The 60948-nt window shown below is 43.7% G+C and overlaps 7 protein-coding genes across 13 annotated transcripts; 2 read left to right on the top strand and 5 right to left on the bottom strand.

The window, feature by feature from the left end:
• The first annotated feature begins 4016 nt into the window (after positions 1–4016).
• On the top strand, positions 4017–10118 carry LOC133150822 (calcium uniporter protein, mitochondrial-like). Of its 2 annotated transcripts, none has more exons than XM_061273373.1 (8): positions 4017–4290; positions 7842–7899; positions 8066–8230; positions 8777–8884; positions 8950–9110; positions 9360–9563; positions 9640–9756; positions 9897–10118. In XM_061273373.1, exons 1-8 carry the CDS (start codon positions 4207–4209, stop codon positions 9972–9974), a joined length of 975 nt encoding a protein of 324 aa, XP_061129357.1. In that variant the 5' UTR covers positions 4017–4206; the 3' UTR covers positions 9975–10118. The 2 variants fall into 2 exon arrangements, with proteins under 2 accessions (XP_061129357.1, XP_061129356.1); XM_061273372.1 differs by having other exon boundaries at positions 4018–4290; positions 8063–8230.
• Positions 10119–10383: 265 nt separating this feature from the next.
• Positions 10384–14927, bottom strand: LOC133150823 (caspase-6-like). Of its 4 annotated transcripts, none has more exons than XM_061273377.1 (8): positions 14788–14927; positions 13861–13905; positions 12947–12989; positions 12723–12872; positions 12588–12664; positions 11526–11701; positions 11301–11451; positions 10384–11166 (listed from the first exon to the last, which is right to left on the bottom strand). In XM_061273377.1, exons 1-8 carry the CDS (start codon positions 14804–14806, stop codon positions 10931–10933), a joined length of 897 nt encoding a protein of 298 aa, XP_061129361.1. In that variant the 5' UTR covers positions 14807–14927; the 3' UTR covers positions 10384–10930. The 4 variants fall into 4 exon arrangements, with proteins under 4 accessions (XP_061129361.1, XP_061129362.1, XP_061129358.1 ...); XM_061273378.1 differs by having other exon boundaries at positions 13861–13902; positions 14788–14906; XM_061273374.1 differs by lacking the exon at positions 14788–14927 and adding an exon at positions 14157–14315.
• A 192-nt stretch (positions 14928–15119) lies between these two features.
• Positions 15120–17662, bottom strand: pla2g12a (phospholipase A2, group XIIA). The gene is made up of 4 exons (XM_061274129.1): positions 17327–17662; positions 17123–17199; positions 16036–16201; positions 15120–15832 (listed from the first exon to the last, which is right to left on the bottom strand). The coding sequence occupies exons 1-4, from the start codon at positions 17529–17531 to the stop codon at positions 15714–15716; spliced, it is 567 nt and encodes a 188-aa protein (XP_061130113.1). The 5' UTR covers positions 17532–17662; the 3' UTR covers positions 15120–15713.
• A 474-nt stretch (positions 17663–18136) lies between these two features.
• dnajb14 (DnaJ heat shock protein family (Hsp40) member B14) lies at positions 18137–21691 on the bottom strand. Its single transcript, XM_061274128.1, has 8 exons — positions 21513–21691; positions 20613–20787; positions 20331–20476; positions 20062–20256; positions 19295–19380; positions 19110–19219; positions 18858–19033; positions 18137–18731 (listed from the first exon to the last, which is right to left on the bottom strand). Exons 1-8 carry the CDS (start codon positions 21643–21645, stop codon positions 18607–18609), a joined length of 1146 nt encoding a protein of 381 aa, XP_061130112.1. The 5' UTR covers positions 21646–21691; the 3' UTR covers positions 18137–18606.
• A 376-nt stretch (positions 21692–22067) lies between these two features.
• Positions 22068–26842, bottom strand: LOC133151255 (tetratricopeptide repeat protein 39B-like). 2 transcript variants are annotated; one of them, XM_061274123.1, is made up of 19 exons: positions 26716–26842; positions 25881–25936; positions 25693–25721; positions 25301–25405; positions 25093–25224; positions 24952–25028; positions 24755–24884; positions 24589–24691; positions 24446–24511; positions 24245–24353; positions 24086–24153; positions 23924–23983; positions 23684–23845; positions 23525–23616; positions 23317–23437; positions 23065–23176; positions 22857–22974; positions 22669–22785; positions 22068–22592 (listed from the first exon to the last, which is right to left on the bottom strand). In XM_061274123.1, exons 2-19 carry the CDS (start codon positions 25914–25916, stop codon positions 22478–22480), a joined length of 1752 nt encoding a protein of 583 aa, XP_061130107.1. In that variant the 5' UTR covers positions 25917–25936; positions 26716–26842; the 3' UTR covers positions 22068–22477. The 2 variants fall into 2 exon arrangements, with proteins under 2 accessions (XP_061130107.1, XP_061130106.1); XM_061274122.1 differs by lacking the exon at positions 26716–26842 and having other exon boundaries at positions 25881–26102.
• snapc3 (small nuclear RNA activating complex, polypeptide 3) lies at positions 26457–29630 on the top strand. The gene is made up of 9 exons (XM_061274127.1): positions 26457–26711; positions 26958–27041; positions 27117–27195; positions 27260–27364; positions 27446–27595; positions 27679–27761; positions 28130–28288; positions 29228–29335; positions 29404–29630. Exons 1-9 carry the CDS (start codon positions 26476–26478, stop codon positions 29549–29551), a joined length of 1152 nt encoding a protein of 383 aa, XP_061130111.1. The 5' UTR covers positions 26457–26475; the 3' UTR covers positions 29552–29630.
• Positions 29631–29674: 44 nt separating this feature from the next.
• On the bottom strand, positions 29675–35586 carry psip1a (PC4 and SFRS1 interacting protein 1a). 2 transcript variants are annotated; one of them, XM_061274124.1, is made up of 17 exons: positions 35465–35586; positions 35042–35115; positions 34736–34812; positions 34516–34654; positions 34360–34452; positions 34027–34131; positions 33521–33571; positions 33362–33425; positions 33191–33284; positions 32947–33130; positions 32550–32614; positions 32248–32303; positions 31936–32006; positions 31706–31807; positions 31428–31635; positions 30404–30485; positions 29675–30089 (listed from the first exon to the last, which is right to left on the bottom strand). In XM_061274124.1, exons 2-17 carry the CDS (start codon positions 35111–35113, stop codon positions 30059–30061), a joined length of 1494 nt encoding a protein of 497 aa, XP_061130108.1. In that variant the 5' UTR covers positions 35114–35115; positions 35465–35586; the 3' UTR covers positions 29675–30058. The 2 variants fall into 2 exon arrangements, with proteins under 2 accessions (XP_061130108.1, XP_061130110.1); XM_061274126.1 differs by lacking the exon at positions 34027–34131.
• Between the last annotated feature and the right edge of the window lie 25362 nt (positions 35587–60948).

Here is a 60948-nt window from a genome sequence, read left to right as displayed (position 1 = left end):
GTTGACAGCAAGTGTGGGCCAACCCTGAAACTAAAAGTACCTTGCGAGTTGAAATGAGTCGACTTGAAAATTCTTGCTCGACTGCAATTGCGCTTCCCGAGCAACAAATTAGCTTCAACGCGCTCACGAGAACACGTTCTTTGGACCAATAAAGAGCAGCCGAACCTCGGAAGACTCATCGCCACTTTGTTCTATTATTCAGCATCTCCGTGGGGTTGCGTTCAAGATCCTGACGGCGAGACTCGTGTGCCGCCAGGAGCGTGTTTACGCCCCGGCTTGGGCCCGCACGGCCCGTCCGACTCAAGCGTGCAACTCGAGTGACATAAAAAATAAATCAAAAAATAGACGAGTGGGAGTGTACCGTTTGTTAATCGCATGTTCGCTAGCACGTTTGGGGAAACTTTTGTTTTTTTTGCGGGCAGCCTTTCTTGGATGCGTGACAGCGTGTGACTCACGCAAACAAATGACTCGACTCCACTTTTGTTCTTGTCATTCAGCACGCGTGGAGCGGTCGTCACCGGCGTGACACGCTCAGAATGCTCATTTTGTAACCGCATAAATAGTCGTTTGAAAGATAAAAGCAAAACGTGTTTGTATTTTTGTTTGTGCGTTGTTTTTTTTTTTTTTAAAAGCTGGCCTCGGCTCCCCCAAAGGCATTTAGAGCACTTTGGTAATAAGGCGTAGGGGTTTAGTAGTAGCGGGGAAGAGCAGAGCACGCTTTGATGTGCTCTTAGATGAAGCGAAATCTACAGCAATGTCTACAAAAATACACGCAGCGAGACCAGACCAGACGAGACGCGCTCCTCTCAGCTGGCCCGTCTTCTCTGGTCCCGAGCCAGCATGAAAGACGGCAGCGGGAGGGCTTGTACGGACCTTGTCGACAGCCTCGGGTAAACAGTCCCCCCGCAGAAGTGCCGACCGGGGAGACTTTTTCTCTTTTTTTCACGAACATGTCTTTTCCAAAGTCGGAAATTTCCCTCAACGCAACCCAAACTAAACTTTTTAAAGATTAGCCTTTGATACTCGGCTCGTTTTGAAGCGCCGCAGTGAGGAGGCATCGCTCTGAAGAGCACATGTCGCTCAAGGGACTTGACGTTGACTCAAGTTTGAAGAGCGTGTTGACATAATGTTGTTTTTTTTGTATTTCAACTCTAGTTTTTGGGATCATAAGAAGACAACTTCAGTTCACTTCTTGAAGATAATAAATAATGTCGGTACATTTAGTCTCCTTTTCCTGATGAGAATATGGATTGAAAAGTGACTATAAAGACATTCAGGAGGTTTTCTTATACTCCAACTACTTCCCAAACTTGAACTCCATCCGTGTCAAGTTGACGGATGGAAGGAAGGAAGGATGGATGGATGGATGGATGGATGGATGGATGGATGGATGGATGGATGGATGGATGGATGGATGGATGTCACGACTATTACGCCTCATGAGATTCCGGATTGGAGTGCGGAGCCGCAGATGAGGCAACTGCTGTGCAGATGCTGACCTCTGGTGGCCATCCACGTGAACGACAACATTCCTTATGCAATAAATATTGATCACTATAAAATCCTAACATAGAAACAACATTTCGCATAAGGTTGACTTATGCGACAATGGTTTGAGTTTCGAATCCATTTAACCATTAAAGGCTCATTGCATTGGATTAAAGGGGGACTCAACCCAAGATTTCTAATTATTTTTGTAGGTCTGCGAACGAGATTCTTTTCGACAAGGTTGTCTCTGTAAGTGAAACATAAAAAAATGTCAATGGAAACACATCGAACATAAGTTTTGCTCGCCTATCATATTTACATGACACCGGTGTCATCCGCCATGACTAACTAAGGAATATATTTCTTTACGTGCAGACAAAGGCCCGACTCCAACATCCTGCTTTTCAAGAGGCCGCAATTCAAACAGATGCTCAATTAACAATGCGGGTCCAAGCCGTGTGAATTATATATGGCCTAATTATTAATAAATAATAAAGAAGCTCAAAGGAGACGCGGCCCGGTCAATTAGGAGAGAAATGAAGGCGAACGGCTCAGCATCTGATCACGCATCATTATCAGCGTCCTGTCAGGCACAATTACGTCATCCGCCACTTCAAACGGAAGACGGTCCCGCATACTTCCACACTTTGGATCATCTGGGTGCCATTAACACACACGCGCAAACACATCCTCAACTTCAGCGTGCAATGCAAGAGCACACTATTTTACTTGAAGGGGCAATCATCTCGGACAGCAAAGATATTAAATACAAAAATGTCTTTCTCAACCCACCAAGCAAAGTAAAAAATAAACTATCAGGCGGCGAACGTTTTCATTTTTCCAGATATGGTTTCAAAAATGTTGTGGCTATTCTGAGCTGACGGCTATGTCGGATATTGGCTACATGTATTAGTACGAGTCCATAAGGTGGCAGTATAACCTACAAATTCGTCTGGGTGATGGTGTACTATTAAATATCATTCCTTTAAGCAGTCAAAGGCACATAAATACCACTAAGCTGCCCAGCCATCCATTCATTCTCCAACCTACCATAAATAAAAAAATAAACAAACAAATAAATCAATGTGTACTGAGCTATATTGCGCAATCTTCCTCCAACATGTGTAGAATAAATCTCACATCCATGAAGCGTCAGCCATCTTGCTGATGCCGCTTTTGCTGAATTTAGTCATGTGATAGAGTTTGGATATGAATGAACAAATAGGTCTATGGTTAGCGACCAAAGAAAGGGGGAAATGTAACATGCTTGCCTTGGAATATTGATCGCATCCATCCTTGCCCAGACTTCTCCGCGAGGGTATTGATGACTCGGCAGTCTGGTTGGCTGCATTTCTTTGCTCTGTATGGGAACAGGCACAGGCAGTGAGAAAAATGCATCACAAGATGCAGATAGATTGGTTGGTTTCTATAGTGTGACCGTCCCCCCCCCCCCCCCCCCCCCATTTCTGTCAGCATTGCTAATATACACAGTCTGCTATTTTGTGACAGGGCACTCTGGAGGGAGTGACATTAGAAAATGACTCGCCCTCGCCAACTCCTAGACGAAGAGGTATTGATTAAAGTAGAGGCAAAAGTCTTGGAAGGTTTGCGAGGGCAGGGTAAGAAAGAAAAAAAAAACTGTGGTCATCAATCAACATGATTAAAAGTAATGACGCAGATGTCGGTGCAATTTTTTCCCAACGTCAGCGTTAAATTCTTAAAAGCTTAAATTCTCATATCATCTATCGGAAAGTGGAGCGTCGCAGTTGCTTGAAAGTGGCTTTGGATATTCACCCAGCCAAGATGATCATGATCATCAACGGAGGAGAAGTTTGAATTCGCGCAAAAGTTACATTGCGAAACGGCTTGCTCAGATGTAAACTAATAACAAAAGATTCACTTGGTTGCTTCATTCCACACTTGATGTGACGCTTGCTCAGACGGAAACCAATAAGAAAAGATTCACTTGGGGTTTTTCCTCATGACCCATTTAACTACCATTGAGCAGTCCCAGGTATAAGCAGCGACAAAGGAGGAAGGAAAGGAAGGTGTGAAGGAAGGCAGAGAAGTAAAGAAAGGAAGGAATCATGTATTTAAAAAAAGAGGGTCTAAGGAGAATGAAGGCAAAATATGAAAATAAAATGCCTGGGAAAAAAATGCAAATGCAATAAAATAGTAACTTCACTTTTCAATTATTCACCTGTGTTGTGTAATGCATAATGTAAGACCTGTGCTTTTAAGAAGCGCTCAAATTGCCTCATTTTGAAACACAATATCCACTTTTAACATTGTTTTGCTTTACAGCACTGTCTTTATTTTCAAATGTTTACAAAATTGACTGTGCTTAGAAGGTAGCTTGCCTTTGAACGTACGATAAAATACTCACCGTGTAACTTTGGCCCGCTACTTCGGTTCGAGCCCAAAATGTCAGCGAGTAAAGCTTAGTCGCTCACTTCTCCTCCCTGCCGGTTGTTTTGCGCAAAAACAAGCAGCCAAGTGGAGTCAAAAGAGGGAGGGGAAGGAAGGAAGGGAGGTCGGCGTAGAGGAAATGCGGTTCAACTGGGCTGTGGCAACTATCACGGCTGCTGTTGACTCGCCATTTCTCGATTTGGGAGAGACGGGCGAATCCTTTTGTCTTTTTTGTGTCTACTCACTTTTGTTGTCTTTGGACAAAACCGGAATGTCCCGACTCGGCTGCTAAACACAAGACGCCTAATAATGGCTTCGATAGTCGGCAAAGTTGCTGGGAGACTTTGGGGATTACGTCTCGGTGCTCGTCGTCCGGTGATATGTCTTCACAAGGTAATGGACGCTCGCTTGTTTATTCAACGCGCAATTATGTTTGTAATTTGAACGGCCACTTCCTCTTGCGGGACGAAATGACATTAGTTTGACACGTGGGAAGGACCGCCTCCAAAGTGCAGAAGCGATCTCAAAACAAATTATCCCTATAATTTAAACCGGATGTGCACATGTAAATTGGAATTTGGACGTTTTTGTGCCTTTAAGGTAAAACCATATGAATCTACAAGATGGCGCCAAAGAAAAAGTAATTAGCCTCAAAGTATGTTCGAAGTGATACGTCTTCGTTGTTAAAGATCTTTGTACGTCAGGGAGGAGCCAGGTTTCGCCTGGGTTGTCAGTGGAAATGATGAAGCGTCTTTCCATGAAATAAATGCATGCTTGCACTTTTGATGGATTCTTTTCTAAATTAAATCACCTTTAAGGCGATTAATTTTTTATATATATTGGCATCAGATAATGAGTTTGAAATTATGTGATCATAGTTTGTGGTGTATACTATTTATTGTTTAGTATTAATATAAAAATCAGAATCTTTTATTGGCCATTTTTGAGCATGCCAAACAAGAGAAATGTTTATGTAAATCGGTGGCTGAGCTCTCAGTGGGTATTTACTATAATGTTTGACATGATATTTATTATTAATATTATTATGACATCATCTTGTGGAGCAAAATATTAGAACATGCATCCACGTTTCTGCCTTGCCTCCAAAGCATTATTAGGTTGTTTTTTCTTCTTCTTCTGTGCACGGCAAATAGAACCTAATAAATTATTCAAGTCCATTACTTCAGTTGGCGGGGTTTTACGTAGTGTAAACACGTCCACCTGACCGATCATTACAGCCTACACCAGCTCATCGAAGCAGTGGTCATTCAATTAGTTTTCGGTTCGAGCCCTCGTCTCGGAGGTCAAACAGCAATCAGGCTTTAAAGTCTGCTTTTAGGCAGTGATGAATGTTTTGCTTTGCCCACTATGCCCACATTGCTACACCAACACATTCAAGCTGAATGTGAACCAGAGGGGGACTCTACATCAAGTGACTCCGACACCACGTCAGAGTATCCCATCTCTGATTTATCGATCGGCTGTTAAAGTGCCATCTCTTTACTATCCGTGTGATCATCCATGACCATCAGCGTAGAGAAGGACGAATGTATCGCCAGTGAGGGCCGACCGACCGACTGAGAAGCAAAGTGAGCGTTTTATCAAGGTTCACTCTCGCCTTTCGTTTTGATTAAGATGAGCCAGTGCGTTCGTTACGGGACAGTGAGCGCGACCTCTGAGTCACTTCCTGAATGTGGACTAGTTTTTTTCCGTGGGGAAATAAAGGGAATCCTCCTTCTTGGGTCACACTTGGGCCTCTATAAAAGTCTTATTGTATGATTTGAGATAGAATATAGATCATTTTTGGGGCTTTACATGCGTAATTTTCTCCACATTGCTTGACTTGCTTTTTATTTCTTTTAAATTAAATTAAATTTAAAAAAATTGAAAGTGACAATACATTTCGAACACTTTGATCTCTCAATGGTGTATACTACAGATAAAAAAAAATCACAAACCCCAAATATTCATATTTCAAATAGGGGGTGGCAATGCCCATCTAGCTCCACCAGTGCTCGTAAGGAGTCTGAGCGGTCAGACATTCCAGTCTCTTCACCTTCTTGTTTTGAAAATGTTCTCGCTCGCACTTTCTTGTTGTGGATTTTGAAACTGTGTTTCTCCTCCAAAGCTGCTCGGTTCAACGCTTTGCTGCCTGCACTTCATCACAATGACAGCTTGGAATAATTGAATTTTCCTCCATAGTGGCTATCTTGTTTTTTCTAACCCTCAAGCCTTTCTGAGTTCAACCCTGCCCCACCGATCTCCATTCCTGCAATGTACACCAGCCATTCAAATTACTGATCACCCACTGTATCCATACCTGGACTAGCGTATCTCTCTGTGACGGGATTCATCACGCGGTCGAGCCGCAGGCAGTATGCGCCGCCTGTCGCTGTGCTCATCATCACCAATCTCTCAGGCGGGAAGGGGGGGGGGGGGTCTTATTTAACGTAACCAGATGGCATTTTGTCACTTTTCGGCCTTGGCTGACTCCCATAAATAGGGAAACTCATAGCTGCAGGGGTGGGGGATGTCAGCTGAAGGTTTATTGTGATCATAGTGAGCAGCAGTAAAATGAATTCCAACCTGCACTGTTAATGAAGAAAAAACTTCCCCGCCGTCTATGCGAACCTGAAGAGTCACATGACTAGGCGGATCCTTTATGTTGCTTGTTGGGTCTTGTTCATGTTTGCGTTTCGTCTTAGGTAACACGTTCTTTCTCAGTCTGCAGCCAACCTCAATTTTGTTTCGAGTTCCTACACAATGGGGAAATCATGAAAACAGAAATGATCCCATTTTGGCCGTCGTAAAACCTTTTAATCGTTCTGAACTGAATGAATCAGTTAACCGCTAACGATTTCTTTTTTTTTTTCTTTTCTTAATGTGACCAACATATCACTCTTTGGCGTAATCCCTTCATTTTCTCCGCCCCAAAACGCCCCAAAACGCATCAGTCCTCGGTCTAAGTTATCACATACTGAGCCGCTGCTGCTCCTGAATAATAAAATAGCTGTTACGCGGCAAAATTAGAATTCCACTGGTTTATATTTTGTCCACCTCCAGAACGTCAGCTTGATCTTTTCACTGTGGGCTACCTCCCCGGCTCGCCTTTTAATTTGATATTGATTGAATTGTAGACTTGCTGGAGGACAAAAGGTGATTTGAAAACTGGGCTTGCTTTATTCCCAGCCCCAAGATGTCCCTCGAATAGAAAGATTTATTCACTATAAATAAGATAGCGATGATTTAAGAACCCAGCCTGGGGTCAAAGCAGACAAATGTAAGTGTACGTCAATATCGATTGTCTGTTTATGAGCCAGAAGTGTTTTCATACAGATATTTATGGTACAAATTAATCCCATTTGGCCTGCCCATAATGGTTAAAAAAAAATACCTTACAACTTTTGACTCCAACCCAGCAAAATAATGTGAACAGCCTCGATCACGGTTGCCAATTAATCCATTTAATTTCATTGAGACTGTGCATATGCCCGTAATGATTCTTGGCACTATGATTATTGCTACGTCTACGTGAATTATTACAGTAATGCCGTTAAAATGCCAACTCCCGCTTTCTAGATGTGCATGCTTGGCGGTGCTTGCTGAATCTCAACTAGGGCATCGGTGCTGACTGCCAAAGAAACGTACTGTTCCCCCGCGGATGAGTGAACGTTTATTGCGATACGAATATTATGAAATGTGAGGCAAAATCATGCGCTGGCAAAAAAAAGTTCCACTTTCAATCAGCGCAACCTGCATTCTGAGTGAGGCTGGTGGGATTCCATGTCATTAAGCAAGGGGGATATCATTTTTTTTTTTATGAAGCGGAAAAAAATTACATGTCATCATTTCTTCCCGGTTTTGTTTTTCATTCCCATCCCTGCCGGTTTAAACAACAAGAGAGTACTTTTAGTCATTATGGATTCATTATCTTGCCTTTCCAGGTGCCTCTGCTTGGAGCTTGTCAGGCTGTGTTCTGCAGCACACGCCCGCCCCCTACAGGTAATTGTGGTTCCTGCATGCATTATGACTTCTATGGCTACAATAATAATTCTTGCCCCGATGAGCATTTACCGTAGCGAGAGTTCTGTAATACTTGCTAGATTAATTTTAGGACCCCCATAAATATTGTTTTATGATTATTATTTTTTTATGTCTTTGTCAGAAGCCTTGCTCATGTACAAGCACGGGCGCTTGGCTTTGGAGGTGCCGCTGACGTGCAGGAGCGAGACGTGCCTTTTCTTTCTGCGGCCCATGCTCATGACGGTGGGCAACCTGATCGGCGAGCTGCAAAGAGAAGACCCCGGCGCCACAGCCACCGTGCTTTCCAAAGGTACCGACTCAAATTCAAGCCCTGCCGGCATGTCGTCAAACGGGTTCTGCGGAAGCGCGGCGGAGAACCAAAGCCAAGCCACAAAAGCCTCATCTAGTCAAACAAGCACTCCCAGCTGAGAAATTTAGAGTGGATGCTTTCAAAACAAACATTTGACTACAAGTTGAATTAATTTTTTTCACTCGGTCTAAAAAAAAAATTATAATTATTGTGATGGTACTTTGCAGTCCATTAGGTCATTGGATATCTGCCAGTTGCCGCTAAATTCTTAAGCTGAATACGATTGTGGGCCACTACATCGTTCTTAAGTCATGCTGACTCTGCATCTTTACAAAGTATCGCTAACTTGGCGCCGAATGGAATGCTTTCCAGTTCCAAGTCAGGTTGCCATGGAGACCGACCGCTCAGCAATGGAATGAAACTTGTAACACTTGAACAGATAAACAGATTCTAACAAGGCGGGGCGGCATGGAATTTGTTTAGTTAAGTTTTTACATCTGACAGTTTACATCTGTTTCGCATTTCTAATTCTGTCGATCTGAGCAGATGGTGAACGCGTAGCCTACAACACGCTGATAGAAGCCCTCCTGATAGACAAGCACTTCAAACTGGTCATCAACAACACGGTTTACAACGTCCACGCACCTGAGCAAGGTACAAACAAATCGACGCGATCCACATTCTAAACGTGCCTTGAGCCCCATCTGCTTTGCTTCCAGCGTGTAAGTCCAGCGAGCGCGCCCTGGAGCTGGACGACATGAAGCACGTGGTGCATCTTCTGCACACGGCTCTAAACCTGCCCGAGCATCAACTGCTTCAAGAGCGCCAACTGCTGGAGAGACTGGACAGCCTCAAACAGGAGTTGTCCCCTCTGGAGAAGGTGTGCCCAAACACTTGATCTCCAATAGAATGAAAATGGAATCATGAATTGGTGAAGCAGCATGTGGCTCTCATCAATGGTTCTTTTGATGTTCTGGACCACGAGGTTGCTCCGAGTTTAGAACAAGTGGTCAAGTTTGTCAGAAGACCTTGTAGTCTGACAGCACTTCTTTATCCTCTACGTAGAACGACTAAATTGGATTTCCACCTTGTCCTAACATTTTCCTTGTCCCCGCATCCTTGCGGCCAGATGAAAGCGCAGCTGTCTCACACGGCCGAGTTGCAAACATCCAGGGCGGTTTGGACGGGCTTGGCGCTTTTGTCCGTGCAGGGCGGCGCTCTGGCCTGGCTCACATGGTGGGTGTACTCGTGGGACGTCATGGAGCCCGTCACTTATTTTGTGACGTACGCCACTAGCATGGGGGCTTTCGCCTACTATGTCCTCACAAAGGAGGTAAGCAAGCCAAATTCTGTCGTCCACACTCAATCGTTTTGTCATTTTCCTCCATTTGTTGTTTCTTTTTTCCCAGGATTATGTCTACCCTGGTGCTAAAGATAGACAGTTCCTGCAATACTTCTACAAGGGAGCTAGCAAGAAGAAGTTCAATGTGGAAAAGTACAATGAACTTAAAGATGAGCTGGCTCAAGTATGTTGTGATTGCTACAAGCGCATGCATCTTTTCAAAAGACTCGGCATTAGTCTTATAGTTGAGTGCAATACGATACGCTCATGAATTATGCAAATGAAACATTTCCCTGTATTCAATATGAACTAAACATGTTCCAGGTGGAGGATGACCTGAAACGCCTGCGTAATCCGACACAGCTTCAACTCCCCATCGAGCAGATCCAGTCCAAGCCATGATGACATCACAGAGCAAAAAGAAAGCAAACACTTTCGGTTTATTTTCATAATGCTGCATTTTTAATCGGAGACATAAAGGAGAGTTGATTTTGGAAGGACAGATATGAACGAACTGGAAAATTGAAATAAAATTCATTCGCTGAATCTGTTTGTCACAGACTGCTGCGGTAAGATTTGATTGGAATTTAAGAGTTGTTCTGTTTTTCCCCTGAGTCATACAGTACATCATGCGACTACAAAAGTAGTTTTTTTTTTTTTTTTTAAATGGACACACACCCATACTCCCTGAGGTACAGTCATTTGGGTCAGCTGCTGTTTTGGGTGCAAAAAAAAAAAAAAAATCACTTTTTGGAATCCAAGTTTGACCACTGACATGACCAATACAAACACATGCAAATACATAAATTCCCTTTTTCTTTTTGGGTCAAACAGCATATTGAAGGAAAATCACAAAATGAAAAATGATAGCCAAACCGCACGAGTAATATGTAAAACTTATTGCAATTACAGTTAGAATCTCTGTGACTACATAGAGTTGACGTGCTATGCTAAAAAGAGTCAACATTGTTCCAAATTTGTCACTTAATTACGCACATCAATTACTCAGCATCATTATACCATGTTTTGATTCTAAAACTGAAGCGTTTTCTTAAGCTTGTATCTCACTGAGCTGCAAATTCTTATGAATGCTTGCAAACGTAGCAAATTTGGCCTTTTCGTTTGTTAAAGCTGGCTTAAAAAAGGTTGCAAAAGGCAAACACCGAGGTCGTTTTTCCAAACAAGCGCAAACTGCCCCTCGAGACTCAAAAAGGCCATTCCTGCAAATCTGTTTATCTTTACTGTTGTATTTACGTTCACACGGGAAACGGGATAAAAAAATTGCCAATTAGGCATGAGTGTAAAAAACAAAACAAAAAATCGTGGAATCTTTTCTGTGATTAGGATGGACTAAATTCTTACTTTTTGGGGCGGAAGAAGAGCTTTTTGGTGAGCATGGAGGCGAAGCAGGGCACCTGCTTTTTGCCGATGGAATCCCTGTCCTTGCTAACCCAAACGCTCCTGGCCGATACCTTGCGGTTGACAAGCGTCAGGAGTTCGGTGAATTCCAGAGAGTCGCCGTACTTCCTCAACAGCTCGCACAGGTCCTGAATGTACCACGAGCCGTTCACCGTATCGCGATGCGAGTAGTAACCTTGAGAGTGAAATACCGCCAACATGACCGTTAAGACGCTGTACGGTGAGCTGATTCTGAAACGCCTTCAAATATGAGCTCATTTTGTTTTCTTGATGGGTGTACCACTATAAATCCAAAACAATGTTTCTTACCTTCCGCCACCGAGTAGCACATGATGAAGTCGGCTCCTGCCGGCAGCGTGTGAACAGCGCTGGCGTCGACAACCACCTCGCTGGTCTTCAACTCGCTGTCTACGGAGTCACAAGCCAGCACGGGCTCATCGTGTTTATCCCCGCGACACGCCTGGAGATGGACGGACATTTTCATTTGTATCTGGCAAAGCGATAACCGCGCCGGTGACTAGTTGTGGTGCGTACCTGCCAAATGAAGATTTTGGGCTTCCCGACCAGGCTTGGGCACTGGTCTCCTTTGAAGAGCGACGTGATGTGCTGGATGCTGATCTTGCCGTCGTAGGTGTACACGTGCTCGTCCTCGCCGTGGCTCAGGAAAACGAGCACGAAGCAATCGACATCCGAGTGGTTATCCTCGGCGGCTGGTCGGACATTAGTAACTTGTCTTATTTGTTATCAGTATTTACAAAATGTACATTGGGTTCATCAATGACTTTTGTTTACAAAAATTTGAGAACTAGAGCAGAAGAAGATAAGTTTTAAGTAGGGGTGTAACGATTCATCGATACACATCGATATAATGCTCTACGATTTATTGGCATCGATGCTAAACGTAAACATCGATTTATATCGCCGTGTTTGACCTCTGACATTAGACGCGACTTTATTTTGAAATCCGGTTCATTGTTGCTTGCTTCCTCTTTCCGGGAGCAGTGCGTTGTTGTGTTGTGAGCAGAGCAGGCACGTGAAAGAACTAACTAAAAACTAGTCGACAACGAGTACGCGGCTCCTGGGCTGGTGCTATGGCTAGTGTCCAAAAAGACGAGGAAATTGGCTCCCCTTTAGGCTTCAAGTCATTCTTTGGAAGCACTTTGGATTCCAAAGAACAGAAGACTCAACGAGTCAACGGACAAAATACGTGCAGTTTGTAAATCCTGCCATGCGGTGATCAAATATTCAGGGAGCACAAATCTCGATACACATTTAAAGAAAAAACACCACATCAAAGTTCAGTGTTAAAATAAGCACTTTGTATACTACAATACTCTTGTATCTTCCTAAATAAAGAGTTTGCAGTACCTTGTTGATTTTACGTATGAATTGTTATAAATCAGGATATTGTTCTATATCTTTTATTTAAAAAACAAATATATGTATCGATCGTAGAGCACTATATCGTGATGTATCGTGAATGAATCACAGCAGGCTTTAAGATATCGGCAAATATCGTATCGTACTTCTTTGTATCGATATGATATCGTATCGTGACAAAACCCGCGATTTACACCCCTATTTTTAAGCGATCACCTTTATGGATTATCTCCAGGACTTCCTCGTTTTTGTAGTTTTCGTAAACTTTCACCTCAAAGTTGAGTTCCTTCAGCCTAGAAAAGACAAAGCAATGAACTACAAGTTTGGGGGGAAAATGGAGATCATCTCTACCTGATCTCCAGGTTGTAGCGGTCAGCGTTGGTCCCGTGCCGGTCGTTCATGCCGAGGCGCCAGAAGAAGCGTTCCTGATTAAAAATGAGCGCCTGGCCTCGTCGTCTGTATTCCATCTTGTATTCCTCGGCGGGGTCCAAAAGCGATTCGCTGTGCGATCATTCAACACTGAATATTTAAGGCGGGAATAAGCGAAAGCTTTGCTTGAGAAAATATGAGCCAACCTTCTGAAAGCATCCGTCTCCGTAAGATTCTGGACGCATAGATCTGAAATGACAAAAAAACAACACATTAACTTCAATCCAACAACTGCAGAAGTAAGTTTTTTTTATTGTTCGTCAACTACAGGTGCATTAGCGCTAACAGCACGGAGGTCAAGCAGCCATTGTTTGGTCAGCTTAGAGTGCTAGCTGCTTACAATAACAGGCTGACAGCGGGAGAAAGATGACACCTGTGAGTACATAAATACGTTTTTTTTTTTTTTATTCACCAACTTTGTGAAATTAAACCAAAGCATCTCTGGTGACACTGAAACAGGGGCATTTTAATTTTTGGTTCATGAGAAAAAATAAATTGTCAGCTTTCCAAACTTACAATCGTCTTCTACAGATATAAAGACGTGTCATTAAACTCTTGAATATTTTTTGTCGTTTTGTTTACAAAATCATACACAGCTTCATTCAAGCTTCAATGCTTATGAAAACAATTCCAATCTAATTATTGCCAAATACATACTTTCCAATGGAAAATAAATATGTGCCGATTTTGCGATTTATTTTTGTCCATTACAAAAAATATCCCTGTTTTTTTTATTATTTATTTTATTTTAGCCCTCATTCCATGTAATGACGATATGCCATCCATGGATCATCTACTCATTACTTGACAGAACAAGGCAGAAGATAACTTTCACTATATTCATCACATTTTATTACGAAATATAATTACAGTACTTCCAACGTTAAACGATAACGTGAAGCCTATATGGCTATAAACGGGAGATATGGGGCGTGTTAAGGCAATGATTAACCCATTCACTACACTTCTTTGTTTCATTTCCAAATCTTTTCCATACCTTTGTACTCAACCAAATAATAATTTAATGTAACTTTTTTCACCAATAGCTCCTGTCACTTACTCTTGCTGTCTGTGACGGTCGTATGGTCCATGGCAACAGGCGCTGCTTGAAGAAAAGAAGTTAAAAAAAAAGAGAAATCAAACGTTTAATTGAAGAATGTTGTCTGGCGTCTTCGTAACACTTTTAAAAGAAAATGGCGTGACAGCTACCCCCAAGTTGTATCGATGATATCGACGAGAATTATTCAAATGTTCCCAAAGAAACATTCGCGTCCTTCGCCCTCCATATTCATATTCATAAGACATATGCGTACATTTAATATATATGTATATATAACCTCTTAAAAGCTGTTTTACCTGGACAACAACGTTCTCCAATTCGGGACATATTCGCTGCTTTACCTCACCTTCGCCGTGACAACAGCTCGCCAACTTATATTAGCCCCGCCCTCTTCCGCGCGCATTGGCCAAGAGGTCGGCGATCATTGGCTGCTACAAGTTGTCAATCAAATGTGACGCTTCCGCGTTACACCTCAATTCCAACTTCCAATCGGAAAAATTAATGAACTACAGATCCCCCCTTAACCCCGCCCACTTGTCTCTTTCATTTTTAAAATGTATTTCCTTTCTCTTTACCAATTTTTTTCTGTCTCTTCTTTGTGTCACCCAGTTTTTTTTCCTTTGCTTGTGTCCCGCCTTAAATTCTTTTCTCCTCTCCTTCTTGTGTCCTGATGTCTCTTCATTTTGAATAAACAGTACAAGTAATCAATTGTCTCCACAAGAGTGCACATGTACATGCTCGGATCCTGTAATTAAGACGACATTGTTTATCATACCATGCAGTCAGTGTTTTGTAAATAAAATGCACACGTATCCAGAAACCTGCTCAACACACTCATAAAAGTATTAAATTATTTACTGAATTACTAAAATGTTCCTAGATGTGGTGTGGGTAGCTCCACATTTGATATTTTGATCTATGACTTACTGCGTTTCCTTCTCTGCATCGCTTTGGCGTCCTTCCCGTCTGTCTTTGGGTCTTGAATCCCGCCTCAGGGATTTCTTTGTGAGGCGTTGCATAAGAATTGCACTTTGGTTGTGTATGTTGTTTCAATTGTAACATCTTGTGGGTCTTGCTCGACAGGTTCTGCCGCCAATGCCTGTAGGGCTTGGTAATTGTTTTTTTAAATATTTTCATAACTGTCGCCACTTCATTGGAAGCAGAGCCTACAGAATGTAAAACGTTTGTCACTCTCTTCTCGCGAAGTGAAGGAGACATTCCGACTAAATAGTCACGATTTCCAATGAACACAAAGGTAATTAATTATGTTAATTTTATTTGTTTTGCAGAATAGATTACATCCTGCTAAACCAATGTACACTACACAGTGATTTTAACCATATTATAAGTGTGAAATGAGCAAAAAACAATCACAAAAAAAACCAGCACACCACACACGTAGTACATGGTAGTACCAAGAGCAACCCATGAGGGGCAGCGTAGCGCCACAGAATACACATGAAAACGAGTCAAACTAGACCAAACAAAGATTGTTTTTAACCATAATTATTATTGAACACGTTTAACTTTTACGATTTTTTGCCCAGATCATTTTTTTTTTAATTGAAGGGGAGGGAATCTTTTGCAGTCATCTGGGGGGGGGGGGGGTATCGTTTGCACCCCACTTTTCAGCAAAAAAAACCCCACCAATGAACCAATCCATTGAACAACACACACAAAAACATAAATAATTGAAAACATTTCAAATTATTTACATGATATCAGTCAAAAGTGAGAATTTATACAGTCCGGTGTCAAAAAGGCAGCAGCAGCAGCATCACATCTATCCCTGAGAAACGTCTACTTTGCGGAGCATGTGTTGTCATCAAAACAAACGTAGATCCAAAACTTGGTCACAGCTCCCTCTTCACCTCGTACTGACACACGCACGACTCTCGCTGGCTGTCCAAGTACGGTTTGCACCCCAAGTGCATCACGGCGTCGAATAGCAGCGTCACGGTTGACTCGCACGCTGCGCAACAAATGACACAAAAGGGCAAACTGAGATCACGAAAAATACTTCCAAATAAAGCAAAATCCACACTTAAGGAACCATTTTTAAGTCAGCTTCATTATTATAAGCTTTTAGTTTGACAAATACAAATAAGCTCTTCTGCACCCTCTGCTGGACACATCTGTGATCACAAGGCACTATCCCACCTTGCCATCTCTCACCTTGAACACTGTGGGCCAATCCCAGAGTACGTTGCACGTTCCTGCAGATGGTCTCCAGACAGTCCTGGAACTGCTCGTCGCAGTCATGCTTGTCGCGGCCGCATGTGTCGTAGCAGCGGTCGTGCTGGTTGCAGCATTTGGTCATGGATGGGATGCCAACGTCGAACTGGGAACGGAAGATCATTTCACATTGCTGACTAAGGGTGTAACGATTCATCGATACACATCGATTAATCGATATAAGGCTCTACGATTTATTGGCATCGATGCTAAAGGTAAACATCGATTTATATCGCCGTGTTTGACCTCGGACATTAGACGCGACTTTGTTTGGAAATCCAGTTCATTGTTGCTTGCTTCCTCTTTCTGGGAGCAGGGAGCAGTGCGCGGCGTTGCTGCACGTGAAAGGGGAGTCGACAACTAGTACGCGGCTCCTGGGCAGGTGCTATGGCTAGTGTCCAAAAAGACGAGGAAATTGGCTCCCCTTTAGGCTTCAAGTCATTCTTTAGAAGCACTTTGGATTCCAAAGAACAGATGACTCAACGAGTCAACGGACAAAATACGTGCAGTTTGTAAATCCTGCCATGCGGTGATAAAATATTTAAGGACCACAAATCTCGCCGCACATTTAAAAAAAAAACACGACATCAAAGTTCAGTGTTAAAATAAGCACTTTGTATACTACAATACTCTTGTAATTTCCTAAATAAAGAGTTTGCAGTACCTTGTTGATTTTGCGTATGAATTGTTATAAATCAGGATATTGTTCTACATTTTTTATTTTAAAAAATATATATATATGTATCGATCGTAGAGCGCTATATCGTGATGTATCGTGAATGAATCACAGCAGGCTTTAAGATATCGGCAAATATCGTATCGTACTTCTTTGTATCGATATGATATCGTATCGTGACAAAACCCGCGATTTACACCCCTATTGCTGACATTTGTAAACTAATATTGACAAGTGGACATGTCAATTTTGTGTCACTGGTGGTTGATGTATAAAAAACAGTTTAGGGGGGCTGAGGTCCCCCCTCTAGCTCCGCCTGTGAGTATCAGGAGCCATTGTCATTTCATTTACCTGGATTCCAAACAGTGGCGTTCCACATCCGTTGGGCGGCGGCGGCTTGTACCCGGGACGAGGCGCCGGCTTGTAACCTGAGAGGGGAGCAAAGGTGAAGCAGCTCCCACTGTTATCTACCACAATCTGATGAACACATCAGCGATGTGAAATTTAACACATATACATATACAAATAACTAAATGATATTAAAATCTGCTTTACCGTCACTACATTTGTAACGACACATGCCGTCGTCGCCGCCGAACAAGTCGAGAGCCGCGTTGAGATACGTGTCGATTTTATGGATGCCATTGCGTATCGTTTTCAGAGTCATTCGCCAGTCAGGAGTCTCCGCTTTCTGCTCACAGCAAGAAACAGAAGCCACGTAAATGACCAGGACGAAAACAACATGGCTTGTCGTTAGCATGACCCGCTAGATAAAGACAGGAGACGATGGGGATAGAGCGGTTAGTGCAGTTCAAATCGTCTTGAAGGCATTTTCGACTGTTTTCATTTTCTCGCTTGGACATTCATTTCCGGGTTTATCGTGGTCACGTGACGTATGCTGCATTCCCAAACATAAGGAATATTAAAATATAAAGACCACTAAGCGGTCAGTTAATATTTATGTTATTGTTTGACGCTAAGGTTTTTATTTTATTTTGAATTTGTTGGAATTTTGACTAATCCTGAGTGGTGTACCCATTTCCCTTTCCCTGTCAAAGGCAAGAACTTTCTTATTTCCAATCGTTATTGATAGCACCGTCGGGATAATCCAATGAGAATATTTGGAAGCTGTGACGATCGATTGTGTGACCCAATCAGCATGGTGCTTCCGTTTTGGTTCTGTCGTGCAATGTCGAGCACACCACCAAACCTAAATGTTTTAAAACAAATTAAACAAAAAGGTTAATCATGTTATTTCTGCCATCACTTGCAAAGATGGATAAACAAAGCAGCATTATTTGTATGAAACATTTTTTTTTGTTTTCCAAAAACATCTAAATACTAATGGAATAATAAAATCAAGTATTCAGTTATTAATAATATTACTTTATTTCATTGACAAGCGAGCGTGGAAGAAAATCTCTCTCTCCTATAGACACTTAAATAACTGCATGAATGTCCAACATTTCAAAAAATGAACATCTTGTATGAAGGCATGTCCCAAAGTAACTCCAGTCTTCTTCCGGTGACGTTTGCCCATCAAAAATATTAATTTCATGCTGGAAGCTGATTGGTGGCATTACCAACAAGGAAGTGGATGAGCTAACTACTTTATTTTGAAAATCCCTCCTGTAAAAGAATGCTTCTCCGGAATGTCGAAAGTCTGTTTGAGATGGAACAGTGAGGTGAACTTAAAGTACTCGTCTTTTCTCAGTTGGATTTTTCTTGTGTTGCTTCTAATGTAAATTCTCTTCTTAAAACAAACGGAAAAAAAAAACCTGTACATACACACATCTACTGTTATACATTAGAGCATCTAAGAGTGTGTAAGCGAGTCATCCGCCTCGAAAGAGGTTATTTAGTCTTTCCAGCTCTTTGCAGTTTTCCATGGTCATAAGCTCCGCCTTCTTGCGCATGCGCTCGTCCCGATACACCTTGGCGGCGTACAGCAGCTCTGTTTCTGGACCGGGGGAGAAAAAATTTGTTTGAGTGTAAATATAATATTAGTCATATTTAACCTGTGAATGAAATTGACGTAATTGGCTTTTTTATTGCAGGAAAAGTCATCCAAAGTTGACCCTCTTACTTGTCTGTCTCTCCTTCCAGCAGCTAGTCTTGACATTGGCCACGTAGTCTTCCTCCACACTTTTCTCAATCTGCTGCAGCGCCGCCGCCGTTTTGTACTCCGACTTGAAGTCTCTGGTGACGTAATAGTTCACGTGCAGGTTTTCCGTCTGCCGCTTCACCGTCTGACCCGTGGACCTGGAGAGGACCCATGGCGTTATAAATACATCTAGCTAGACGTAGCAGAGTTGGGGATAGATGATGTCACGCTTACGGTCGAGAGTAGAGACTGTAAGGAGGAGGGGAAACCATCATCTGGCTCAGTATTGACACCAAGATCAGGACCACGATGGGCATGAGCTGAATGAACATGGAGAAACCACCCTGGAGAGAAAGACGGCGTCAACAACATGCACGCAGCGGAAGCGGCAGCGGTAGCCGAGGTCTTGCGTCACGTACGTCTCCTCTTTCGTCTGTCCGCTCTTGTCGGGAGTCGCCGTGATGGCTGTAGTTCGTCCTGCCGTTGGCGAACGTCTGTGCGCTTGCTGAGAGACAGAAAGGGAAAAAAGTCACGCAACGTATTTGACACCGATGAGTCATTTACTTTGGATGTTAAATGTTTTTTAATCCAATATTTATTATTGCATTAACACTTTTTTTAATTTTTGTGAATGAGGAGATGGAAAATTAAATATTGTTTTTAACTTGATTCATCTTGAAACAGTCAAAATACCGTATTTTCCGGCCTATAAGGCGCACCGGACTATAAGGCGCACCTTCAATGAATGGCCCATTTTAAAACTTTATCCTTATATAAGGCGCACCGGATTATAAGGCGCACCATTAATGCATCATGTCAGATTTTTAATCCAAATCAAATCATTCTCCATTTCATCTTTTTTATTTCAACTTCAGACGGAACAAATTACTTTATAATCATAAAATAATGATCCATAGTCTTTTTGATTCATGATTCATAGTCTTCAGCGGGCCATTTATGACTGATTTCATGACACAATGCTTTGGGCCAGTTTAAATCTAGGAATTTGGTCCATATATAAGGCGCACCGGACTATAAGGCGCACTGTTGGTTTTTGAGAAAATTTTAGGTTTTTAGGTGCGCCTTATAGGGCGGAAAATACGGTAATCAACAGATTGAAGGATTACTGAAATAATTGTGAGTTGCGTGCAGCCCTACTTGCCACATTCGTATGTGTGTAACTCACAAGAAGGGAAGCCTCCTCCGAAGAACATATTGAAAAGGTCTTCAGGGGTGATGTCGGCTTCGAACCCTCTGTGGAAGTCAAAGCCGTTGGCGCCGCCATGGGCGTGGCCTGCTCCGCTTGGTTCTTCGCTTCCCGTCAAGTCATACTGCCGCCGTTTGGCCGGATTGCTCAGCACCGCGTACGCATTACCAATTTCTGCTCGGGGACACGGAACTCCTATTAGATTTCCCGCGCGCTATTTTGACGGAACCCGAGTGAGGGAGACGAACTTTTAAAGGCGTCCGTTGCTCCGGGAGCGTGATTCTTGTCCGGGTGGAACTTGAGGGCCAGTTTCCTGTAGGCCTTCTTCAGCTCATCTTCATTGGCTTCTTTGGTGACACCGAGCACTTGGTAGTAGTCTTTACAGCGCTTTATTCTGACAGGAAGAAAACAAGTGTTAAGGTAACCCCCGCTATCAACACATATTTGCAGTTCAGTGAATTGGAGCGACATAAATCGAACGGCTGAACATTAACAAGTGTCGCTGTAACATTTGAAGCCAGCATTGTCACCTTTTGACACCTTCCACCTGCTCTTGCGTAAACACCTTGGACGATTCGGCTCCCGTGGACTCGGCACGCGCCCTCGTCGCTTGCGTGCCGAAGTCTTCCGAATTGTGCGCCGGTCGTCTGCGATGTGCGCCATTAGCCGCAGAGCTCCCGTTTTTGGTTATGGCGTCAAGCAAGGCTGTGATATGACAAATAAGAAGACAATGGTACATCGATGTATAGGAGTGATTTTTTTTTTAAGAGTGTGGTAGTATTCGTGCCACCAGTGGATTCCTTTCGTACAGTTCAATTGTATTGTCATATATTAAAAAAAACATAAATGTTTAGTTGTTAATGTTCATTCAGGGGTATTAAAAAAACAGGTGTATTTTTATTTATTTATTTTACATTTTAACAGTTTTACTTTGATTTTTAATTTTTAGATTCTAATGCTAATTCACCTTACCGTCTGGAAGCATAGTGATGACGTCACGCCACTGACAGTTCTGATCCGCTTCGTATAGGTTATTAAGTTAGACAAGATGGTGCTTACGCTCACAACTACACCAAATCAACACGTTTTTTTTTTTATCATTTTGGGTGAAAATGTGAACATAACCACGATAATTATGAACGACGCTCACTTTCAATTGCGCTAACGACACGCGCAGCAGCCTAAATAGCTTAGCTCGGTTTATTAGCGTACCTGCTCGCTGTTAGCTTTTGACAAAACTTCACTTCTTGTTGACATTTTTTCCCATACATTAATTTTTTAAAATGGCGTTATGATCTTAAAATGTCTGATGCATATTTCATGATTATACAGTCGCTCTGGCCGGCCGGTTAGATTGTCGTCTCTGGTGGACTCACCCCCACTCCACCTCCCCATCTGGGAGCTAGGCTAGCCGGAAGCAACGTCTTTACCTTTGGCTCGCGCTGTCGGGAAGAGCTTCTCGGCTTTGTGGAGGAACTTGAGCGCCTTCTCCTTGTCCCCCGCCTCGATGGCTTTTGACGCGATGTTGACACATTTCTCAGCCTCGTCTCGATTCCCTTCCATCTTCTTTCCTCCTCCTCCCTCCTCCTTTCCTGGGCGGGTCACATGATACACCACGTGATCCATCATTTGAATAACACGTCTTGGTCGCCTAATTAAAAACCCGTTTTGTGATTTATTTTAAAGTTATAGACTATTATAAAAAAACTTTTAGGGAGTGATGATCTGAAATTACAATTTATGAGTGGGAGATCATTATTAAATAAAGTTATTTGCTGTCGTGTGCCGTGATATTTTTCCTAATGTAAAATATGTGCCCCGGCTCAATATAATTTTCAAAAACGAATCAATTATTTTGCATGCCGTTTTACTTTATAAAGTTTGATCAAACAAACTAAAAAAAAAAAGCCTACTGCTCAGCATTGTATACAAGTATAACCACAGCCCTAAAAAAACCTTCAAATACCAAAGCCATATTATCACAATTATGCTCATTTAAGGTTTATTTGGCACATATGATACATTTCATCCAGAAGACAAATATACATAATCAGCTATTTACAAGACATCACATCCACAAGGATTAGAATCTGACTGTTTTACCTCAAACGGCACCCCCGACTTTCAAATATATATGCTTCACTATTCCCATCAGAGAAAGTAGATGCCATATAACTGACAACATTTAAGCACCTAAACATATCAGAATTTCTCCACAGAGTTGCAAAAAAAAAAAAATTCAAATATATGTAAGTTGATGTTGTATGTGTATAAATGCTTTTACAGTAGAAGAATATTACAGAAGATACAGTGACGCATTTACAGAAGCATCGTAAAAACATGTCCTGGGGGGCCAGTCATGAGGCTGGAGGAGTGCGGCCGATCATGAAGTCGTTCACGCCGCCATGCGTGAAGGCGGCATCTTGGCCTCAAAGGAGTCTATGCTGTTGAGCACGGCGTGGATGCGGAAGTGGAGTCGAGACTCCATGCTGTAGTCTTTGTAGTTCAGCCTGAAAATCGCAGCGGCTTCTTTTAGCATCCTCTCAGTGAAGAAAAAAAAAAATGAATATCTTAGAAGCTACTTACTTGGCGCTTTCAAGCACAAAAACGGCCTTTTCCATGTCGCCCCTCTGCTTGTGCAGGAGGCCCATCTCGTACATGGTAAACGGCACCAGGTAGTTGTCGTGCTTCAGGTCGCTTTCGCTGCAAGATTTGATTGCATTTTTTCTGGCATCGAGCAAAAGTGACCAAGCCTATTTAGGTATGTGGCTGACCTGGATAGGACGCGGTTGAAGCAGACCTCCGCCTGGTCCAGTTGCCCCAACTGCCTCAGACACAAGCCCTTGAGCAACTGAACCACACACTGGTCGTCCAGGTGGTAGTCCGACGGGCCTGTGGGTGACAAACATCGTGTCATGCGTGAGAGGGGGGAAAAGAAAAAAAAAAAACTCTTGATGCACGACGGTTGTCTTTCTCACTCACTTGAACTACACTTGAGTTCCTCCTCCGCTTTCTCCAATGTAGCCAAGATGTTTTCCGTCAAGTCGGCTCTTTTGCCAACAATGGTGAAGCCGTTCCACACGTACATCATTTCCTGCAGGATGAAATTTCCTTTAATTTAATCAAATTTTTCGATTTTCTTATAACAATTTTTTATTTCCATTTTTCAATTTAATTGATTGGTTTTTAATTTAATTTAATTGAATTCTGCGAATGCCACAAAGCAGTCCGCACCAAAGCTGGGACGACCAGTTTGACGGGTTTGGAGGAGACGTAGCGTTGAGCCTTCCTGGCCGCAAACTTCTCTGTCGGAATGGACTTTCCGGCCAACCTCAGCCGCAGACCGTCCACCTCCCTGCGAAGCGCACTTGCGTCATTCCCATGACTCAAAAAATGCAAAAAGCTCTTTGTCTGCTTTTTTTTTTTTTTTTTTTTTGCATACCTGAATAAATCCTCCACATTTTCACCCAGTTTCTTGACTTCCTCCTCCGGGAGCATGCTCAGTATGGACGCCTTCTGGAACATGTAGACGGCCTACGAGCAAACAAGATGACTTTGAGTCTTTCCAAAAATGTAACAAATGAGTTTTTGTCTTTTTCACCTGTGACCATTTGCTCTCCTTGCAGAGCAGATCGGCATAGTGGTACGCTTCCCGCCAATTCTGCTCAAAGGAGTAAGCCCACATGAGCTCCCAGTAGCACAGGTGGTGAATCTGGCGCCACTCCTGCTGAGCGCCGATGCAAGCGTGGAACTTTTCCTCAGCCTAACCAGAGAAACACAGCTATCAGCAAAAACAAAAAATGGAGCCACGAAAAAAAAAAAAATTCTGAGCATCTCTTACAATTGTGATGTTTCCCTTGAGCAGGGAAATTCTTGCAACGTAGAAAAGCATGAGAGCCCCCTATGGAGAAAATAAATATGGTGAAGAACATGATGCATTTTTTTAAAATATAATTCATTTATACAATAATATGAAATAATCTAATTGTTTTATAAAGCTTACATTCGGGAACCTGTTAGCGTAAGGCTCCAGCAGAGCCTCTGCCTCACTGAGATCCACGTCGCCAGATCCTTTGAGTAAATAAATTTTAAAAAAAGTTGATTAAAAAAAAAAAAAAAAAAACTGTTTGAATTTTGAGGTCCAAAAAAAGCGGCTATTTACCCAGAATGACAGAGATGTAGAGGTGAAACATGAGCAGAGTCAAAGTGCTGAGAATAGAGCGCAGGCTGTCGCTGGAGGCGCCCGCTCGCAACTCAGACAAACCCACCTCCTGAAGAAAAAAAAAAAAAAAATTCATTCTCGTTTCATCTTGAAATCTCACCCAAAAGCCAAATGTTTTGTGAGGAGTCTTTATCCACCTACCCTGTCCCCTGAGAAACCCAAAAACTCCATCAGTTTGAGGATTCTAGCTGGTAAGAGAGATAGCATCTGGCAAAAACAAAAATGTCAATTCCTGCTATGTTTTTACGTGAATGTCTCCATTGTTAGTTCACGAGGGTTCCCACCAGATTAAAAGATCCAATGCCCATGCTGACTCCGCCCTTAAAGTGAACATACATGCTCGTCTTCTCCATTTCCGTGCTGCCTTGCACCAGCGCTTGACACTCCCTGCGAACGCACGACATTGACCTTCAAACTACATCCGAGCGCCAACCAATGCGTGCAGCATACTTGAAAATCTGATAGCTGTTCCTGATCCTCATGCCTCCCTTGATGAACCCGATGATGCTCTCGTCGAGGAACGTGAGCGCTGCCTTCTGCAGCAGCACTTCGGCGTAGCAGAGCTCGGCGTGCATTTCCTCTGTGGGACAAAACGTGACGTTAGTGTCTCAAGCGACGCTGAGCTTGACATCCACGTGACCTCTCACCTTCCGTCAGACTTTCAGGTGATTGCCTGTGCCACAAATTGACCAGAGTCTCCATTATTCCCGTTTTCTTTCTAAACCTAGAGAAGATTAAAAAAAAAACTATTACGCAATTCATTCTGGTTCCGACCTGTCGGGCTGTACCTCTGGCAGGTCAGAAGCGCGTCGCTGAGTGACTCCATCGCAGCGTTCATGTCCTTCGGGTCAAAGGTCATGCCCGCCTGCATTACGAGCATGCTGCTGAAGCCCATGGCGTGGTACATGCTCTGGCTTTTCCTGACCCCAACACAAATGCAATCTTATGTCGTATCTTGAGCAGGACGTCATGCGGAAACGGCAAAACGGGACTTACCAGGGTGCTAAAAGAGCTAAGGCATCTGAAAACTTGTTGTTTAGGAAGAGATCGAGGGCGCTGGAGCATTCCTTCAAAGCTGCTTCTAAATCTATTTGTGGTTCTCTGGATGGAAGATATTCTTTATCCGTTAGTTTGCATACATGTACAAAATGAAGCCAATATGGAGTCTTGTAATACAAAAATATTCAAGGTTTAAGTGACCAAATTTGAATTGGCTGCGATTCATTGTGCTTTTATCGCCCTCTAGTGTGTATGTAGTATATTGCAAATTGAAATGACCCCCGTTTCTGATAAACTATCATGCATATTACACATATCACTGCCTGTACAGCAATAGTGGGCATTTAGAAACCAAAAATCATCACATTAAAATGGATGAAATAACTTACAATACATTTCCAGAACTGGGTTTTTCCACCTAGAAGAGAAGGAATGAAAAAGCTAAAGATCTTGGCATAATAATACACAATATTCCATTTAATGTTCATAAATATTCATTTTAGTCCCCACCAGTAAAAAGGCGAACAAAAAAAGATTGACTGTGTTATTAAAAAAAAAATTGTTAGCAAAAACGAACCTGATGCAGCGAGTGGTTTCCATTGGCGAGCTCCATCTCCAAGAATAAAAACGTCTCTAGAGGGATAAAAAAATATATATTTGCAACTCCGTTTGCAAATCTTCACCTTCACTTGGAAAATAATTATCCATTAGAGTCCCTTCATTGATATTTATACTTTTTCTATGCTTACTACGGCCTGCCCACTTTATCTCCTGATATGACACAGTGATGCTGTGTGTGAAGGCACACAATCAGCTAGTTGTTTGACCATCTAAAAAGTAACCTATCCAGTCAGGGCTGTGGTGTGAAATTGTAATTAGCGTTCGGTATTGTGCTTAAAAGGCCAACCAAAAAAGAAAAGTATTGTTAGTGGATCATGTTCATATAACAAGCATTTTCCTCGACATTACAATCCCTAAAAAACATATTTCAACTTTATATTTAATCCAGTACTGCTATGTCGTGTAATGTAATACTCATGAACAGGATTTGTGCCTTAATCCCCAAAATATTTTCAAATTTTCCACCAGACCACTGCGAAGCTGTTCTGGTACTACATTACCCACAATCCCCCGCGCGCTGCGTTTACGTACTTCCTTATTTTTTAGTAAACATGGCGACTTCCTCGGCGCCAGCGTCCGACCCCAATCCAAACATTCCAGATTACGACTACGGCAACAAGAATACCAAAAAGTTCCACATCGACTCGTTCAGAAAAGAGTGGCTGAGTAGACTCAAGCCGTCCGACTATTCCTACGACATCGAGGACGAAGACACGTTTAACGCCAATTTTGCTCACGAGATGGGAGTCAGCGTGGACATGATGCGGGAGCTCAAAGAGGTCTGCAGGTACCTTTGAGCTCACTCCGAGGAGAAGCCAAGAAAGAGACAGGAGCACTTCACAAAGGGGGCATGACCTCCATCACACACTAACACCTTAAATAACCTTCACACCTTAGTCTCATTACATATTTCTTGATTGCATCAACGTTTGGGTGCATACTGCAACCTTTGACCTTTCCAGGAAGTGGACACGAGCCTTATTTTCTTGACTGCTTTTGTCTTATATGGCTTTTTATTTCATCTTTCCAATAGCCCCGCATTACTTCGTTGCGATCCCGAGGACCAGGAGCCTGACCCAGAAGTTGTACCTGAAGACTCCACGTTGAAAACTCTCATGTATGCATTTTTTTTTAATATATATATTCGCTTTGAATTCCTCGATTGGCTGACCTTGTGATTTTGTCTCGACAGCGAAAGGAAAAAGAGGCAAGATTACAAATCCTCTCTAAAAATCAACAAGAACAGACACGACCTTTATGCAGACGAGCAGGCGAGTTGACAAAGGTTCGCCGTTTGCCGAAGTACGAGCTTGACGGATTTCTGCCTTTTCTCAGGAGCGACTATTCGTCATGACGAAACCAGATACCGTGGAAAATCTAGTCCCGGAAGGAGACGTGATTCTGACAATCAACATCTACTATCCGGCTACATTTGAAAAGGTGCGTGGAGAGTTCAAGGATTATTTTTAGAATATTCTCAAGAAATTCGGTTCCTCCATTTGTTCCCTTTTCCCCTTGCAGTTTTGCTACGTCCGACCCCACATGACGCTGCTGGTTCTGGGCTCACAAAGCCTGTCGGAGCTGCGAGACGCCATTTGCTGCGCTAGCGACCTACAAGTGTGCGGCGAGTTCAGCAACACACCGGACATGGTGCCCGATGTAGTCAACAAAGTGAGCGCTAAGACCCCCCCCCCCCCTTCTCCCCCCCTCCCCTCGTCGCATGTTAGTAACACAAACACTTTGTCGTGTTTCAGGACATCTACAAGTCTGCTTTCTTTTTCTTCGAAGGGGTGTTTTATAACGACATGCGCTACCCCGAATGCCGCGACATCAGCCAGTAAGTTTGAATGCGCTTTGTCGAACCCAACATCCCGAATTTTTTGGACCCCCAGTAACAAATGCTAATTAAGAGTCCTTGAATAATTATTCGTACAGGTTTCAAACAAGAGTTACCGCTAATAGCGTCCGCGTGAGGGAAATTGGAAAAAGGTTAGAGAAGGAATTCTCTGTGAAAGGCTCGTTTGTGGTCGGATCAGCCGATTGCATAAGGTTTATCGTCGATTCGCATTTGCTAAAATAAGAATGATAGGCCCATGGGGCAGATGCCAACACTAAAAATGTGGATAATTTAATCCCTGTATGTTCTGCTTCAGAACTCGTGTCGTATGATATGCACATATTTCTGTTCTGCAATCGTCTTTGCAGGACCACCATCACATGGGCCAAGGCTAAGAACTTCCCGCCGTATTCCCAGGCCAAGATGGAGGACACCAAGGTGGCGGATCTGGAGGTGAAAGTGGGCTTCCCTTACCTCTACTGTCACCAGGGCGACTGTGAGCATGTCGTCATCATCACAGACATCAGGTAAAACCATAGCGCCCCCTAGTGGGAATGGACTGCCTGTGGATGTTCTCGAGTGACGCTAAAGGAATGAAAGAATCATCAAGATTTAGTTTTTATTCTAAATAAACACTTTCATTTTAAAGCACAGCACGTTCTGTTCTCAAGAACCAAGCGGCTTTTGAATAACAACATTGTTGATTTTTTTTGAAGAGCTCATACAAGATAGCTGAGCAGTGCATTCCTTAGATGCCATTGAGGTTTCTTGATTCTCACTGCATCATTACCAATATTCAACACATTCAAGAAACCTACAGTTGGAAACCAAAGCTTGCTCGAGCTTTCCTACTGTTATAATTATTAGCAAATTTTGAGTCAAGTTTTATGTCACAGAATTGGCCCAAGAGGTCCAATGTGAAAGTTCAGTTCTGTTTCATCATTTAATCGGAGTTCAAATCGACATTGCAGTGTAGCAGAATACAATTTTCTAAAAGCCATAATTTGATCAGTCGGAATCATCTTGCTAAAAGATAAAAATAGAGACTCAAAAAATAAGCTCCTCAGCTGAGGTCATAAAAATAAGCTTTATCGTCGTTTGGTTGCTTCACTATCAAACATTCAGTCTCCGGCGGCGAGCCCACCGTGACCAAGTTGTAAGCTTGTGTTCGGAAAGCGGAAATAAATGGAGTCACACAGCCACGGAATGAATGAACTCCACCTTTGTACCTCCTCCAAGCAGATCATCTTGCGGCCGCTCTGCCTTTAAGGATGTGACGTGCTCAGGAACCTCCGTGATGTGAAAAGCGGTTTGTTTCACAAAGAGGCTTTCGTGACACCTCAAATGAACCGTGTCTTTGATGCATAAGCACTGGGGGGTGGGGTGGGAGGAATCACACGGGGGGAATAACATGGAGCCCATCTGCTGACGCCAGTGATTTATTTTTTTTGCTGGTCTTTTTGTAGATTGACGCACAAGGACGACTGCCTGGACCGGAAGTTCTACCCGCTACTAACTCACAAACATCGAACCGCCACGCAGAAATGTGCTGTTTGCTACACTTATATTGCCAGGTGCGTTCTAAAACTTTTTTTTTTTTATTGCCCACCCGATTGACATCCCACTTGCTGTTTTTCCTCAGGTGGTGCACCACCGGCGACCAGTTTGCCCCGAGTCACCCTTGCGTGTTTTGCGACAAATGCTTCCGCATGCTGCACTACGACGCCGACGGCAACAAGTTGGGCGAATTCCTGGCTTACCCCTACACGGACCGCGGCGCTTTCAACTGACGCCGTTTTGCACCAGGTTGACTTCCTGTTTTGTGGTTTATATTTATTTGAAACTTGTAATAAAGATTTGTTGACAGAGTTGAATTCATCATATTAGTGGTTCTAGGATCTCTGACAGGTTAATGTGATATAGAATTTTTTATTTTTTTTAAATGGTAAAAGCAATTTGATGAAATCAAATATCACCGGATAAAACGGTGCACTACTTTATTATTTGACGCTGAAACGTATCAAACTAAAAGGCACAAAAATAACTCTTATTTACACGCGTTTAAAGGAGGGAACCGCTTTTTAAAGACTTACACAATGGATGAAATCAAACTTCCCTCTTTAAAGACTACGGTAACTGTAAAAGCAGACAAAGCGCTTTGTCTTCTACGACGACGACTACCGAAGGGCGATCAGCAGCGACTTTGACTGCGACCCTCGTTAATGTGGAAACCAGTTGAGGTGAGCGACTGGATGGCACATCCCAGTGTGAAGACTTTGAGGGACCAGTGCGAGCTGTTAGGTGGAGGCCTCTGGAGCAACGGGAGCGCTATGGAAAAGTGGATCGACAACGTTAGACCAATTGCAGGAGAACATCTGCCGAATCTTTTTTTTTTTTTTTTACCAAGAAATACTTTTAAGATGATTCAGATTACAATATTTACTAGTTTTGAATAAAAGCACCGATACCACTTTGTCAGCCTGACAAGTGGGCTACTGTACTTCCAAAAAATATCCAAGTAATGGTGTGATCTTTTTTTTTTTTTTTTACACCCAGAGCTAACATGACATGCAGCAAGCATTTTCTACCAAACTCTGAAGAAGTGGCTATAATGTAAAAAAAAAAAAAATCTAAGACGCTACCTGAGATTCTCCCCGGAGGAGGTATCTTCACGTGGCTCCTGCTTATTTTCCTCGGTGCTGTGATCTCCTTCGCCTGCCTTGTCTACACGGTTAGAGGACACACAAGCTCAGACGTCCAAAAACCGCAGCAAAGACAAGCGCTTGGGAGCATGTGATGACGCATGTCCTCGCACCAGACCTCAGGGAGATAACTCCCAATTTTCCGTCCATTGGCCGCGCCGCGCATTAGAAAGGAACCTTTTCACGCAAGTCAAGTATTCATCCGGTCGTACGAGATGCTCAAGCGCAGGATGTGGTGTGTCCTCCCTCTCCCTCAAGAAATCCTGTGACCTTCCTAAACGGGACTAAGGATGCTCACCGGGAGTTCTCAGGATCCTGCGTGACTGGTCGGGTTTGAACAGAATTGCCCGGCGGTTAAAGTCAGTCAGAACCTCAATTGACTCGTACCAGGATGTTTAAATTTTGACATGACATGTAACAAGCTCTGTCCTCTCATTGGTGCAATTAACAGGAACGGACGCTTTTTTCTTTTTTTTTTTGTTGATGTTGCCATTTCATTTTATGAGCAGGCTGGAGGGGGCGCGTGTTCTCGGCTTTTATAAAAGGTTACTCAACCATTAGATCGCGTCACAACAAAAACGATGCGTGTCAATGTACGTAAAATGTCTGCGGTACAGCGGAACCTTTGGAATTTAAGTGCTTTCTCTTTAGCTTTTCTTTTTTCTTTGCAAGGCCAACAGAAGGATACCAGTGAGAATGAAAATTATATATAGGCTCCACGTTGCTTCTAAAAAAATTGTGTGCAAATAATTGTCTAATCTGCTCTGGCATGTGCAACTAGCAGATTTGGCTTGTTCTTTTTTTATCAAAACTAAATCCGTAATATTTGTTGTTACTGACAAGCTAGTCACAACATGGTGGTGGCAGAGAGAAGCTAGCTAGCAAGCTAGCATCCATCCATCATGTTTCTGCCCTCATTCATTCTATCCGAACAAAATGGAGGTCAACTTTTTTTTCCACCTACCTGTGCTCGCGTTGTTTTCTTGCGCTTGCTCCGCTTTCTTCAGCGTCCCTTTCTTGGCCTCCTCGTGCTGCCGCTGCTCGGCTATGGACCTGTTGAGGACCTTGCTGAGCATGCACTCGCCCTCGCCCACCAGGAACATGGTCTTGAACTTATTGTACAGCATGGTGGCTTTGTCCATCACGTCCTGGCTGGCTTTGAATCTGCGGATCTGGAGATACAGCGAAAGGTAAAGCGGCAAGTCTCAGCTGTCATTTCTGGGGGCGTGGGCGCCGCCTTACCTTCTTCAGAGTGGCGATGAGTTCGCCCTGCTTCTGCAGGTGCTGTGTGGTCACCTGAAGGGTGCTGATCTCATCTAGGGCAACCAGGCACTTCTTCACATCCTTTACACGTAACAAATACACAATTATACTTCATCAAACATAAAGTGATGAGATGGGAGAAGTAGAATTAAGGATTGCCCCATGCGTCACCTCCCGTTCTTTATTTCCCAAAAGAAAAAGGAACTCACGGGATTGTCTATCTTCAGGGAAATCTTGATTTCACTGTGCAGTCGCTGGAGCTTGACATCTGTGGACATTTCTGTGAAGAAAGAGGCTCCACTTCAATGGTTGCTTTCAAGGTTTTTCGCCCCCCCGAAAAAGAACCGGGAGGCTTTTAACAGTGACAAAGGGTGTTCAGAATTTTTGAATCACTTGTTTCACTGTGCCGTTGTCAAGCAACGGGTTTCGTGGTATTAGCTGCTTTATTCCTCGAAACCAGTGATTGTGGCGATAGACTATCGCTCACAGTATCGAGAGGTTAGTCAAGGCGCTTAACTCACCTTTTTTCTTAGCCCCGGAACGTTCGTCGATTTTCTTGGCGTCGTCTTTGCTCGAACTGTTTTTTGGTAACCACAACAAAAAGGCAGATTCACAGATTGTTTAACTCTAGAAATGACGCAAAATAATCCAAAGTGAATTTCGGACTAAAATGATTGCATTCAAATATCGGTTGCTCAATGGGTTATGCTAATTCCGTTAGCCAATCTATAGCGTTGTACATTATGTGTAAGCATTAAGCTCGATTTTTCAGACTCAGCGCTTATGCAATGGAATACTTTGGCAGCAAAGCGTGAGCACTTACTCCTCTTTGCGCCGCCGTCCGTCCTTGTCCACGTCGATGTTCTGTTTTTTCTTGCCTTTGTTTTTCTAAGTAAATAAAATTAATAAAAATGTGAGATGAAAAAACGTGTCCAATGTAATTAATGGCAAATCTTTTTCCAAAATTATTTCAGGGGGGGGGCAGAGTAAAAATAAACAAGTGAGAAAGTGTGGTTGCACAAGTGTACACACCCTCTTGGAACTGGGGATGTGGCTATGTTCAGAATTTACACGTTAAAATGTTACAATCTTAAAAATTCCAACAATTGCGACGTACTGCTTATCGTTTACAATAATGGTGGGGGGGAAAATCATTTGTTTCTATCACATTACCCTTTTTCTACCCACTGTACATGTTGTCTAGTGAAGACCACACTTACTTCGTCGTCATCTGAGGCACCGGAGGAGTTGCCGTCTTTGGACTGCTTTTTCTTCTTGGCCTCTGGCTCTCTGCCCTCACCGTCCTTGGCCTTGATCTCGTCCTTCCTTCGCTTGTCCTCCTCAGAGATCTTGGACTTGTCCTCCGCCGCTCTCTTCCTCTTTTTATCCGACTCAGCGGTGTCTCTGATGGCCGAGTGGCAATTATTATCATGTCGTGAGACCACCGTGCGCGTGTTTGTTTACATTTCACTTCCTGACGCTGGTCGGTCTTGATGCTGCAGCAGGAGTAACTTTTCACTTTTGGGCTTCCTGCCTCGTCGTTTGGGGGCCTCCCCACCTGACAAATGAGTACATTATTGGTTATTGCGACATCAGGCGGAATATTAAAGGATGGCCAAGGACATTTGAACTCGCCTGCCGGACTGGCGGGACTCGCCGGGGGAGCTTCGGCTGTCTCAATATCTTGCTCACCCTCATTCTATATTAAAACAACAATATCGATATTTAGTTGCTTTCAAATATGATTTCATGTGCTCCTGAAACTTCTAGGGAGGTCAGGAAATAAAAAGGCACCTTTTTTTTACGTCCTCGCTTGGGTTTAGAAGCCTCTGTCTGGACTGAGTCCTGCAAATTGACAAATAATTTAATAGATTAAATAATTAAAAAAGCATTTTATTGTATAGGGAATACCGTACAGCAAACAATTTACACATTGAATTCATGAAGCCAATTGACTCTATTTTTGGTTGTTGTACTATAGCACCATCTGGTGGCGAGATCCGGACTCGCATGCTTTTCAGACTAGCAATCCACCCACTGGGTTACGTTGAGTAAATTTCAATATTAGCTTAGAATTGTTACTCCTAAATTTGATTTAATTTTAATCTTGTGAAAGGTTCATTTTATGAACTTCTGGAACATGATGCAAAGCAGGAAGCAGTGACAGCAAAGCCCACAGATGAAGCCATGCAGGAAATGAAACCAACGACCAAAATGATGATGATGTCTCAAGCGCACAGACCTCCTGCAGAATTTGATCTTAAACGCAATCTACACCTCCCAGCATGCAAAGTACGTACATCCTGTTTCTGATCAGTGATCATAGGCCCTTCTTCCTCCTCCTCCTCCTCCTCCTCTTCTCCCTCCTCCTCCTCCTCCTCCTCCTCAGCCTCCCTTCCTGGAACCTGAAAGGTGGTGCTCCATTTTACGGAACCTCAAGATTATTAGTCCTACAACTGGAAACGTTCTTGTTGATTTTAGGGACAAAATTGCTATAAAATCTGAACAAATGGGATTTGAACTCATAAAAAAAAGCAACAAGACAACAAGAAGCTGTGATGAAACACAGGCAGTGTCTGTGACATCAAGCGGATGACTTTATAGGTAGATTTAGTTGAAATAAAAAGGCTTACCTCAGATGGCTTTGTTTCCTTATCGTCTGTCTCCTCATCCCCCTCCAGGCCAGCGTCTGAACCCTTCTCAGACAAAGATTCAGGACGAATCGGCTAAAGAAAAGAAAATAACATGAGCTGCACAGGAAAGGTTTTCCCACAATAGAAGATGCAAACCTTGGGTGCCGTCAGCTCCACTTTGGGGTTGTTTTCAATCTCCCACAGTCCTTCGTTGAAGCCCTTCCTCTTGTTGGGTTTGGCATACTTGTCTTTGTTAGGTTGGTACGGGAAGATGTCTTTGGGGCCGAGAAAAGCACTGTCGGGAAGATAGGTCGAATTATTTCCCCGTTTCTAAAAAATGCGTGTGCTACGGAAATGCTTTTGTGTCGTTTCTCACGTTTCATGCGTGCCGAAGAAGAAAATGGGTAACTTAATGTTGGATGGCTTCACAGCGCCATCTGGGACTTCATCTATCTGTAAATAGGATGAAAAAAATTAAGTGACTTTCATTACTTTCATAGTACCTGCTTTTAGGGAACATTTGAACATTCCTCTCTCATATCATTTTTCCATTTTTATACAAGTGGTGCTGCATCTGAAGCATGATTATACCTCACACGCTGGCTTGCAAGAGAAAGTGAAAGAATACAACGATGGCCCAAAAACAACAACAACTCCATTTTCTAATAAAGGCCCAACTTACTCTGGCTGGCCAGTGGGGATAGCCCTTCATTTTGGCAAAAATCAGATCACCAGGCTTCCAGTCTCGGGCCATTTCTGTTGTAAAAACATCAGAAATGTGAACTTTTCAGCATCTCATCTACAAATACTGACAGCATCAGGGAGCCCCTCCCCCTGATCACCACCATCTTCCCCATTCATTCACACACTGGTCATAAAAAGTACAACAATTATATTTCACACGAAAGCATAAATGAATATGACTAAATTACTCAGTAGCTATCATGAGTGTGGTAGCACCGATGTCAACAAACGTGCTAGTTAGCTAGCTAGCCGCAGGTTGGTCGATACTGATGATGTAGCCTCGATAAAATAAAAATAAATCGTCTCCTGACCGACTGAGCCGCGTGGAGAATATAAACTTAATTATGAGTTGGTTGTTTACTTGACAGTCGCTGTGGCGTAGCGTTTTCTCCTCCGCACAAATGCTTCTTTTCCGCACACAATCCCAACCACGTTTTCCCCTCGCGCCTTCTACGTCACCAGTCAGTACCACTCCGATGTAAAATACAGGGGTGTGTTACTTTCAAAACTTCCTCGCTGAGATTACTAATTCCGTTTTTTTATCATGTTGTATGAGCATTGTGTTTTAACCTTAATAAAACCCAATAATCTCTTTTACTATCTCACGTGGATTGTTTAGTAAATACGTTTGAATAAAAGAAATAAATATGTAATCCCCGTTATAAATAGATAGGAGCGTTTGTGTGGTATCGTTGCTAAGAAACATGCATATGTAATTAATTTACGATGACGTCACGATTAGTCGCCATCTTAAACCGGGAGCTACCATTTACTTTGAAGTGGAGAACTCCCGGTCCCATCACTTCTTGTCCTGGTGCTGAGTATATAAGTTTTGCATTCATATGACTCAGTTATTTAGTGTCAACACGTGGTAAGACGACGAATTCCACATATAGAACTGTAAAATTGAAGTGGGAAGTCGCTGATGTTGCATACTAAATTGCAATATGTAATCCATCCATCCATGCATGCATCCATGCATGCATCCATGCATGCATCCATGCATGCATCCATGCATGCATCCATGCATGCATCCATGCATGCATCCATGCATGCATGCATCCATCCATCCATCCATCCATCCATCCATCCATCCATCCATCCATCCATCCATCCATCCATCCATCCATCCATCCATCCATCCATCCATCCATCCATCCATCCATCCATCCATCCATCCATCCATGCATCCATCCATCCATGCATCCATCCATCCATGCATCTCAGAAGCTCTGGTGTGTATGATGTATTCTATTTGCTTTTTTAAAATGTTTTCTGTAATTTTATGAGATCAATACCGATTCTGACCACTCAAGATGATGATGGTTTATTGTATTTTTGTATTGTATTGATGGTTTCAAAAATGACCACGTGATAGTGTACGGTATTAAGAGATGGATTGGACCGTTCATAATTCTAAAATGGAACAAACAAATGTTATACTGTAGTATTAGAGTAACTTTTGAATATAAATAACTTTTCTTCTGGCTTTGGTAAGCTATGAACATCTAATGTATTTATCGAGTAATCCTGCCATGGTGTTAATGAACACACTGACCTGTCTTGTGACTACTTTATCATTCTCCAATGGCTCCTCTCGAACACGTTGAAGACTTGCCAGCGGTAAAATGGGGAAAGATGCCAATCCGTGTGTATGACACACACACACGCACGCACACACATTAAACACACACCAGCTCAAGGACGTCATCACTCATTCAAGTCCAGGAAAGGTGCCCTTCAACACAGAAGTGCTTCACTAGTCCAGAATCAATTATTCAAGTTAGTTATGGATTTTTTTTCCAGGTTTAATATTTAGGTTGACGACTTAAATTACAAAAAAGTTTTTGACCAGACCCTTATAAAAATTCTAATATCTCTGTTACACACAGGAAGTATTTTTGACGCCTCGGATGCTCTTCAATAATTCTGAAGCAAAATTTACTTTCCGGCAAATAGTGTCTTGACCCTGTGCAGGATGCAATAAAATGTAAAGAGGATCAAAGCCCGGCAAACAATTTAGGTCGAGGACTATAATTATAACACATATATGGACAGACCCTTGCAAAAACTGAGACGTCTCTGCTCTTGAAATCACAGGAGGTGGTCTGTCAGCTTTTGACGTTTCCTCATCAAATGAATGCTCTCGTTGGCGCCATGGCCAGAGGGCAGCGGCCAAACCGGGAGAAGTGGAGAAAGTAGCTTCTCAGCGTGGGAGCGAGGTCGCAGCAAAGAAGCTTTAGCAAATGAAGGCTTTTTACGAGACCCTCTGGAGACAGAGTGGGCCGGGATGTTGTGCCAACGCCTCGTCTGTCGGGGTGAAGGATACGCGCTCAGTCATACGCGTCGTACACGTTGTCATCTCCTCGTCTGAGCAGGACCCCCACCAAGCTGGCTGGGCTCCAACACGGAAGGTCTCTCACCCGGCAGGCTGGGCAGGGGGAGGGAGGGGGGTGACTCGGTATTATTCCTGGACCTGCCGGACCCCCGTCCTGGCCTCCTCGTCTCCCTTAACCCCCTCTCTGGGAGCTCGAAGACAAGCGTCCTTCAAGTATCACCGGCATCCTTCATTGTCTTTAAACGACATGCAGGATATATGGAGGCCTAATTGCTGGTGTACATCACGAGAGGCCGGGGCAAGCGTCCAGCACCATCTGTAGCGTGTTATTCTTATCAAGTGACAAATGTAGACTTTCATAAAAGAGGAATGAGACCAAGCTAGCTCAGTTCCAGCTCCAGGACGTCTTGCCAATCCTCAAATGTTATTCCATTTATTTTATTTTATTTTATTTTATTTTATTTTATTTTATTTTATTTTATTTTATTTTATTTTATTTTATTTTATTTTATTTTATTTTATTTTATTTTATTTTATTTTATTTTATTTTATTTTATTTTATTTTATTTTATTTTAACAGAGCTGGCCGCATTAACATACCCTGGGCTGGCAACTAGCCAAAAGAACATAAACCAAAACCAAGAATACCAAGTTTTAAAATCTTGCTTAGATTCATCGGCTAATAACGAAGACTATCAAATGTCATTGTACCAAGCACGAATTCATGACACCCGAAGAACCCCACACCAAGTTTATACTCTTCATTGTGATTCAATTTAGAACTCAAATTGTGTTATTTGGGGGAATATTTGCTAATCTACTCCATTTTTAGCTTCAAGTCATTTCAGACCATTGTTACTTTTTCTTGACTTAACCTCAATTTTGTCCATAAACTGAACGTTTGCAATAAGTGGGATTCTCCAAAGGAGGCGCACGAGAGCTTCTTATGTGATGGGAGGAGACGAGAGGACGCGGGTGGCGAGCCAAAGGGGAAGACAGGACCGGTCGGGCCCTCGGACAGCAGGTGAGTGTACGAAGGCAAGAGGATGACAGATGCTTCTGTCAGAGTTCCAACCGTCGCCACTTTGTGGGAGCTGCGCAGATGCCCAGAGAACTCCCTCCTTCCTCGCCACCCCTCCATTCCTGTCAACGGGCCATGAAGAGCGGCTAACAAGACAGGAGCGCTCCCTCGCAGCGGTCAAGTGACCGCCTTGGCACTCCGGTGATGGAGAGGGCCTCGAGTCCGGGCCCGAGGCTTGGAGGGGTTATAAATGTGAGGGTCATCGCGCGAGGACAGCGGAAGGGCTCACTCTCGCCGGGGCCGCGGCGGCCAGCTGAGGCGCGGGGGTCCGCGGGGGTCGGCGGCAGTCGCGCCCGCGAGGAAAGCAGATGTTTTCGCTCGGGGGCGAGCCAAGTTTGCCAAGCAACCTTCAGCTGCTTGGAGGTCAGCTGTTGAATAAGGAGGCGGGGGCCGGACGCGGGACATTTCCCAGGCTTCAACTTTGATACGACAACGAATTAATTACGGTGCTGGAGCGGAGGGGCAAGAGGGTTGTAGTGGAACATACTACCCCACTGCTCCGGAAACCTCCATCAGGCTGACATAAGCCAAAAACGGCTTGTTGTCCTAGCACTGACCCTCAACCTGACCGCTGTTATTCAACACGACCTTTGAGTTGATTGTCCGACAAGGAAGTTCGATTTCAGAGTTGAGGTGCCAAGTAATCCAAAATTGGGTGAAGCAGCTCAACTACCAGCGTGTTGCCAATTTTCGGTTATTGATAGCCAAAGTATTTTATTTGGTTAATTTTTTATTGGTGTCCCGATACTTTCCCCCCCATGTATTTCCGACACTTCATAATGGATTTAATCAGCTTTTCCCTTGAGCTCAAAATAAGTCGAATATTTTTCTGATATGGTCGAAAAAGAATCCACACAAAGGCCCGCTGTAAAGGACATCCTGCTAAGCGGCTACGAAATCGCACCATTAGTTTCATCATGGCGCCACTGCAATTGCACCAAAAAAAAAAAAGTGATCCCAGGACTTTATCACTTCCCAGCTCGATGAGTTAAGAAGGAAGTTTCACCCCCTCTCAACCTCGTCATCGATTTCCGAGAGAGTGGGAGATCTGGGGATTACGTCGATGAAGACCCGGCTTACTGGGTCTTTTTTTTTGTATTTGGCAAAAAAAAAAAAAAGATGGGGGAAACAAAATCTAGGGCTTACGGCCATGGCACCCAAACGGGGGAACTTGAAAGCGGCGGCAGGATGGGAAGCTGGGAGAGAAGGTGTCTCATTTAGGAGTGTTACATTTAAATGGTGGAGGGGGGGGGTGCTTAAAGTAAACCACCGAGGCCTCAACAATCGTCAGGAATTGAGACGTTTTTAAACCTTTAACGGGGGACTGTGATCAAAGCCGCCGCCGATCCTCGCTGAAAGCCGAACCGGAGGGAACAAGGGAGGAGGGATTGCGGGGAAGGGATCACGGCAGGTTGAAAACGTAAAATCAGCACATTAGCTTTTATAAGGGCCCTCGGAATACGGGATGATCGGAGGGGATCACGGGGGCCCGTTGGGAGCCCGGCGGAATTTCGGCTATGTTTTTAGAGATGAACGCGAGAAAATCAGGCCACTGTTGAAAGGACGGGCATTAGCCTCATTAGCTTATTAGCATTTAATCAACCAATACGTTCAAAGGACCAGACCGTTTTCACAAAAAAGGCAGCTCACAAAAGATCAACAACAGTCCCTTTTTGACTTTGCACTTGGAATTGGAGCCAGCAAGAAAAAAAAAACCCGGAGCTAACTTTTAGTTTTGAAGTGACTGATCCCATCTTTCATTTCTTCAGCTCATATGCTTGACTTTCTTCAGCTTGTCTCCGTTTGCCACATTCTGTGATCTCGCCTCGCCTCGCAGGTAGAGGTATGGACCTCACGTCTCTCCTTCCCTTTTTAAATCCACCTCAAACGGAGCGCAAATTAGTCGGCTTCTTTAGCTCGGGCCCCCCTGATCCGACGCCCCCCACCCCCTGCTGAACGCTCTCCCAGTCGCGGGTCTCATTTCGAGTCATCCCCTTAGCCTTGGGTTAGCGTGTGCGGGGGGGGGGGTTAGCGTTCACTCGCTCGTTTGCAGTGAATTATAAATCAAAGCGCTGCTACGTGAACCTCTCTAATTGCGCTGCTTTCTTTCCATAGAGTGTCACTTTAGTCTGTCAGTGCAAGGTGCGCGGATGCTAAGGAGCGACCATTTTCCAGTCATTACCTTACATTGATGTTAATGCTCCCTATTTTGGGCTCAGTCCTTCCCGTGTGTGGCAAAAACCTCGTCCTCGCTGAAAGGTTACACACGATCTCGGGGCTACCGTGGCCTCTAATCCGGGAAAGTGGAGCACTCCACCAAAGATATTTTTATCTCCAATGGCTGGATTTGTGACTTCCTCATCCCCTCCGCGTCCTCCCAGTGTCATTCTCCGCCCTCGCCTCCCAAGTACGCGAGGCGAACCAATTTATCACTAGGCATCACTTGCGGTCTGTTTTCGCTTCTAATGAAAGGGGGGTGCCGAGTCCTGACCGGTCCACGGAGACTTGAGGGGGCCAAGAAGTCCAGTGCCAGAGTCTGACTTGGGGAAGTAATTACCCCTCGGATGGACTGCTCACATATAGACGACGGGCCTTGTTGTTAGAGAGGTGCCCTGGAACTCATGTCATCTGACCTGGATGGGTGGGGGAGGGGGTGGAGTCCGCGGGCCTTGGCTCGGGGGTAGTTGGTATTGGCGAACACACTCGAGGATCAGTGCCAACCTCAGTGGAGACCAATGCGGGGAGGGAGGGAGGTAGGGGCTTTGACAGGAAGAGGGATGAAGCGTTCCAGGGAGATAAATAACGGAGGTAAGGGAGTGGGCAGCGGATGACCCTCGACAGGGCGGCCTCGTCGGGACGGCGACCGACTGACCTACAGGCTGGCTCTGACGGGGATGGGGAGGGGCAAGCTGGCCATCAACTTCTTTTGAATTAAATTTGCCGACCTAAATGCAATTTTCCTTTCAAATAAATAAAAGGAACGAGTGGAGCCGATGTCATTGGCTGGGAATTAAACCCTCTTTGTTCACACCCACGGTAGCGCAAACGCCCTGTTTGACCTTTGCCAAGCTATGAGAATACTAAAAGTCTTTAAACTTTAAAAATAGGGTCCAAAAATCATGATTATTTCAACGGATACTTTCGGGCACAAACAACAGACTCCTCTTTGTTGCTCATCTCGCAAATATTCGTTCAACTGTTTAAATGACAAATAAACACTTTCCAATGTTATAATATTTCCTGCCAAGAATCATCATCAAACAAAGAAATAATTGACATTTCCTTCTTATTTGTGCTATGTTTATGTGCCTTGGCTGGATAAAAGTAGGGAAAGATTCCGCCTCATCTAAACAACGAGCCCGGAGAAGACACAGAGCAATTAATTAAAACCGCTGCGACGAGTCACAGTCTTTAATCTAGCGCGGGCAAGAGGATCCCGGAGACCGCATTGGCTCGCTTCCATTGTCTTGATTGCAGCATGGTTAGCGTGAAAGGGGCTTCTGGGAGACGCTTACGAGTCTCTGGCAAACACATGAACCCGAGATGGTCGCAGGGTGACAGCGGGGCTGTTATCTGACGACGGCGGCGGCCATTACGGATCGTCGCGCTTCAGTTTACGGCCGAAGGAGAAGGGCCCAGGGTTCGAAGGAACAGCAGATCAATTTTGCTGTTTGATCTCGCTCAGGCTCTGAATAAATGTATATTTCATACTCTCCGGCCGCTCTGTGTTGAATCTTGACTTTTGTGGCGAGAGAGTTGATTTTAGACAACTTGGCTGCTCCAACAATCTCCGTGATAGACTTGCCAGCTATTAGCGAATTAGCATCTTGTGATTAAACGACCCTTAGCAGTCCAATGATTCCTGTCGAAACGTCGGCTACATACGTAGCAACTTGGAAGTCAACCAGCGTCACAGAGTAAAGTTTGGTGTGCCGCTTTGGAGAAGTGTCTCCAAATTGCATTTCAGAGTCCATCAATGTTGCTACTTAACATCCAGGCCCAAGTAGGGACTTGGCGGTACTGCTCACATCTCACTCCTTGCAGGACAGAAGACACTCTTCTATTCAGCCCTGACTGATGCAAGCGTGATGTAAAACGCCCCAACACTCGGACAAATAAGCCATCCGCGAATGGTAAACAGTGTTGCGTTTTGTTGCGTTTGGTTCGGGCAACTCCATCACACGCGTGGTCAACAACAAGGCTGTGCTGCCTTTAAGTCACATGGCAGGAAAATTTTTGTCCATCAAATCATTTGGTTGGGATGTAACCAAATGCTAATACTGAGAAACCAAAGTTTCCCCAAATATCGACAAGTAACCAACCCCTCAAAAACTTTATAATAGATTCACAAATATGCACTTCACTGTACTTTTTTTCCCCTCAAAAGATTGTCCTTGAGCAGGTTTAAAAGAGCTCCCCATCCCGAAAGTCGTCATAATGATTTGATCTGATTTAGCAAGCCGGATTAAAGTGTTTCAAGGCCGCGCGAATTGGAAATAAAGAGGGATTTGGTCCAGAGTTAATGAATTACACCGAATGGACATTGGTGTGAATTATTTATTGTCTGTATGATATTAAAAGCTACTTGATGATTAGCAATTTAAATGTCTTGAGGGCTGAGTTTTATTACATTCTATATATGTAAAGGGAAAAATAAAATACATTTCTGAGAAAGCAGCTTGTCAAACCGAGCCTCTGTAATATGTGTTCAAAAGGCATATTTATTCCTCGGTTGCTTGGCATTGCATGAATTATGCATTCCATCAGGGTGTGAAGCTGTTTTATTTTATGAAATGTAGTGTAAGTGCAACCACACTCAAATAAAGTGACATCACTGAAAGGAGCAGCTGGGACTGTCTTTCAGGTGAACACTGTACGTGTAACGAACGAGTTAATAATTATTATGTTTTTCCTTTGTGTGTGAATTTAAATGATCTTTTCAGGGAAATTATTATTATATTTGTAAATTTAATTTAATGAGACCATTTTTTTAATTAATATTTCGTCATTTCCTGTGTCATCTGCCCACTCTAGTTCCGGTATGCTTGCTAGCTTCCCTAGCAACTTCATTAAGCCCGGTGTGATTGATGAGGGTAAGTTGTGTATAAAGAAGCTGCCACTTTGGTTCTGTTTTTTGGTAAATATTGTGTATAGTGACATTTTATTGTGATGTTAATGTCTTTTATTTAATTCCCATCGATAGTAATACTTTTATAGAAGGCTTCTATCGTCGTCGTTTTGGCGCCAATTCAATTCGTCGAATTCGTGAACATGGAGGAATCGTTCATTCATTCTACATTATAATTATGAATATTTTGCTTGTTTAGGGAGCGGATGTGCTGGTGGCAACATTAAAAGACAAAATCTATTCCGTATTGTCTTCTACAGGTATGTTTTTCTTTGACATTGTTTTTGCCGTTAGTTTTGTGTACTCCCTTGTCTCACTTTGACCACTAGACGGCGTGGTTTCCGTATTAAATCCCCCCCCAAATTGCAAAAATGTTTTCTTAGAAATCTTTGTACAGTTTATGCAACAGCGTGTTTAACATAATTTGTCTTTTTTTTTATATATATGAATGCTTTTCATGTTGAAAGGGAAATTTGTGTAGATTGTGTCGATTACTAAAGGGAGCACATACATTGGTCGATACACAGCAAATATAACGGAACGACACGCTCCGTGACAGCATCTATTTTGTATTCCGCTGTTTACACCGAGTGCAGGCGCTAGCTTTAGACTACCGTGCGCGACCTGGCTTGCAAATAACACATAGGCCCGAGCCCGCAGGTCTGCGTGACCCCGCGACCCGGGCCCCGGCTAATGAGTAGACAGCACAGTTGCACCGAGGCTGTGCAGCTGCTGAGCCTTCCTCCGTGACTCTGTGACATCTGTCCACGAAGGCGGCGTGGATGTTTTATTCCGAGAGGCGAACCGGGACAGGGGCGTTAATTATTCACTAACAGTAATTATGACATGCCCGGGTCTCAGTTTGGCGGGGACCACCCCATTCCTCCTTAGCTCATCTTCGCGCGACCGGCCGCCGCTATCGGCCAGCCGGAGTCCGAGAGAGACAGCCACCGGGGACCTAATTAGCACAACATAAATTATGGGATGCTGATAGAGCAGTCACCGATGCCATTGGAGGGCCAGCGTGCCGCTGAGCCTGTTTTCGCTGTCCACGCAGCGCAACCGACATGGCCGACTGTGCTCGCTCGCCAGACTGATTCTGTTTGGGTTTGTGTGTGTTTGTAACATCACTCTTATGAATGCGAATTAGACATTTGACTGTTTTTATTGGCACAGCCTCTGAGGAAGATTTTTGAGTGTCCGTCCAGTTAGCAAGTGCCTTGGTCTCGAAAACCAAACCAAAAAAACGTCAGAAAGAGTACACGCTAGAAAATCTGTTCATATCTATAGACAAAACAGAAAAAGTACTCAAGAGATCGGAGTGGTGAATTGTAGAAATCGAGAGGCAGTCGGCTAATCTAGACGTGTCGGGGACCAGCGTAGAGAGGCAGACAGCTGACTTCAAATCATTGTCGGGCATGATGGCGAGTCGAGAAGAATAAAGTGAAGCAAACTGTGGTCTGATGAGCCATGAAAAGATGAAACCCACCTGCACCGCCAAGACACAAACCAATAAAAGGCTACGGAGGCGCCCGGCGTTCTGGCAGCCTTGTTGTCTGTTTATCCGGGAACGAGCGAGGGGGCGCCTTTTCTCCTCCAGGTGCATTGTGGGCATCGCCCATGCGCCCTCCTGGACGCGCCGCTTGATTCGCGCTCGGCCTCGCTGTTGTGCATGTCGGTGAGCTCTTGACATGTGCACCGCCGCATGAATAATTGAGGCCTCGCACGCAGTCAGGCTCCAGCAAGTACTGCTTTGCTCCGCAGCCTTCGCGTTCCCCTGGACTCGATACTCCCACTAGCCAAATGCACTCACTACTCGCCTTTCAAATGGACTCCCGTAGTCTTTGTGAGGAAGTCCGGGCACTGCAAAGGTTTCTCCATTACCTTGCTGGGTTTTGTGCTAATGCAACGGAATCAAATGCCATTGCGCATGTCACAAGTACAGAGCAGCAAAATTCATTTAAGTGTCACAATCCGACCAACAGTGGAAGACTGATTGGTCGCCACTATAGATGAAAATGACAAACATATGGAAGGTTGGGGGAAAAAAAAACTATTCACAAATTATGCCATGAAAAGGGAAGGGCATAGTACGGGTTTGGAGTAAAACGCAAATCTCCACAAATGAAAGACACAACAGTTTATCCCAAAGGTTCAGCTTGTGGACATCACATGACAAAACCTGGAAAACATGTGAGCCATGATTGGTCTTTACCTGAACCCGTAGGCAGTGTGATGTCATTGTCAGTCGACAGGAAGCGGCAAAATGGCTGCCCCTGAGATGAATCAAAACAGGTAGACTATAACCATAACATCACCAAATCAAAGTTTTCACCCACACAGTATGGAATGAAGATTTACAAACTCCGTCCCTCCACAGCCAGCGTTCGAGATGGACAAGTATTCTTGTTTATCTTTTCTTTGACTGACACAAGCTGGGCTGAGGCTGCTGTCAAGCCGGTAGCAGCGCTCTCAGCTGGAGCGCCGGATAAAGAGCCACGCGTTAGTCGGGGTCAGCCGTGATGAAGATGTGCTAAATCATTGAGGAAAGACCGGAGGAGATAGATGGAAATATACCAGCTTGCTGGGCATCTCTTTTTTTCCCCCCTTTCACTTTTCCTCAAGTCTTTGGGCGTCACACGAGCGGGCGCGGTTATCAGCCCCAACAGATGAACCTGCTCGACTGCCAGATATAACTTCAATATGTGGGACTCAATCATCACCGGACAACAAGCGGCTGGGAATGTACGACGGGAGGGAGGGAAATGAAGACTGTCGTGCCCACAGGGCAAAAAAAAATCCCGGGTCCCTTATGGCAAAGCGTTATAACTTATTTATCTCGAAAAAGGAGAGAAAACAGCACATGTACTTGTGGACACTGTTTAGTTTTTATTTTATACACTATAGAAAAGAAGAAAGGCTCATCCTAAATTTCAGGATCCAACAAAAATGCTATTTAAAAATTGGACCTAATACATGCATATGTGTAAAATAGATGTAGCTATAGATATAAAAGTTCCACGATGCTAATCCAAAGTGTAGCAAACAACAAAATAACCAGATACTGTATTTTTTTTCTACAGTGGGCTCCCTTGCATAAAAATCACACAAAACAGTAGAACAAGAAATCAACATTTAAGGTAAGAACTCAGTTTGTACATTTTTTCCACACAAAATTAACTGACTCAATAAATTTGTATTATATACAAAATATGAGGCCGACTCACATTATAGTATGAGGCAATATTAGACCCAGTGTAAGTGCTATATCTGCCATCTAGTGGTGATTGTTGATATTACAATTTAAATTACAGTCACCACTCCATAATTGCGGTTTGGCATTTATTTGCAGATTTTTCTTCCTTTTTTTTACATTGTGTTCCATATTGTGTATTTTCTTGTTTGTTCCCAATGTTTTTTTCTTGGAAATGCTTTTGAAGAATTTATTGTGATTGTAAAAAAAACCCCAAGTCCCCAGTTGCCGATACACAATCAAACCTTTTCAAAATCCAAAATGAAAAGACCCGCAAAGAGCTGCTGTCGCTCACAGCTCACACCCAGACGCTCGCACGCGGACCAACCAGCCAGTATGTTTCCCAAATCTTTGAGCTCTTTTGACATCGAAGGCCTTTGGAAGGCGAGTAGGACCAACAAGCCCACAGAAGCTCGAAAAGGGAAAAAGAGGAAGAGGTGGTAAGGGGGGTTTGCACTGCCAGGGGCTGCTCTCAGCTTTGAAGCAGTGACTAGAAAGGTGCCGCGGCCACTCTTAGTGCCCTTGATGTGGTTTCATCATGTGTCACTCGGCCGGGCATCGCCTCAAGCGGCGGACGCTTGGCCTCTTTCAGGACGACGGATACTCACCTTGATGTGGTGACGCCGATCAATAGTTGGACCGCTGCTGCATTATGTAGCACGGCCATGTTGCGGTGCTCACAAAAGCAGCTTAGAGAGTTCTGCGGGAGAGCTGGGGTTTTTTTCCCTCAATACATCCACAAAAGATTTCAATTTAAATCATCTGTATTCGTAGCTACGGTATCACGCCAGAAACTGTTGTCTGCAATGTTTTAAAACATTCTGAAAATATACATTTGGTAATTTGCTCAGTCATCTGTCGACAAAGAAACATAATCACAATCTTCATTAATGCCAAATAACCAAAGTGACAATTTTTAAATTTCCCCTAAATTAAAGTGATCAAAATGAACATAATTATTAGTTCAAAACTCAAAATGACATGATTATTCTAATAAATATTTAAGTAGACATGGTTGTTGTAGTAGTTTACTCCAATAATTCACTGACTGCAATTTTTAAAAATAATAAAGTATAACTTTAACCTAATTAGTTCAGAGTAGGTATTTCCAAGAGTGCCCTTATGATAATTATTAAGATTTTACATTTTCAACCTTCGTTAAAATGAAGAATTGCTATTGTGTATCATGCAAAGTTATGCCTTGAAAAATACAATGCTTAGGCGTTCTGAACTAAAGCACTAAAAGATATTGTAGATAACATTAAATCTAATTGTTTTTATGTTGTAAACTCAAATTGAATTCTATGAATTAAAACCAAAAGCTGTTTATTATTTTCGATGCTACAATCCACAGTGTTTCTTTTTGAGCGTCATCACCCCCACTCCCCCATTTTGAAAGCGCGTCCTGGTCAACAAACAGACATTTGCTATAAAATTAACATAGTCTGCTTGTGCCGCCCGGCTCAATAAAGCCCCCCAAAGCTCCCACTAAGTACTATTAGTATTTACTGCCAGTCTTCCGGCCCGGTGTCTCCCTAAAGATAGATTATATCCAAGACAGCCTATGACCGACGGAAAGGGGGCCACAACGCCTCAGCCTTTGGAGAAATATGCGCTTATGAAATCATAAATATTATCTCAAAGACTAATTAGCATTAAGAGCACCGGTGATTGTATTTATCGACTTTAGCCACAATTAATAACCGCAGCCTTGAGAAGAGCAGCGGGCAGATAGGCAGGACATGTTTGGGCGCGTCAAGGCCGTAAACCCATTACACGAGCGCGTTGATTGAGGCGGGCCCCCGCCGTAGGGAATAAGTAATTGTGCCGGAGAATTTTTAATTGCTCTGAAATGCGTTCTAGATTACACTACCTTGTTTTTAAGATGGGTGGAACACGGCTAAAGGGCTTGGATAATAGTGCCGTGTCGCGGTTCCGCTAATGGCCTGTGCCAGACTAGGCATGATTATACAGACAGAGGCCCGTTAGCTTGGAATGCTAATGGCCAAGGTTAGGATATGATACGGCGGCGTTTACATTGCTATGCATGCTGCAGGCAGATTGGTGGCTAAGCTACTGAAATATTTGAGGTATATTCGCTTCTACGGGTAGAGGGAAGTGGAAAAAAACAGTTACTTAAATTGCTAACGTAGGAAAGTAAATAAATTTGGTTCTGGAGTTTGAAAAGCTGAGGCAAGTTATTGTTGACTGCAAACAAATTATTTTCAGATGAGGGAATTTGGTTTTGAAGATGCGAATAATTGCTTGTGACTGTTGGTTAAGCATCATCTCAAAATGGTAACAGATATATTTTAGTAAAAGAAACCCAGAAAAGAAATGGCTCCATTATTTTGGCTGATATGCAGACGATCGTTTAGAATGCTAACAGAATTTGGTGAATGTATGTTGCTGTCGAATGCTAACGGCTAACATGATTTTTTTAGGCCAATCATGCTTTGTTTCTGTCAAATCGATTACATTTATCACTTCTCTTTGAGGCACACTAGCTAAGGACGCTAAGAGTGGACCGGGACAAACACGAAAATGTACACTGTGCTTGTTGTTGGTTTCTTTCCACTGCACAGTTAATGAAATGATCATCTTTGTAATGGTGAAATAGTTCTTAAAGCACAAATGGGGAAAGAGAACCGGGGGGATACAAAGCTAAGGGGCAGCCAGCGGTCTCATTGCTAATTATCTTTAATGTGCTTCTCTAGCAGTTTTTCTGCGCGGGGCTTGTCGTTGGCTCTTGTGTGGGATGCTCTCCAGAGCCCCCCCACCACCACCACCCTCCCCTTTCTCAATGGCCTCTGGCTAATAACCACTCAAGGAACTGTTGAAGGGTCACAAGACTTCATTCCGTCATGTTTCTGTTGCTTTCATCGCGTTTGCAGGAATTAGTAAGCAAGGGGCCACATTTTTTTCCAGGGCTTCGGGTGGTGGGCGTGCAAAGTGTACCCCTAAACGTACAATGTCACGCTTTTGAGGAGACCTGAGGGGAAGCCAAGAGTCAAGTCGAAACCGTGCCGGACTTTGACAGTTCTCGTGCTGCGGGAGACAAGGGCCCGTCTCTTTTTTTGCACGTTGTGTTGAATTAGCTTTCATTCAAATGCGTACACTCGCGCTCTCACCTCGGAGTGCTTGGCGATTTTTTTTGATGATTTATGCTCCTCGGGTCTCTCGCAGCCCCTGTTTTGAGCCGCCGGTTTGTTGCTTGTGTTTGCATCACCTACAAATATATATTTTTGGGGGAGGCGGGGTTGAGGTGGCGGTGGGCAGGGGAGGGGCGAGGCGGCTATCAGATGGATGAAGATTGAACTGATGTGTTTGCAGAAAATGAGTAAACAACATTAATTTCATATGAAAACGAAAAGTGAGTAATTCTCAAGCTGATAAACTTTGGAGTTAGAAGTCCAAGTTTTGAAGTACATCCTCAAAGTCGTTTGACAGCAAGCGCGCTGATTTCACCCTACAAGGTGCGTTCCCCGAGAGAAGACGTAGCGAGCGATTCATCAGTCCGAGGCCGTGTCGAGGCCGCAGAGGCGGCGAGACGCTGATTGGGGTGCGAGCCTGACGATTGTAGCCGAGACCACACTTCTGCGGAATTAGCACAAGTGCCAGTTGATCTTTGTCGCTTGGGGGGGAAAACCGGCACCCCGAGTAAAGCCCGATCTAGTTTGAAAGCACCCCGAGATCATACACTGTCTTTAACATCAAAAAAGGTGTCCGCACGGATATTCTTAATGGGTTTAACGCCGATGAATTATTCAAATCTTCCCCAAGTGCCTCTCCGGCGAGCGCATCAACTGGCAAACGGTCGCGGCTAAATGTTATTTTTCTCCATGGCGTGGTGATACTAAGTGCAAATGACATGAAAAAGCTACGCGTGACAGCGGGAATACTTCAAAGTCCGCATTAAAGCGTCAAAGTGTCAAGACAATATCGTGCAACATTCCAGCCGAGCAGGCCCCGAACCCCAAAATGCCGTTTTTATTGTAGCGTTAGCGTTTAGCGTGGGGGGATAATGTATTCCCTTTACAACGCACACATTACACTAGCAATGTGAGCTGGAATGATTACATCATTAATATTTTCATCCAGCAGTGTGCAAATTCAATTTGAAGCCGCGCGCTCGAGCACAATGAAAAATTGCTCGCAACCCCCTGCCGCGATTTGTAGAATCGCGGATTTCTTGACTTTCTTCAGTGTGCCGCATGTGGTCTTTGCGAACAGGCCTGGAAAAGAAGTGGCTCTGAAAAGCTCGGTGGGGGGGGGGGGGGGGGCGCTTTGATATCCGACCCAACCGGGCCAACAACGTGTCACAGGGGTGCTAATGGCTAATAAGGGATGAAACACTGGTCGCGATTGATCGCTGATCTTGAAAGGACGGCTTGAGGGTTGACATGCTAATGACGACTTCTTCAGGTGCTGGCGGTAAGTGACGTTTCTGTTTCATGGATTTATACGTGAACCTCAGAAATCACAGCTAGTGGGTGTGCTACAGCTAACTGTAGTTTCTTGTCAAGAAACGTTTGCAGTCGGTATTTTCAAACATAAGTTTGAATTTTTTTGAATTACAACTCTTTTAATTGAATGTACGGTCTGAATTGATTATTGGTATTATAAATGTTCGACATGTAATACGGTCACTCCTCTCTGTTGACCTATGTGCTAGCTTAACATGATGTTGTTGTTTAGCCTTATTAGAGTTTGTGTATATTTTTTTATTAATTCAATATGCCAGACAAAGCTAGTTAGCTAGCTCGTACACCGTAAGTAGCACCAAGTAAGATGGACTGTGCTAAGCGCGATATGCTACGTACGTCTAGCTCAGCAAAACTTTTCAGGATTGTCTCAGACGTTCAATTATCGGAAAAATCCGCAATTGTCAATTTTGCTGTTTATTGCATTTTGACGATTCTTCGTCAACATAGCTCAGTTCTTGTCGTAACTTTTTTCAACGAAAGCAATACAAACAATAGCCCATGACGTCATCTGATCTAACAAGCTACTCCCGGTCCAATGGTTGTCTCTATTTTGGTATTAACGACAATAATAAAAAGACACAGCTTTTTTTTTTCCCGTTTCCCAGCAAATAAGCAATAAACGCCGCCGATGATCTTGCTGTCAGAGCTTAGCGTTCGCTACGTAACGGATCAAATTATGAGAGACCTTGCAGCGCGGCGGTGGGCTCAGCGTGGGATTAGGGGGCAACTATCTCAAGGCTGTGCTTCTCAGATAACTGCACCTAGAGCAACCTTTCCTCAAACACACAATTACCCGCTCCCTCCCCTGATCCCCTTTCCGACCGCCTCCCCTTTGAATTTCATCAGGGGCTTAATTAGTATACAAATAAAACTTCCCTTATCTCCCGCTCGCCCTAATTGGCCTGTCTTTACTTATGCCTGGCGAGCGTGTGAGAGAGTCGGGGCCCCTGTAATTAGAGTGACCGTGTTCACCTTTCCACTCAAGACACGCGGGTGCTCGGGCGGTCCGCTGGGAAGCCGCTGCCAGCGGTGGTGATGGTGGTTGGGCTCTCCTCACATGAAAGTACGTGAGCGTTTTTTACCCAGAAGGAGGGGGGGGGAGGGCGCGCTCAGGATTATTAGCCCGCAATCATCCTCGGACTGTCCCAAAAGTCTTCTCATGAGCCAAAAGGGCTTTGGGTGCTGCCGGTTCCCACTGAACAGAAGCGGCGTCGTTACTTTCATTTTCTCGCCGCAACTTAAAGTGTTTATCGATTATTGCCGGCCGGCTGCCGGACAACTTAATATCGGGTGACAGTGTGCCGTGTTCTCGGCGTAATTAGAGTTCAGAGCTGATGGAGGTTGTGCGAGGCAATTAGAACCTTTTGTTATTAAACTTGATTCATCTCCACCAGCATGCCGCTGCCCCGCTCCGCTCGCCGATGTTTACCAAGGGTATCGGGCCATTCGCTGAAATTGGCTAACCCGCAAATTATCGCGTCTGCTCCCAGACTGTTGTTCGCCCATCCCCATAACCCCCCCCCCCCTCAACACTAGCCTTCACAATGCCAATATCACACAGTAATAACTGTAAAGATCCACTAGCCTAACAAACACAACAAAGGTGCCAAGAAGCCTCTGACAACATGCTCGATGGGGTCCGTCTGTAATCAAAATGTGATCTGTGTGAAAAATCCTAAGCACGCTCTCGAGTCACGATTTTAAAAATGCCTTTAAAGATCGTAAGGGAAAAGAGCACAAGGTGGAAGCGTCTTCCATTTGTGCACCGCATAACAGCCAATTGCTGCTTCACCATGTTTGTTTTGAACTCTGAGCTCCACTAATAAAATAACGAATAATATAATCATTCAGCGATTTATAGACCAGAAGCACAATTTTCAAATCGATTCTACCTTGCTGTGTGGTCTCTATACCTTGTCATCACTAAATATTGTTAGAGAACTCAATGGGACTTGACAATACCCTTCACCGCTCCCCCCCGCCCCCTTGCACTCTCTGTCCCTTTCTCCACCTCTCTTTGTCTCCAAGTCGTCTCCATGAGTTTGATACTGAGCTTAAAAAGGAGAGAAAAGATCAATCCCGGTGTCAGCAACTCAGCGTACGTCTCTTGCAGCGGTGGCAGGACAAGTGTCAGCTGGAGGAGAGGCAGCCATCGGGAAGGAGGGAGGGAGGGAGGGAGCGAAGTGAGGAAGGATGAGAGCCCGGGGAGGGGGGGGGGGGGTGCAATCGCACCTCTGCTAGACAAGAGATCAATTCCCCTCCTCTTCACTCTCAGCTCCTGATAACAAGCAAAAGTTCAGCAAGCCCAGAAGCCGTCTTGCCTTTGAAATGCGCATCCTGCCACGTTAAGACGACCATCGCCCCCGTGAAGTTTTTCCCGGCCTGTCATTAATCACGTGTTGATCATCTCGGAATCGGTGTCACTGCATCTTCTTTTGAAGTCCATATGTCACAACAGTCTGCTTAATGCAATCTATGATGAGGTTTTCCCTCAGCAGATGGCCCTCGCATCTTTCTGGAAGTGCATTTAAACGACAAAACTGACAACCCTTGTTTTTGTCACGGAGAGACAATATCACACAATTGACCTTTTACATGATTTTCAATTATAGAAGAGAGATGAGTGGGGTCCCCATGGTGCAGCTGTCTCTGCCGCGTCCTGAACATCTGCCCATCCAACGTGGCGGCATTTGCACCCCCCCCCCCCCCACCCAACAAGGTTGCCAGCCCTGCCCGGGTCGGGCAGGTGCGAATCGGGCCCCTTCTGTCATTAAGCGGCCCAGCTGCCCTGTCACGTCTGGCAGCGAGGCGGGGCGGGCGTCATCCGTGACCCCCGTCAGAGCTCCCTCGGAGAGCGGCGGGTAGACCTTGACAAGGCGGCCCAGGGTGAGGCCCGTACGGGGGTTGTCTGTGAAGGACGAGCGTGCCCCTCTTTTTGTGCCACCTCGGCACAATGTTTGACCACGTGACCGGACAAAGGCCTATCGGGCCCCCATTGTACAATGCCAGTCAACCCAAAAACAATTATGAAAAAAAACAAAGGTTCTCGCTCTCATTTGACATTTTAGAAGTCAACAATTGGACTTTTTTTTTTTTTTTTTTTTAGCGTATCCCAGCTTCACCTTGTAAACACGCACACACGCACACACACACACACACACATATTATTGGCGGCGTGCCTTTATCTGCCGACACCTCCTGGCGTCCCTGGTGGCCTTTGTCACAGAAGAAAGAGAATGATCAATATCCCAGTTAAACTTCACGTTCAAAGCCAATGGCAGGGTCTCGTTCGTTCAGCGGGTGGGGTGCGGGGGGGGGGCTTAGCTTTTAATGAAGCCTCTTTCATTCCGTGCAAGTTTTTTCTGAAACATCAAACAATAAATCGGCCGCGGCAGCACCGTAAAATATTTAGATCTATTGACTGTGTCTGAAAAATGTAGAGCGCCCCTCTGCCCAAAAAAAAAAAAAGTCTCCCGCAGTTTAATGCTGATATGTTGAGATTGCTTCAATCCAACCGAGTGTTTGCATTTTTTTTGGCCAGGTTTTCTCTCTGAAATGTTCTCAAAGATCCACAAAGTCTTTGCTACAAGCGCCGTTTCTTCTAAATCGTCAAGGTCTGCCCAAAATTTGACATTGTTTTCGGAAAATGTTTTCTAATTATTTACTTAGAAAAAAACGAAATTTGAACAGGGGTGTGTAGACTTCTTATACCCACCAAATGTACATTTTAAGGATAATATGGCCTTCTGTGAAAATGTTCTTTTGAGGTCATTGTACTTGTCTGCAACGATTCTTGCTTGAGTGACGGCTATTTCGGGCAAAATCTGCATACCCCAAATTTTTCTGCTCCTTATGCGATAACAAGATGCGCCATGTGCGCACTTGCCTCTGCTTGGCACGTGCGTGCGTGCGACAGGCCGGCCTCGACGTTAAACATCTGCCGGGTCATTCACCTGGCCGTGAACACGCAGCGACACGGCGGCCCATCTGCCGCCCTGCGTGCCGGGCCCAGCCCGCAACCTTTAGCGATTGCGTCATCCCGCCGTTTTCCAGCACGGCTGCTTCACCAGAGTGACAAGCGCCTCGTCTCTTCCAGTTGTGGACACGGCAGGGCGGCAGATGCTGAGCCTCTGGGAGGTTTTTGGACATGGCAAACATAATGAAGCTCAACTACTTTGTGCGTTTTGGACGGATGAATCATCTGAGAAAAAGGCTGCGCGGTGGTTTAGTGGTTAGTACGTCCGCCTCGTGGTTCTGAGGCACCTTCCACATTCCCCAAAATACACAAAATAGCTTCATTGAAGAGTCTAAATTTGTTTGTCCATTTCAGGTGGCAGCTTCAACTAATGAGCTTAAATAAAAAAAACGTTTTCTAAAAAAAAGAAATTCGAATAGTCCCCTTATTATTTTTGGTGGACTTTTAGTGATGGAGTCGAAAAGACTTGAAGCGCGCTTGATGTCGTCTCCAGATGTTTCACTTATTTACTTCACTATACAAGCAAGCTTTCCATCCAAATAAATTATTATGCTTTTATATTTCATGGCATGGTTGAGCAATGGGAATCTTGCGAGATTTTCTCATCTCATCTGCAACATCATGAAGACGTCTCCTGGTTATTATCCATCATTTCATGCTGAACTAAATGCACGAGTCCCGATCATGTCGCTTCCCTCAGATGTCATCCCTGTTGAATTAATCCAGAAAGAGTAATCATCTTCACAAAGTGCGTAGTAATGAGGGAACGTTTTCTTGTGGCGGAGGTAGACCAGTAGGTGGCAGTATGATACTTGAATCTGCATCCAGCATGGACCAAGTCACACAGCAGCTGATCTATTTAGATTATTGCCATCTTGGGCAATTCAGATTTTTATTATTTTTTTTTTATTATGATTATTATTATGGTCATTATTACTATTATTGTTTTTATATAGATTTTAATTTGATGTCAATATTATCATTATAGCAATTATTTGAATTGTGAGTAGTTTACCTGTCATGAAATGTCGCAACAAAATCAGTCATTATATATTATACTTAATTCTTCAAAAGTTTTTCATTTCGTGTTTATTCCATGTATATTTTTTCTGCAGACTTTCTTCAATTAAGAGCAAGAATAGTAATTGATCCCCTTTTTTTATTGCGCTTTGCCTGTAGTGATCGGAACCAAAACACCCATTTTCACTCCGCAAGCTTTATTGACCTTTTTCACTCTCATTTTTGCAATGTGGACTCTTCCAACTGTCACTGCGCAATATTTTCTTCACAACATCCTCAATTAAAAGGTGGTCCAATCTGCGCCTGTTGCTTCAGTCTCTTTGAAATGATTTATCAAGCACTGTTTGGATTGCAGAGCTCCTGTATACAAAGTATTTGGAAAAAAAACGCCATGGAAAAATTCCCAAAATAATTTGTAAAGGTTTTAAAAGAACCACAAATGCATTGTGTTACATCATATTTTCAAATTTTATTTTGAAAATTTGCTTGACTTGCTCTAAAGCACCTTAGTCAACGTAAAAAACAAACTATCTTGTGTTCACTGCTTTCCCTCCGAATTAGAAATGTATTTCTAAAGAGGAGAAGGAAAAGCGAAGGAGGTTAAAAAAAAAAAAAAATCAATTAGTGCTAAATTTATTCATGGATTTCTTGCGATCAATGCGCGCGCTGTGAGGGGCTCGCTGGGACCCGGTTCATCCCAGTTAATGTGTTTGAAGGGGGAATTACCATTGATGTTGTTTTCTCTTCCTCGCAGGTCAAAGGGGAGCAAAGGAACTGTCACCGCGCCGGATGGAGGAACTTGCTTCCGCTCCGGTCCTTTACCCGCGAGGGGAGGGAGGATGCACTTGGCTTGACGGAAATACAATTGCGAATCTAATCCAGGTAGGGCCAGGAATGATCCATTTTATTCGCTACACTCCTGAATGTCATTGTCGACTAGTTTGTAAAGTTCCTAGTGGGACTTGAATGTAATACAGTATAAAAAAAACGTGAGAGGGAGGTGAGTATTTTTGTATGTTGTTTCAAAAAAATATGCTGAGAAAAAGAATATAAAAAGGTGTGATTTTAAACCATCGTATCAAAATGAATCCTGCTCTGCTGGTTTGAGAGGTGAACAAAAAAAAAATTCTCCTTCTCTTTTTTTTAATTGGCTACAACCGGTTTGGTTTTAATTGACCTTTTGTGACCGCCTCCTCCCTTCTTCCCGATTCTCACATGCCGCTTGACGCCGCCTCGAAAAAAATAAATCATCCACATCTTTCTTCAAGGCCGTACTTCTCGCTTCTCGTATTGATTTCAAACAATTTTCGCACACCGAGCGATATTCCGGGTCAATTAAACATATTTGTGCATTTGCAAATTTTTCTTTTTTTTTTTTTTTTTTTTTTTTTTAAGTGATCCCCTCCCCTCGCTCACCGCCGCATCCGGAGGCTGTGAAACTGCACTTTTGGCCTTAAAGCTTTACGCACGTTCTCGGCGGAGCTTGACATTTTGATCCGCAACAGAGACTAAATGATAACGGTTTCCTTGTAAATACGCTTGCCTGCGGGGGGGACGCTTTAAATAGACCGAGGAGGACTCTCCCACTTGTTTATAGATTCACAGCTCATCTGAATGTGAAAAGCTCGCCTAGAACATTCTTTGCATTGCATCCGGGAGGGGGGGGGGGGGCAAGTAAGAGCAACCTGTGAGGGGTGCCCTGATAATTACCGCAAATAATTGTGAGTAATTGACTAAAAAAAACAAAAGAAACACAATAAGTACAGCTTTTTTTACTCTAGGCCTTTCTTACCACGCACAATTAAATCTCTTTTTCTTGCGCTTTAGAGGCAATCATCTTTGGCTTATTTTCTGTTTCTGCTCAAGCCAGCCTCTTCGTTTGAAGTGTTTGGCGGGCGTGTGATGGCGCTCATTAAAGCTCTTGCTGCTCTCTCTCTCTCTCTCTCTCTCTCTCTCTCTCTCTCTCTCTCTCTCTCTCTCTCTCTCTCTCTCTCTCTCTCTCTCTCTCTCTCTCTCTCTCTCTCTCTCTCTCGCCGAGTCATTTATTTGGATTCCAAAGAGTTCGTATCGCATCGCCGTACGAGTGCGTATCCACATCGAAGAACAACAACTGAAACTCTTCATTCAATGCTGAAATACAAAATGGAGACAAAAAACATTTCGGTTGAAGCCTTTTCATAAAAATGGAACCCTTAAAAAAAAAGAAAAAGTGATTCAAAAGCAGGCGGCGAAAGAAAGATACCACAAGTGCCATGAATGCTATGCTAGCATGCTAATTTTAATTTTCTATAGTATCTACAGACTTTTTATGGGAGTGAACTTAATCGTAACCCCCGTGATGAAGTGCTTGGGGGATTATTCTATTTCTTACGGGAAAATGTCAAAGTTCCACTATACATAATTTCTACAATTTGGCCCTCGGGTGTAGTTGTGACAACCCCATGGCGAGCGCGTGACGATTTCCTCCGTCAAAGTTGCTCCTTTTTCTTTTTGGACTGAGCAGCAGTGTGCTGTTGATGTCATTTTATTATCCCCAGTGGGTGCGCGGGTAAAAGATCTCAAAATGTATAATTCATATGCTTGCGGATGGGATCATGTTCCACTTTTCATCGAGCGTTCCCACATCGCTGATAGCGTTTAGCGCGGCGCGGCGTCTGGCTCCGGGGGAGAAACGTTGCTTCGTGTCACATCCTTATCAAAAGACGCTTTTGTTCCCTCTCGTTCGCCGCTCGAGGCCCCGTGAAGCGTCACATGTGCGCCCCTCGTACCTCACCCAACAATCCGCGCTCTCAGATCAATTGTGATTGTGTTCGATGTATCAAAGAGTCCCTGCAGTCAATGCTTCCACTTATAAGGTCATTTACTGGAGAGAGCGGAGGGACTGAGCAGAGGCTGTTTGCAACCGGGATAGGCCAAAGGAGATGGTGAGATGGGGGGGGGGGGGCGTAGGAGGACGAGAAGGGTGTTGATAAATCACCGTACTTACACCATCCTACGTTGGAGTGGAGAGAAAATATATGCACGTGGAACGTCGTAAGAGGGGGCTTTAAATAGAAGCAGATCTGTGGTGGCGTGCGTGCCCCTTGTTGATTCAACTGGTTTTATTTTCAATAGTGCCTGCAAAGGAAATCAAATAAATCTCGAGACACTTTCCATATGAAACGTGCTCAGGATCGTATTTCTCATATCGTATCAGGAAAGGAAAAACTCCAGCCGAAAGGGATTGAGTCGATCGGTTGAGGACTTTCGACCCGCACTTTCCGCCAACCAATCAGCTCCCTCCTGGCATTTGTCTTGTCCAGGTGTGCCTTTTTGTCACGTCAGTTTGTTTGTCCTTTCTTTTACTGGTACGTTGGCTCCTGATTTTTTGAGGGGCACTTTTTTATTTTGTACTTTTATTCTTCCACGTGCCTTTTAGTTTTTAATAAAATACTTATTTTATTGACTCATCTTGCTCTCCTCACAAGGTATTTAATAGCCATACTTTTAGTTTTTTATAAAAATACTTATTCTGAAGATTCATCTTGCTCTCCTCACAAGGTATTTTGCAGCCACACTGCAGCTTTGCAAAAAAAAAAAAAAATCTCTGACTGATTCTCAAAACCGTTCCATGAATATGCAAGATAAACAGCCAAAGAGCCGCAGGAAGGAAGCAATAAAAAAAAAAAAAAAAAAAATGCTTGATGTGGCGAATAAATAAGTGATTTTGCCGTTTTCAGACAGCAGCGTTGACACATTCATAAGAAGGTATGAAATCGTGTTTCAGTAAATTGTCGCAAGACGCTAACAACACGCTTGACATCTTGCGCATTCCTCCCAAATGTTTTCATTGGTCTTGACTGATTGGGACGAAACCCTCCTCTCAGCTCCAAACTTGTTTCCAACCTCGCCTGTTTCATGGAAATGAACCAAACACGCGCCTTTGATATTGAAATCATCCCGCCGCATTCCGACAAACACTTTTTTAGCGGCCCGAGAGAAAATGCTCCTTGTCATTTAATTTTTGATTGTCGTGCATGTACTCCATAGTCACAAGCCATTAAAAAAATCTGGTTTTCACCTTAAAAAAAATCTCTACTATTTTATAAAAATAAATGAGCTTACATAACTTAAGCAGTTGGAATCACTCATTAATTTTTTTTCCTTTGTAATAAGTAGCGACTAATAAGAGCACAATACAAATTTGGAACATTTTAAGAAAGCCTAATCTAATTACATTTTTTTTCAATTTGGTTTTCTTTGAACTGATGACATCAGGAGCACCTGGAGAGTTTAGTCTTTTAATTCTTGCGCTATTTTGGTTGCCATCAAATAAATCATCGCAGTTGGCGTCCTCAAACCATTTCAGTCGAACTCATCCGCTTTTTTACAGTACACGTATTATGTCCCCTTTCATTTGGTTGTACTGTAAAGCAATTTAGCAGTGCTCTACCTGGAACTTCAGCTCGCAAACCTCTGGTGGGACATTAGCGTGTCCGGGGGCCAGACATCATCAAAGCTCTTCGGGTTGGGTCGACGGTCCGGCGTGAGGGGAAAGGTGTGGCGATGCCATTAACCGGACT

Source organism: Syngnathus typhle, linkage group LG3 (assembly GCF_033458585.1).
Source record: "Syngnathus typhle isolate RoL2023-S1 ecotype Sweden linkage group LG3, RoL_Styp_1.0, whole genome shotgun sequence".
Classification (NCBI taxonomy): Eukaryota; Metazoa; Chordata; class Actinopteri; order Syngnathiformes; family Syngnathidae; genus Syngnathus; species Syngnathus typhle.
This window is presented reverse-complemented; position numbering and strand designations above follow the sequence as displayed.

Bases quoted from the DNA above. Each gene is read 5' to 3' on its own strand.
- LOC133150823 (XM_061273374.1), bottom strand. From the start codon at position 14,187: ATGTCCCGAATTGGAGAACGTTGTTGTCCAG. The intron at 11,702-12,587 runs GTGATCGCTTAA...ATGTCCGACCAG, and splicing joins CCTGGAGATAATCCATAAAG to CCGCCGAGGATAACCACTCG. The intron at 11,167-11,300 runs GTAAGAAACATT...TTCACTCTCAAG, and splicing joins GTGCTACTCGGTGGCGGAAG to GTTACTACTCGCATCGCGAT.
- pla2g12a (XM_061274129.1), bottom strand. From the start codon at position 17,531: ATGCTAACGACAAGCCATGTTGTTTTCGTCCTGGTCATTTACGTGGCT. The intron at 17,200-17,326 runs GTAAAGCAGATT...CTCCCCTCTCAG, and splicing joins TCGTTACAAATGTAGTGACG to GTTACAAGCCGGCGCCTCGT. The intron at 16,202-17,122 runs GTAAATGAAATG...TTCCGTTCCCAG, and splicing joins CGCCACTGTTTGGAATCCAG to TTCGACGTTGGCATCCCATC.
- LOC133151255 (XM_061274123.1), bottom strand. From the start codon at position 25,916: ATGGAGCTCGCCAATGGAAACCACTCGCTGCATCAG. The intron at 25,225-25,300 runs GTAAGTCCCGTT...TGTTGGGGTCAG, and splicing joins TTAGCTCTTTTAGCACCCTG to GAAAAGCCAGAGCATGTACC. The intron at 22,975-23,064 runs GTGAGTGAGAAA...TGTCACCCACAG, and splicing joins GGAACTCAAGTGTAGTTCAA to GCCCGTCGGACTACCACCTG.
- snapc3 (XM_061274127.1), top strand. From the start codon at position 26,476: ATGGCGACTTCCTCGGCGCCAGCGTCCGACCCCAATCCAAACATTCCA. The intron at 27,365-27,445 runs GTGCGTGGAGAG...TTCCCCTTGCAG, and splicing joins ATCCGGCTACATTTGAAAAG to TTTTGCTACGTCCGACCCCA. The intron at 27,762-28,129 runs GTAAGTTTGAAT...TCGTCTTTGCAG, and splicing joins GAATGCCGCGACATCAGCCA to GACCACCATCACATGGGCCA.
- LOC133150822 (XM_061273372.1), top strand. From the start codon at position 4,207: ATGGCTTCGATAGTCGGCAAAGTTGCTGGGAGACTTTGGGGATTACGT. The intron at 7,900-8,062 runs GTAATTGTGGTT...TGTCTTTGTCAG, and splicing joins CACACGCCCGCCCCCTACAG to AAGCCTTGCTCATGTACAAG. The intron at 9,564-9,639 runs GTAAGCAAGCCA...CTTTTTTCCCAG, and splicing joins ACTATGTCCTCACAAAGGAG to GATTATGTCTACCCTGGTGC.
- psip1a (XM_061274124.1), bottom strand. From the start codon at position 35,113: ATGGCCCGAGACTGGAAGCCTGGTGATCTGATTTTTGCCAAAATGAAG. The intron at 34,813-35,041 runs GTAAGTTGGGCC...TCCTATTTACAG, and splicing joins ATCCCCACTGGCCAGCCAGA to ATAGATGAAGTCCCAGATGG. The intron at 33,426-33,520 runs GTGCCTTTTTAT...GTTTTAATATAG, and splicing joins AGCGAGGACGTAAAAAAAAG to AATGAGGGTGAGCAAGATAT.
- dnajb14 (XM_061274128.1), bottom strand. From the start codon at position 21,645: ATGGAAGGGAATCGAGACGAGGCTGAGAAATGTGTCAACATCGCGTCA. The intron at 19,381-20,061 runs GTGAGTTACACA...TCTGTCTCTCAG, and splicing joins CGGAGGAGGCTTCCCTTCTT to CAAGCGCACAGACGTTCGCC. The intron at 19,034-19,109 runs GTAAGCGTGACA...GGTCCTCTCCAG, and splicing joins TACAGTCTCTACTCTCGACC to GTCCACGGGTCAGACGGTGA.